At 60.5% G+C, this 69,341-nt stretch overlaps 1 protein-coding gene across 1 annotated transcript; it reads right to left on the bottom strand.

Annotated features, from left to right (window-relative positions):
- Positions 1–16,114: 16,114 nt before the first annotated feature.
- Positions 16,115–66,882, bottom strand: CPNE7 (copine 7). The gene is made up of 16 exons (XM_074968916.1): positions 66,738–66,882; positions 62,210–63,489; positions 38,764–38,946; positions 37,725–37,799; positions 36,355–36,429; positions 35,276–35,359; positions 31,399–31,488; positions 30,723–30,821; positions 29,982–30,068; positions 29,383–29,442; positions 25,655–25,788; positions 24,882–24,936; positions 24,087–24,138; positions 23,454–23,587; positions 21,504–21,740; positions 16,115–18,063 (listed from the first exon to the last, which is right to left on the bottom strand). Exons 2-16 carry the CDS (start codon positions 62,381–62,383, stop codon positions 17,926–17,928), a joined length of 1,677 nt encoding a protein of 558 aa, XP_074825017.1. The 5' UTR covers positions 62,384–63,489; positions 66,738–66,882; the 3' UTR covers positions 16,115–17,925.
- Between the last annotated feature and the right edge of the window lie 2,459 nt (positions 66,883–69,341).

Below are 69,341 nucleotides of genomic sequence, written 5' to 3'. Positions count from 1 at the left end.
GCTGCTTCTGCAGATGCCCTGGGTCTGGCTAGGAGCATTGTGGAGGCTGGCTGCCCCACTCCCCCGATCAGAGGCCAGCCCACATTCTGATCCGTACTGTGCTATGCAAGGCTGGCTGTTTTCTAACGAGCAGCCCTAGGAGTGATCTGAGGCTGGTCGCTGGCCTGTGCTGACCGGGGCGGGGGGTCACACTGGAAGAGAACAATGGTCCCTTCTGGCCTTGAGAGCTGTGCATCTGAACTTCTCCTCAAGTGTTTTCCCTCCTGCTTTGAAGTGTGGCAGTTTCTGGGCAGCGACTGCTTGGAAAGGCCACATTTCACTTGCCAGCTCGGCCCCCAGGAGGGTCCCGTCTGGCTGTACAGAGCCAGGCTCTCAGTCCTGCGGCAGGGGATGAGCAAGGCCTCATGCTACCTGCTGCCCCAGGAGTCCCCACTGAGCTCTGTGGGCCTGGCACCGGAGGCAGAAGGAGCCAGCCTGGCGTTCCCCTCCCTCCAGGTGGGGTTGCCAGCAGTGAAGAAAGTCCCCTTTGGAACTGTAAAAACCAGCAAGTGTGAGCTGAGAGCAGAGGTGCCAGGAACCCCGCCCCCATGCCCCTGTTACTGTCGGTCCTGGGCATGGCACCCCTGACGCTGCCACTGCACATCCAGCCTGGTGCCCCACCCCTGTGTGGCGCAGCCAGGGGTGGGGCACCAGCCCCTCACCAAGCAGGACCCGGTGGAGACTGGGGAGCGGACAGTACATGTAGGCGGCTGAGGTGATATTTATAAAGGCGTTTGCAGATTCCAGCTTGTCTAACCAGCTGTCTGGCTGGCAGCGCTGGGTGAACCGTTCTCTCCTGCTGAGCATGCCCTGAGCACCGACAGGGCCCACCCACGCCCGCAGCTAACCGCAGGCCCTGGACAGGGCTGACTCCAGCAACTCGCAGACGTCTCCGGTCCCAGCGACAGCTTCCTGCCGCAGGTGCTTCCCCCTCAGACGCCATCCTTGTCAGAGCTCGCACGCCGTGCGTCAGCCCCATTCATCGTGAGCACAATTGGAACAATTAGCCCGACAGCCAGAAATAATCGCTCTGTTCCCGGTGAGTGGCGCTGCCGGAGCCGGGCGGGCGGGCGGGAGCGGTGCACAGACTCGCAATGGACATGCAGCCTGGACAGAGATCTGCAGCGAGCTGGGCCATCGACCGGCCAGGAATCTGATTTCAACGGCCGGTGATTGTCTTTTGCAGGTTGAGGAGTACACAGGGGCTCAAACGAGGGGTGCGGGGGAAGTGGTTTCCCTCATATACAGTGTTTACAGTTTGGTTCAAAGGCTCTCACCCTCCCCCACTGCCCCCCCCAAACACACAAACTCTATAGAAATTGTTCCAGCGCCCCTGGGGACGTAGTGAGACAAACATCAGCTCCAGGCCCAAGCAGAGGAGCCCAGTCGCCTGCCCTGCACAGAGAGCCTGGGGCCGCCGGCCTGGCAGTGTGAGACCAAAGTAAAAGTGACCACTCTCTTCACTTTGGATGGGCTATTACCAGCAAGAGAGTGAGTTTGTCTGTGGGGGGGGCGGAGGGTGAGAAAACCTGGATTTGTGCTGGAAATGGCCCATCTTGATGATCACTTTAGATAAGCTATTACCAGCAGGAGAGTGGGGTGGGAGGAGGTATTGTTTCATGGTGTCTGTGTATATAATAATGTATTCTGCAATTTCCACAGTATGCATCCCATGAAGTGAGCTGTAGCTCACGAAAGCTCATGCTCAAATAAATTGGTTAGTCTCTAAGGTGCCACAAGTACTCCTTTTCTTTTTGCAAATACAGACTAACACGGCTGTTACTCTGAAACCTGCGTGATCTAGACATGGAGCCCTGGCCTCCCTGCTCTGGTGTGCAGCCCCGTCACTGGCTGGCACTGATTGCCTGTTCTTGGGCCGTGCCAGGGCAGCGGGCGGACAGGGGCTCAGCCCATCCTGCTGAGGGGATGGTTCGGGAGGGGAGCCTGCTACCTCGGGGTCCCCATCCACCCCGACCTGCGGGCACAGCTTCAGCAGGGATTTTGGCAGCCACTGGCAGGGTCTGGCTAGTGCTGGCTGGGCAGAGAGGAGAGAGTGAAGTGGGAGCTCAGTGTCTGGGCCAGAGCTGCTTCTGCCATCTCATCAGGAATGGCCTGGCTGCTCCCAACGGCGCCGGGGCAACTCCCTCCCTGCTCCCAGCGGGCAGGAATTAGGCAGGCAGAGGTAGGGATCCAAACCCAGTGAGATCCGTGGGAGTCTCTCCTATGACGTCAGTCGGCAGAGCACCTCCTGGCTGTTCACCCCGTGCCCTGACCCTCTGGGGTGTCACCAGCCTCGGCCCCAAACCCTGCCTGCTCCTCCCCAAAGGGAGCCGGTCTGATAACCCCCAGCACTGGCTGTGCCCAAGGGCCCAGGGTCCCACTGCCAGGGCCAGCGGTGGGAGGCAGCGGGAGCTCCTGGGGGGAAGGAGAGGCTCGCGTTGCATTGCTGGAGCTGAGCTGGCAGTGCCAAAGGACAGGCGGCGTGGGGCGGCGTGGGGTGTGGGGGGAACCGAGGGCACTGACAGGGAGGTGGAGAGCATCTCCCCTTTGACACCCCAGCACTGGCCTCTCTTCCTAGCGTCCCTGGAATCCTCCTTCCACTCACTGTGGAGGACCAAAGCCGGTGACACCACACTCTGCTGTTCCCACGGGCTCGGCATCGCCTCTCTTGGGACGGGAAGCCACACCCTGAGAGCCCTGCTGTCCTCGTGGCTTTAGAACAAGCTGTGTGGGGCTCTTCTGGCGGGGAGTGCGGGGGAACGTGTGGGGCTGGCTCTGCTACAATAATCATAAGACTCGTCCTTCTTCTCTGCCGTATCAAACAGCAGCTGCTTGTCTGCCCTCTCAGCCTGTCCCGACCCACACTGTCATCTCTCCTGCCAATCCGTCCATGCTGCCAGCCTCCATCACCCCCTTGCTCCATTCTCAGACCGGCCCCTTTGTGCTTTCTCCTGCGCTGCCCGCTGCTCACGTCAGCCTCTGCAGGACGCACTCCTCCTCCTCCTCCAAAGCTCACTATGAAACTCTCGTGTTTCGGGATGCCCACGAAGGGACGACAGCGCTTTGGCTGCCGTGAGCTGTGACCTGCCGTGGTATCGGCTCCTTGTGTGCCCCGCTTGGTCTGTCTCCATCTGGTGGCTCGTGTCTTGGATTGTCAGTGCTTTGGTGTCGTGACGTCTTTGCACAGTGCCTAGTGCAATGTGGGCTTGGTCCAGGACTGGGGCTCTGTGGTGTATTATTATTGACACAAATCATGATATCAAGACTGCAGGTTAACCTGGTACAGTCCTACGCCGTGTCACCTCCCCGCTCCCTCTCATGGCACCATGCCCAGGACGGTTCCATGCCCACCGGGCTGCTCCCTGCCTGCTCCCCGGTTGAGAGCGCGGTGTGTGACACACCCCAGGGGCGGTGCAGGGCCCACCAAGCCGAGGGCAAGGAGAACACACAGAGAGGGTGGATCTGCCACGTTTGGGTGGATTTGCTGCACCTGTCCTTGTGCCAGTCAAGACAGCCCACTCCCAGTCAGCAGCCCCAGCGCCCCTCTCGGGCCAATTAGCTGGGAGCAGGCATGGGTCCTTGGCAGCTCGATTTTTACTGATTTGTTGCATTTTGTCCAAAATAATTAACTCCTGACATGAAGTTGTCTGCAGCATGTCTGAGCTCATTAGCGAGGCTAGCGCCTGTTCGTACTGCCAGGCAGCAAGGCCGGCCGCTGTGCTGCGAAAGCCTCGTCTGTCGTGTCTGCGCAGCCAGGGGACAGGAGAGGCCTTGCCACCACTTAGAAGACACAATGCCCTAAAACCCAAAACAACTCGCCTTTGGGCTGCGGAGCGCGAATGTTTCCAGCTGCCCTGCAGCCGGTCAGCTACCAAGACGATTTCGTTCTACGCGTGTTGCTGGGCCAAGCACCGAGGCATCTCTCTCTGCGCACGTACACACGTGTGCACAGGTACCCCCCCCCACTCCACCAATTGCCCCAAAGGCCTCGTTCCTTCCTGCCACTGCCGAGCAGCCTCTGGCCCAAGCGCTGCATCTGGAGGAACAAAAGGAAGCTCACGCAAGGGTCCACTGGCACCTGCAGGGCACTAGAGGTTCGCATGCTGCACCCCGTACGGCCCGGGGGGGGTTCCAGCTGGCTGCCCCACTCCAGCCCTGGTTTCCCCCCTGGCAATTCGCCCACTGCACCTCAGGTCGAATCTGCAGTGATCCTGGGCTCTCTCACCTCACAGCAGAGATGCAGCAGCCCCTGCTCTTCCAACCTGAAGCCCATCCAGCAGTCTGCGCTGCACCTCTGTCCTGCTCTGCAGGTCCCTTCCTGCTGCTCCAGAGCTTCCCAGCTCAGCGTGTCTCTGAGGGGAGCGGAGCTTCGCTCGCGACCCATCTGAGGCTCAGCAAACCAATGTCCCCCTCGCCCCACTCATTCCGGGAAACCAGGGTGCCAGTGGCGAAATGCTGGTGTATTCATCACGCTTTACAAGCCGTGTAGAGGCCTCCACAAGAACTCCAGCCATTGTGCCACTGGCAGACCAGACGCTGGCTGAGGCCACGGTCCCCGGCTCAGCTGAATACTGGCAAACACACGGCTGGAATCGCTGTCTGCTAGTGTTGGTAAAATAGGTATTAGAATTATAAGACTGTGTTTAGTGCTTAGACTTTATTGAATGCTTGTGAGTTGAGGTAGCATTAATCACACTTATAAGAGCCGTAGCCCATATTGTAAAGTAACATCTGAGCATTTGCATTGCAAGCCTTTGCAACTGCGTAACTCCCCAGGCAGGCGGGAGCCAGTGACGAGCGTGAAGTGCCGGTCTCCAGCGGAAGGCGTTCTGTCCAACAGGGCAGGGCCATTGACACCAGGCAGCCTAGACTGGAACATTAGTGCAGAAAGGGATCTGGGGGCCGTAGGGGATCACAAGCGAAATATGAGTCAACAGCGTAACAGTGCTGCAAAAAAAAGCAAACAACATTCTGGGCTGTACTAGCAGGAGCGCTGTAAGCAAGACACGAGAAGTAATTCTCCCGCTCGACTCCGCACTGAGTAAGCCCCAGCTGGAGTACTGTGTCCAGCTCTGGGCGCCACATTTCAGGAAGGATGTGGACAAATGGGAGAAAGTCCAGAGAAGAGCAACAACGACTACAGGCGAGAAAACGTGGCCTATGAGGGAAGATTGAAAAATGTGGGTTTGTTTAGTCTGGAGAAGAGACGACTGGCTGCTCTGTCCACAGCGTAAAGTACGTGCTAAAGTGCTTTGCTTGAATCAGGACCCGTATTCTCATGCCTGGGGCTGCAGCAACCATCCCACAGGGCGTCCCATGGCTCCCCTGCCTGGGGAGGAGTTGAGGGGAAGGGGAGGCAGTTTTCTGCTGTGGAGTGACATGATCTCGCTTAGGGGCTGGGGGACTGTTGTGGGGGGAGAGGTTCAGAGCTGTGCTCAGTGTTTGGGTAGAAACTTCTGCTGTCTCTTCAGCGGTGGCCCCCTGCGCACATGCCAGGGACTCCAGGCCTCCCCTGCCCAGTGCTGGCTGGAAGACACGGCGAGGAAACCTACGGCTTCTTCCAAAGGGCGAGGACTAGCGTCCAGCTCTGCCCGCAGAGCCATGCACTGGGCACAGCAGGATGTGCAGCTTGCCAAGGCTTCTCCAGCCAGAGGCTGAGGTGCAGTCGGGAGCTGGCTGCCCTCGGGGAGCGTGCAGAGGATTCGCTGCCTTGCGTGGCAGTGTCACGGGACCTGGCTGCCCACGGGGAGCGTGCAGAGCATTCGCTGCCTTGCGTGGCAGTGTCACGGGAGCGGCTGCCCTCGGGGAGCATACAGAGCATTCGCCGCCTTGCGTGGCAGTGTCACGGGACCTGGCTGCCCACGGGGAGCGTGCAGAGCATTTGCTGCTTTGCGTGGCAGTGTCACGGGAGCGGCTGCCCTTGGGGAGCGTGCAGAGCATTCGCCGCCTTGCGTGGCAGTGTCACGGGAGCTGGCTGCCCACGGGGAGCGTGCAGAGCATTCGCCGCCTTGCGTGGCAGTGTCACGGGAGCGGCTGCCCTCGGGGAGCCTGCAGAGCATTCACTGCCTTGCGTGGCAGTGTCACGGGACCTGGCTGCCCACGGGGAGCGTGCAGAGCATTCACCGCCTTGCGTGGCAGTGTCACGGGAGCGGCTGCCCTCGGGGAGCATACAGAGCATTCGCCGCCTTGCGTGGCAGTGTCACGGGAGCTGGCTGCCCTCGGGGAGCGTGCAGAGCATTCACTGCCTTGCGTGGCAGTGTCACGGGACCTGGCTGCCCACGGGGAGCATGCAGAGCATTCGCCGCCTTGCGTGGCAGTGTCATGGGAGCGGCTGCCCTCGGGGAGCGTGCAGAGCATTACGCCGCCTTGCGTGGCAGTGTCACGGGAGCGGCTGCCCTCGGGGAGCGTGCAGAGCATTCGCCGCCTTGCGTGGCAGTGTCACGGGAGCTGGCTGCCCTCGGGGAGCGTGCAGAGCATTCACTGCCTTGCGTGGCAGTGTCACGGGAGCGGCTGCCTTCAGGCTCGCAGGCTTCAGAGTCCTTAGCGTGCAGGCACGCGGATGCTGGGCCGACAGAATTTCTTTGAAAAGCCTCCTTCCGAGTACCAGGTGCTGGAGAGGATTTTATGGGGGGCTGATTCTCTCTCCCGCGCAGCGTCTCGGTAACAGGTAACGAGGAGCAGATGAGGAGAGTCTGGTCATCTGAATCAGAATCCGTCACACATTGCTCAGAGCACAGACAAGGCTCTGCTATCCCTGTCTGTCCTGGGCCACTCTACCCATGTCCCATCAGTCTCCCTCTCAGTACCATTGGCTGGAGGGCTTCTTCCGGCCTGGCCCTTGTGCCTGGCCCTCCAGCTGCCCAATGCTACGCCTGCCACGGCCAATGCTGCTATGCCCATCTCTGCCATACCCAGAAATGCTCCTGCCCCTTGTGAGTAGCAGCATGTGCCATCAGCCCACGAGGCGCGGGCTCCGAGCTGCCTGGATTCCTGGTACAGAGCTCACCGGAGCGCCGGGGCTGTTCAGCCCACGCTGTTTGCAGAGAAGGTTTCACATCCATCAGCCTCACCCGCAAGCTATTGCATTTGCTCACCCCATGAGTCAGACACTGAAGCTCTTCAGGGCCAGGGCGGCTCTTCCCCAAGGTTTTCTGCCTCCCAGCCTGGCTCCTCCTGCCGACCCTGCTGTGGAAGCAAGATGTTGAATTTGTGGCATCAGAATAATCTCCATGGCAACAGATTTGGATGCCAGACACACGGGAGTCTGCCATCACTGCAGAATCCCGCAAAGGAGGGATGCTGGGTGGGGGGGAGAGGAGCCCCAATAACTGCGACCAGAGCAAAGGGGACAGGTCAATACTGTAACTTCTGCACGCCACACTCAGCAGAACCCCTCGTTGACATCAGAGAGAGAACACTGGCCGTCCCGCTGCTAAAGTACAGAGCTGCATCACTAAAAGGAAATCTCTGTTAGCTGTTGGTAGTATAGGGCCTATGACACACAGCAGAGGAGTCCTGATTCCATCCAGCAGAGGGCAAGGATGGACACACATATGCACACACACTCACAGACACACACAGAGCCATTCCAAGCAGAATCCATTTTAGCCAGATGGGCTCTGTGTGTGAGGAGTTTTGCGGGGGAGAAAGTTGCTCTTTATGTTAGGACAGCGCAGAGAAGTGTTCTCCAAGGCTCATGGCCTCAAACCCGGGTTTAGGCCCCCCTCCCCCGCCACACACACATTCCAACCCTAGCCAGGAGGGTGGGTTGGCCAGAAAGCCAGAATTCTGGTTTGTGAAACCAATGGAGGTTGCGAAATTTGTTTAATTTCCCACTGGGACGAACCTGAGACTGTTGGAATTTTTTTGTAAAAAAACACAAGCAGCTGAGCTCCACTCAGAATAGCTGGAGCTTGGGGGCCAGGCCACTCATGCGGGATGTGAGAGCCCCACGTTCTCTGCCCCAGAACAAGGAACTGAACCTGGCTTTCTCACATCCCCGATGCATGGCCTAACCACTGGGCCACTGGCTCTTCCAGGGCCTCCTTTCTCTGTGACCAGAAATTCCACCCCGGGCCCAAGAAACGTTTCAGCTCAATGGCATTTGAGGCAAACCTTGGAAAGGGGAAGCTGCCCCGTTCTGCAGGGGAGAGCAGCGTTGAGCCCACGCCAGCAGCAGGGGGCGGTAGGGTCTGTCTCCAGCACGGTGGCTCTCAGGGCAGTGGGGAGTCACACGCTCTGCAGAGAGTGAACGGGGGCTGACTTCCAGTCGAGGGGGTGCACCGGAAGGGCGGTCCGGGAAGATCACGGGAGCGAGGATGCAGAAGGGAGCAGGGGCAGGGGGAGGACAGCCACACAGCCGGTGACAGCGGGTCGGAGGCTGCCGTGGCATGCAGGGCTATGGATTTGCTGCTGCCACTGCATGCCGGGTGCTTCCCCAGTGCTCTGGGCACGTGCTAGCGAAACCCTCCCATTTCACAGAGACACCTGCTGAAGAAACCCACCCCACCGCCAGGCTGAGCCCTGCAGAGCGCCAGGAGAGCACATGGCTGCAGGCTGCACTTTGGAGCAAACAGGAGGCCAAATGGCTCAAGCAGGGTTCACTCCCTCCGGGGCCACTTGTTCTGCAGCTTTAGCAATGCCAGGAAGTGGAGCAGCCTCCGGGCCAGTTACAATCCTGCCGGAGCTGACGGGCCGCTCTTCCCCAGCCGGCTCCAGCCCCAGAGCGTATGTAATAACGGGGAGGGGGTGTCTCCTGAGTACAAACTTGTTCCTGGTGGGGATCCCCAATTATAGCACTGTCCTGGGGACTGGGGTCCCCAAAGGTCGTGCTAGCTTGGGGGTGTGACCCATTCAAGACCAGCGATCCCCGGAGCAGCTCTGCTCTGGAAGTCACTCCTGCTGCTTGCTGTCTCGCAGTGGCACCCAAAGGCCCTGTGCTGGGTACTGCACGAGGAGACCCGGTCCCTGCCCAAGGCGCTCCTGTGACGAAGTGGGACTGTTCTTAATGGTTCCTCCGAATATTGTGGGGGTGCCTCAATTTCCCTTATGCAGTTCTTAAGTATCTAGGTGGTGGGGTAAGGGTGTATGATCACTGCAGAGCCCTAGAGGGCAGGTGTGTGCAGGGGTCTGGACACAGAGAATGGCCGACACCCTGTTTCCTGGCAACTGATGGCCTGGACCCTTCCCCCCTGCAAGGTGAGAGCTAAAGGGTTGGAGAACAAAGGAATCAGGTGACCTCCTGGCCTGGGAAAGGAACAAAGCCCAGAGGAGGGGGGGCTGGAGGGAGTTTCAGTTTGGGGCTGGCTAGGACATGGAGTGAAGGGCAGACGTGGTTGTCTGGCTCACTGCCCTCCAAAATGGACCCAGCTGAGGGGTCCTGTTCTCTGCACCTGCAAGCTCTGTTTTAGACCATGTTCCTGTCGTCTAATAAACCTCTGTTTTACTGGCTGGCTGAGAGTCCTGTCTGACTGCGAAGTTGGGGTGCAGGACCCTCTGGCTTCCCCAGGAGCCCCGCCTGAGCGGTCTCGCTGTGGGAAGCACACGGAGGGGCAGAGGATGCTGAATGCTCCGAGGTCAGACCCAGGAAGGTGGAAGCCGTGTGAGCTGTTTGCCCTGCGGACAGGCTGCTCACCGGAAGGCGACTGCCCCAGAGTCCTGACTGGCTTCATGGGGAGCAGTTCCAGAGCATCGCCCGGGCACTCCGTGACAACTGGTGGCAGCGGTGGGATCTACTGCACCCCGTGGATGGCGCTTCCTGCAGTAAGTGACTGGGGAGCAGTAAAACAAAGGGGGATTGATGGGGACTAGGCGTGCTGAAGATTCAGAGAGAGACGGTTTCAGGGGGCGGTTAACCCCTAGGATTGTGTGACCAGAGAAAAGGACTTTTGCAGTAACAGGGTCCCCCGGGGGACTGCAGCGAGCGGTCCCAGGGGCGGAGGAGTCTGCAGCTCGACCCTGGCAAAGAGGTGGTGACCTCGAGAAGGGCTGGCACACTAGGGGTTTTCCCTGGAAACCGTGGGGAGCTGCGAGCACACAGGCCCGTGAGTCCACAACAACTTGGGAAGAGTGGAGTGATGGTCTGTCACCGTCTTCTTAAGAAGGACATTGTAACCCTGTGCAGAAAGAGAGGGTTGAGCATTGGAAAGTTCACCAAAGCACAGTTAATCGTGCAGCTGGAGGAGGATGACCGCTCTAAGGGACAGATTCCTGACCCCAAATGGGGCTATAGCAGGATCTGGGAGCAGCTGGAGTAGTAGCCAGGCATCGCCAAGACTCCTGTCCCCGACCAGACGAGGGTCTTCACGATCGGGTTCCCCATCCGGGGATCGGAGATGGACGGGATTGGAGCTGAGTCCGAGAGAGCAAGAGGACTGTGAGAGACAGCGAGAGCCCGAGAAAGAGCTGCAGAAGCAGCAGCAGCATGAACTGGCGGTGGGGGAGCGGAGAGGCCTAGGGAACCTCCCCGGGGTGAGTGGGGATAGACCCCGGGGGGCCAGTTCCGCAGGGAACCTCGAGACTAAATTGCTGCCCCTGGTTAAGGAGGGGGGGGATGTGGATGCCCACCTCACTGCCTTTGAGCAGGCTGGAGATTTGAACCAGGGGGACCCTGCGGAAAAGCCCCGGTGTCTAGCTCCCTTGCTGGGTCCCAAGGCCATAGACTCTGTCGGCCAGATGGGTGGGGAGGTGGACAGGCTCCCACTCCTGACCCCAACCTATATGTCTGTGTGGAGTTTCCTGGGGCCAGGCCCCTCGGACCCCCAGTGGGAGCGGAAGGTGATGGTCAATGGGGAGACATTCCTGGGGTGGCGAGATCCTGGGACAGAGAGAACTGTTGTCAGGCCCTGGGTGGTGCAGCCTCAGAGGTTGAGGGGCTGTGTGAGCTGGGTGAGGGTCCCAGGGACGAAGCCCCTCGCCCTGCCTATGGCCCAGATCCCTGTGCAGACCCAGGAGGGGTGGGGCTGGCTGGTCTTTGGGGTGCTCCAGGACACCAGCTGCGAGACCCTGTTGTGGGGCAACTGTGTCTCTTTGGGACAGGATCCAGGCCCTGCTCCTGTAACGGCCAAGGGTTTGAATTTGAATCCAGGGAACCAATCGGTGGAGAGGGAAACGGTCAGTGAAAATGCAGATGACCTGGCTGGCAGCAGGGAGGAGCCGCTAGGCTCAGGCTACCTGCCTGCCTGTAAGCAGACCCCTGGGGCTGGGTGGGACAGAGAGATGCTCCCTGCGCCCTTGCACTCCGGAGAGGGGGCTCACGCTGGCTCTGATGCAGTGAGGAAAGCAGCGAGCTCGCTGCCTACCCCCACTGGCACAGCAAGGGCAGCGCTGAGCACAGGGGGAGCTGAGACCCCAGCTGAGTGGGGGGAGACACAGGCAGGGGAGGGGATCTGTGGGGAGTGGCAAGGTGCTTGGTAAGGAAAGTTTGGATGAGCCTAGGCAGCCTTGTGATCTGATGGCTTTGTCCAGTCAGCAGGGTGGGAAGGCGAGGAGAGTGGAAGATGAGTGTCCCTGGACCTTACCTGTTAGCTGGGTGGAGAATTGGGACAGTGAAGGAAACGTGCCTGTGCCTGTCAGAGGTATTGACTTGCCTGTGGAGGGAGCTACCCTGATCTCCAAGCAGGTGTCTGTGACCAGCCTTGTGTGCTGGGACAAGGGGAATGAGATCCCAAGCTGTGTGTCTGGTAAAGGAGAAAGTGTGTCCGGCTCTTCTTGGTCTGTGGAGCAGACAGAAGGGGCCTTGCAGCCTGTGATGGTTGAGCGTTGTGCAGTTGTCTCAGAGCTGGTTCTGGATTCAGCTAAAGCCCAGGAAGGGAAGGGTCCTAAGTTTGTGTCTGCTCAGGAGAATGGCCCTGTAACTAGGTCGCATCCAGTTAGTGTCTATGTAAAATCCCAGAGACCAGACAATTCTGGTGCTTGTATTTTGCCTGTTGCTCGTGTGTGGTTGGGAAAGGGTGTCGCAACTCTGTCTAATCAGGGTGAGATCCTAGCCAAGGCACAAGGAGAGCGTGAAGGTGATGTGATTGTGTTACCTATGGAGGGTGTGGAAACCTGTAGCAAGAAGGAAAAGATTCCTGAACTTGTGTGTGGCAAAGGGAAGGAGAAGGCTTCTGACCATTTATCTAGGAAGTCTGTCAGTTTGCCTGAAAGGGGATTGTGTAGGAATCCACTGGACGGGCCATAGGTAATTCTGGATGTAAGGGAGACCCAGAAAGAGTCTGTTGTTGCTCAGGAACTCTAGAGCAAGCCCTAGGTAAAGAGGGTAAGAGCAGAATTTCTGGGAGGGGTGAATTGTTGCATAGAAAAGCCCTAGGGAAAGGAATCCTCATGGAGTCTTTGCAAGCAGTTTACTGCAACTGAAGGGTGTGAAAGTGATTTAATCAAGAAAGTTTCAGTTCCTAACAGCCAGAAATTTTCTGTTGTGAATGGATCCACTGACTGTCCTGTTGAAAGACCCAGTGTGGATAGCTTTGAGAAGGTCTCAGATGGAGTGAAAGCTGATAAGAAACTTAAACAGTCCTATAACCAAGTGGCTGTGTTTGGCCAGCTTGTTGGGGAGAAGACCCAATCCAAGTTTGACCCCCTGGGGTTTTGGGGTGGCCAAAGGGCGGGCCGCAGAAACCTTCCCACATGCGGCCTGCGAGTGCTATCGACCACCCCCGACCTAAGGGAGGGCGTGAAACTGGAAGGGCCTGGTGTAACTCCTACCAAGGAATGGCAGAGACGCTGGGGCATCCATGGGAACGTTGGTGGCTTCGAACTTCCCCAGGTCACCGCCTAAAGTGACCCCGCTCAGTTCGATCTCGAAGGGGGGAGAGATGTGACGAAGTGGGACTGTTCTTAATGGTTCCTCCGAATATTGTGGGGGTGCCTCAATTTCCCTTATGCAGTTCTTAAGTATCTAGGTGGTGGGGTAAGGGTGTATGATCACTGCAGAGCCCTAGAGGGCAGGTGTGTGCAGGGGTCTGGACACAGAGAATGGCCGACACCCTGTTTCCTGGCAACTGATGGCCTGGACCCTTCCCCCCTGCAAGGTGAGAGCTAAAGGGTTGGAGAACAAAGGAATCAGGTGACCTCCTGGCCTGGGAAAGGAACAAAGCCCAGAGGAGGGGGGGCTGGAGGGAGTTTCAGTTTGGGGCTGGCTAGGACATGGAGTGAAGGGCAGACGTGGTTGTCTGGCTCACTGCCCTCCAAAATGGACCCAGCTGAGGGGTCCTGTTCTCTGCACCTGCAAGCTCTGTTTTAGACCATGTTCCTGTCGTCTAATAAACCTCTGTTTTACTGGCTGGCTGAGAGTCCCGTCTGACTGCGAAGTTGGGGTGCAGGACCCTCTGGCTTCCCCAGGAGCCCCGCCTGAGCGGTCTCGCTGTGGGAAGCACACGGAGGGGCAGAGGATGCTGAATGCTCCGAGGTCAGACCCAGGAAGGTGGAAGCCGTGTGAGCTGTTTGCCCTGCGGACAGGCTGCTCACCGGAAGGCGACTGCCCCAGAGTCCTGACTGGCTTCATGGGGAGCAGTTCCAGAGCATCGCCCGGGCACTCCGTGACAGCTCCCCAGCTGATGGGAACCTCACTGCTGAGGGGGAGACACACACAGAGCTCCAGCTGGTGCTGTGGTGGGGGACGGGGTTTGACAAAGCCATTATCTGGTCTTTAGAGCAGCTCTGCAATAGCTGGGCAGGCCCCCATGCCATACTCTGGGATAATGACTCCTGAGGCCCTCAGCATGGCAGTCGCCTGTGTCCCAGTCATGATCTGACACCTCATGCTATCCCTCAGCATGCCAGGCGCTGTCTGTGCCAGGAAGAAAGAGGCCGGCAGAGGGACCACCCAGAAATGCTGTTCCTGAGGCAGGAAGGAGAGGCAAATGCAGCTGGTTCTATGGCAGGTCACCTCAGATGGGCAGCACCAGACTCCTGGGTTGTTGGTAACGGAGGCAGAAGTGATGGGGAAGGAGGGGCAGAGGAAGGCAGGAACGAGGGGCCCTTTTCTGACCCTGGCTTTCACTTTAAAGGCTTGTGCCCCACTGACCTGAATTTGCAGGGTCACTGGCCCCGTGATTCCCCGGGAGCAAACCCCACCTGGTCCCTTTGTCAGGCTGCAAAGCAGGGCAGAGAGAAATGAAAAGCCAGAGGTACTCAGAGCAATCACAGCTGGGGCAGCTTGGAAGCGACTTTAAATTCAAAGGTCTTGCTGCTTTAATGTGTTAAATCGACATGCCGTCCTCACCCTGCTTTGCACGAACGCCAGCCTCATTCCTAACTGGGGTCGCTGGGCTCCATGCAGCAAAATCCATGAGCAGGAGCCCGGAGGAGCCTGCTTTTCTGCAATGTATAATTAACCAGCGGAACTTATTGCTGCAGGATATTATTGACTTTAGCAAGTCTCAGGAAACAATTAGACACAGGGGCATTTCTATCATGCAGAACATGGGGCTCTCGGTGCAATAACAAATTCAATCGGATTGAATCTGCGTCCCAGTTGGATACAGGATTTGAAGTTGTCATGGTAAAATCCAAAGGAATCCTGGCAGGGCCATAGGCCCAGATCCTGAATGGTGATTGGGTACCTGATTCCCACTGATGGGAAGCCTCAAAGCAACAGCCACAGGCGGCCTGTGGGGTGGGAGTCTCCATTTCAGCGCCGCAGAGAACTGTGGGGCATGTTCATAGATCTTAAGGCCAGAGGGGACCGTTAAGAGCATCTCATCTGACTCCTCTATAAGTCAGGCCAGCCAATCCCACCCGCTTACTCCTGCATCCTAACCTGTTTCGAAAAATGTCCAGCCTTGATTTAAAGAGTCCAAGGGATGGAGACTCCACTGGCAGCTCCAAGGGTGAATTCCCTTTACTTTCAAAATGTGCATCTTATTTCTAGGCTGAACTTTGCTGACTTCGCCTCCCAGCCATTAAATCTTGTTCTGCCTTGATCCGCTCGAGGAAAGAGCCTCTGCTACCAGATACCTTCTTCCTGTGCAGGTGCTTATGGACTGTGACCAAGTCACACTTCACCTTTTCCTTGATAGCTAAACGGACGGAAGTCTCTCCTTTAGTTTCTCATGGGAAGGTGCGTCTCCTTCGTGGAGCTCTTCGCTGAGCACTCATTTGTCCACATCCTTTTAAAAGTGTGGACACGGTGTTTCAATAAAGAGCTCACCCGTTCAGTAGTAGACAGTATTACTATTTACTATAACCTATATTCCATGTCCAGAGATAAAGTGTATCGCCAGAGACCGCCATCACCCTTTTAGCCACCACATCACACTGGGAGTTCAGTTGTTTTCCTCCACGATTGCTAAATCTTTTACAGTCACTGCTTCCCCCAGTACAGTTCTGAATCCTATAAACGTGACCTGCATGCTTTCTTCCTAGATATATACCCCAACATTTAGCTGTATTAAATCCATGGCATTTTATTATACCCATCTTACCAAGCCCCCCAGATTGCCATGTGCCCTCATCATTATGTACCTCCCCACCAATCTTTGTAGAGTCTGCAAACTTTATCAACGATTTTATATTTTCTCCCAAGTCACTGATAAAATTATAGAATAGCATTAGACTGAGTACCAGTCTCAGGGGCTGCCCACTAGAAACACACCAGCTAATTCCTTATTAATAGTGCATTTTGAGATCTATCAGCTCTCCAGTTTTTAATCCATTTAACAGATACCATAATCGTAATGAATGAGCCAACTTGTAGCTGGGGGGGCTACTGCTCCACTGAACTGTTGGTACGTCAGCGTGCCATTTGCATTGTGGAGTATGCCACCTGGCAACGTGGCCTGTAAGGTAACAGCGTTTTGTGGGTGGGAATTTCCCAGGGGTTTTGTAAAAGAGTACCGTCACCAAGTGGAGCATCTGCAGAGACATCAGTGAGGCTACACATGGAAAGGGCCGTCAATCATCATAGGGGAGGAGCTGATCACCACGGGGGTCAGGCAGAAATACTCATGCTGTGGGAAAGCATTGCGTAACTTGGTGCCCCGAGGGGGGCACAGAGGACTCCCAAGTAGGGGGGAACCTCTGCTCTGCTCAGGCAGCTTTCAATAAAATGTACCAACACGGGGGGAAATGTAACATTGCCTTTATTGGCTCATTCCTCCCATACAGCAAGAACACGAGATTCATCATGCAGACGCTAAGTGACTGACAAGCACACGGTACACAGAGAAATGTGCACAGCTGGAAACACTGGCAATGTGAATGAGCTCAGCTAGCATCATGCACTTGACGGGGAAGTGAAATGGAGGAGAGTGGCAACACTAAGCGGTTGGGGATCCCTTTCACTGGCAGCTTTGGCCTAGCCATGCCTACGTCACCGCTTCGCTGCACAGGCTGGAGGCAATGCCAGCAAAGCGTCCGTCACTTGGGTCTGACCGAGCTCCCTGTTTGTTGGCTCCCCCCATGCCATGAGATCGCTCTGCTGTTGGAGGTGGGAGTGGCTCCCAGCTGATCAGACCCTGCCAATCAAGATGGGGGTCAATATATTTTCCTGGTTATTTTTGTTGTTCATTAAAATACTCTGATATGATATGCAAAGGGTGGCTGGGAAATGCCCAGCAACCAGCTGCTCCTGGGGCTCAGCACAGTGCGGGGGGGGAGGACAGGACATGGGCCCCACTCTGTACAGTCTCAGGTGAGAGAGGCAGCCAGAGACAGCAGAACTGCCTTCAGCTCCCACGCGCCATGTTATGGGGGCATCTCATGCCACCTTGGGAGTTCTCACCTGGCCTCAGCCCAATGCACTGGGGCCCCCGGCACGTCTGCTGTGCTGGGCACATGCCATCCAGTTAAGAGGCCACGTCAGACCCATTGCAAAGGATGGTCAGGTTGCTTCCCATGCTTCTTTGCCAGGCAGCAGGGGTTACCCCGGGGGGATGCTGACATGATCCACAGTCAGGGAGGCTGCTGGTCCAGGGCTGGGGATCTGGGCCGAAGATGGGAGATCATGCAGCGTGGGAGCAGACAAGAAGCTCTCGCAGACAGAGGGGATTCTACATTGTGTGCATAGGTGTATACTCCCTGCAGCAGATCTGACTGGCTGCTCTTCCCCCAGAGGTGGGCAAAGGGGAGAAACAGCCAATCAGGGGGAGTCTCCCAGCTCACTTAGAAATTTTATTTCAAGAACTGAGCCAGCACTTTAAGCACTAGGTGCTGGGGATGCCTGACCACTAACATCTGGCCTGAGACCCAGCAAACTCATTGCACAAATGGGTCACTCACCCAAGAGCTGTCAGCCACTAGAACCCGTGAGCCAGGCTGAACGGCTCCCTATCCCATTCCTAGTACTCCTGGGACCTCCAAACCAGTGCCCTAGAGGCAGCGGGCTCTGCTCTGCATCACCATCCCCTGGTCCAGCCAGCCCCTCACTCGCTCTCTGCTGGCTAACCAGCCACTGCAACCCTCTCTCCCCTTGCCTGCCTGATTCCATCACACTGTAAACACCCACCTCTCTGCATCCAAGGCCGTGCCAGGCCCTTTGCCAGGTCACTACATCACGCCCAGAAGCCGGAAGCTCATTCTCAAACTGAGCAGGGACCCGTCCCGAGTGAGAAACCAGCAAAGCATGCCCCTCCCCCCTCACCTCCCCCGGCCTTTGCACGGCTGGCCCCCAGGCCAGCACTCCCGGGCTCAGCTCGCTGGCTGGGTCCTTCAGACGGCGTGAGGAAGGCAATACAAGGCTTTACCCAGCCGGGGGAGGCAGGGGGTGCAGGGTGACGTGTGGGCAGCGGAGGAGGCTGCCTGGGGCCCAGCGCTCGCTGCTGGGGGGAGCCTGTACGATTCAGACAGTGACACACTCTTGCTCTCCTTTTCCTTTTATTTCTTTGTCCATCGTGGAATGGGCTGAGGGATGAAGGCTGGCAGGTGGCACCGGAGCGGGGCGGGCCCTCACTGGGGCGAGTTGAGGGTGGAGTCGGGCGAATCGGCGTTGGGACACGGGGGCGGTAGGGCTTTGTAGCTGTAATACTCCACCACCTGCTTCGGCACCTCGGCCAGCACGCACTTCGCCAGGGCCGTGGGCGAGGCCTGCAAGACAAAGGGCAGCCGTTGGTTCTGGGCCTCTCCCAGCCACTCTCCAGCCAGTCGCTCCTCAGCACAGAGCTGGAGGGTGGCGGCGAACAGCCTCCCCTCCCCGCACTGCCCCGTTGTCCTTTGGAGCATAACTGCCATTAGCCCATGCACCTGCACCCAAGAGAAGGGGGCACACAAGGAAGGCCAGTTGGCTCACGCATTTGTATGGGACTTGGGACTACATCAATGGGCTCTGTCATTTCCCAGTGCTTCCCATGACAGCATCTGAAGGGTTAACCTTGCCCAGTGGCTCTAGGTTTCGCTGTGGCGAAAGGAAAAGACAGTAAGTCTCCAGGAGCTTCAGTTACTGACAGTCAGGATCAATTAGCCCTTGAAGTGCCCAAGCAGCTCAGATCTCAAGAGGGGCCAGAAATACAAAATATAGATTTCCCCCTCCCCCTGCCCAAATTCCATCGCAGGAGATGCAGCGGTGCTGACCGTGAAAACCCCAGAGAAGCCATTCCCTCCATCTGCAGCTTCGCCCGCACACCCAGCGTCAGCTCAGCTTGATCAAGAGAGATTCCAGCATGGAGCCAGAGAAATCCATATTCTGCGTGTCTGCCCTTTGGGGAGCCCAGCTGCTTAGATGTTTGTCTAGCATGGCTGGAGATCCTGGCCCGGCAGCTCCTGGGGAAGAGCATTGACACGGGCAAAGAGATGTAGGCCAGGGCTCCCTGATGGGGCATCTTGCTCACTGCCACCTTCCATGTGCAGGAAAACCCACGTCCCAGACACAGAACCTAACTCTGACACCCCCCGGTGCTACACACAGCACCCTTGTCCCTGACACGGAGCCGCACCCAGACACGCACACCCCAGTGCTACTCACAGCACCCGCGTCCCAGACACAGAACACCACCCAGACACACACCCCACCCCCTTTGGACTGTTTAAATACAGGGTAGACATTTGGGCTCAGACTGGAGCCCGAGCTCTAGGACCCTGGCAGGTGGGAGGGTCCCAGAGCAGAACGTCTACACTGCAATTAAAGAGCCCCTTAGCGGGAGCCTGAGTCAGCTGCCACGGGTCGGCTGCAGGTGTCTCAGTGTGGTGTAGACACACCCTGTGTGGGTGAAACCAGACAATTGCTACACTCTCGAATGAACGCTCACAGGACAACGATAAAAGACAAAAACACCCCATCGCCTGTGGGTGAACCCGTCGCACAAAGTGATCACGCTGTATGTGACCTCTCCGTCGTCAGCCCCAACAGAAACTGGTCCTGCTCTGAGCAGGGGGTGGGACTCGATGACCTCCTGAGGTCCCTTCCAACCCTGATCCTCTAGGGTTGTAGGATTCTAAACCCGCACAGCACTTTCAACAGACGAGCCTGGGCGCCTACGTGCACAACTCTGCTGGACACCAAAACCCCTGGGCTTCATAAAGACACGGGCTTATTACAACACACGGCAGCCACTAACCCTGCTTTCTGTCCTGTGGCTGCAGGGGTGCCCCTCAGCCCCTTCCCCTTGAATGGGCCCTTAGAATATGTGCTAACTGCTTATTCTAAACTATCGGCGGTTTGATCTTGTATCTAGCCGCGACAGACCACGTCTACATTACCGACCTATATCGGTAGCACCGGGTCGCTCGGGGGTGTGAAAACCCCCCCAATGCGGACAGCGCTCTGTGGATGGGGGAGCTTCTGCCGCCAACACAGCCACTGCCCCTGCGGGGTGGAGGATTAAGTACGCCAGCCGGAGAGGCTCTGCCATCGGCGTAAGAGCGTCTTCACCAAAGCGCTGCACTGTGCAGCTGCGTCGCTGAACGGGAGGACAAGTGGGCGCTCTGAGTCCCTTTCCCTGAGCTGACAAGGAGCTCCGTGGAAATCCGAAGGTCTCTCTCACCAACAGAAGCTGGTCCAGTGAAAGCTGTCCCCTCACCCACCTTGCCTCACCCTTTGTTTCAGCATGGAGACCAGAGAGCAAAGCGGGTGTCTGGAGACCCTTGACTTACAGAGCCACAGGAAGGTACCGGTGGGGTAAAGGCCAGGGACGCCCCCTCCTGCCCCCTGTGATCCGCAGGAGCAGGAGAGTTTCCTTCGAGGCACGGAGCAAGGGCATGGTTTTACTGAACTGGGAGGGAGGGCGGCCAGACGGTGAAGGGCCCATGGAGACCAAAGGGGGTGTGAGGAGAAGAGGCCTTTTCTTACCCCGTCGTGAGCAGCCTTCACCAATAGATACACACCCTGAATCCTGCCCCTGTAGCCCTTGAGAGGGTAAGTAGAGCAGGATGGCACCAGGCCACCCTCCCCTGGGAGCCCCATGGTGTCAGGGAAGGTGGGAGAGACCTGAGCCTCTCTGGTTTTGAGGAGGATACTGCCAGCCCCCTTCCTAGCCCTCGGAAGTGCATCTCTCCAGGTATCCTACAGCCCGCATGACTGCTGTGTCTGAGCTCTGCCCTTGACTTACCCTCACGGCACCCTGGGAGGTATGGCAGTGCCACCAGCCCCGGGGATGGGGAAACTGAGGCACAGAGCCACAAAAGGACTTGCCCAGAGCCAGAGATGGAGTCTGTGGCAGAGCCAGGATGTGACAAGTCACCCGAGTCCCAGCTCTGTGCCTACCCACTAAACCATCCTCCCTGATGCCACAGTGATGGGCACACCACAGACACATGCCGTGATCGCAGCCTGTCACGGAGTCCCTGGGCGATGCTCTGGAATTGTTCCCCATGAAGCCAGGCAGGACTCTGGGGAAGTCTCCTCTCTGGGAGCAGCCTGTCTGCAGGACACACAGCTCACACAGCTTCCACTTTCCTGGGTCTGACCTCGGAGCATTCAGCATCCTCTGCCCCTCCGTGCGCTTCCCACAGCGAGTCCGCTCAGGCGGGGCTCCTGGGGAAGCCAGAGGGTCCTGCCCCCCAACTTCGCAGTCAGGCGGGACTCTCAGCCAGCCAGTAAAACAGAGGTTTATTAGACGACAGGAACATGGTCTAACACAGAGCTTGTATGTGCAGAGAATCGGACCCCTCAGCTGGCTCCATTTTGGGGGGGGCACCACGTCTGCCCTTCACTCCATGTCTCCAGCCAGCCCCAAACTGAAACTCTCTCCAGCCCCCGCTCCTCTGGGCTTTGTCCCTTTCCCAGGCCAGGAGGTCACCAGATTCCTTTGTTCTCCAACCCTTTAACTCTCACCTTGCAGGGGGGGGAAGGGCCAGGCCATCAGTTGCCAGGAAACAGGGTGTCGGCCATTCTCTGTGTCCAGACCCCTGCACACACCTGCCCTCTAGGGCTCTGCAATGATCATACACCCTTACCCCACCACCTAGATACTTAAGAACTGCCTAGGGGAAACTGAGGCACCCCCACACTATTCAGAGGAAACATTAAGAACAGTCCCGCTTTGTCACACAGCCATGTGGTCATTACGGCAGGGGCTCGGGGGCCGACTCACGTTCTTGAAATCTCTGAAGGGGACGAACTGCACGATGTCCCGGAGGACGGGCTCCCCCTTTGGGGAGCGCAGGATCCCGTCGTCGCCGTCCAGGATCTGCATGTCGGTGAAGTCCGCGTTGCCCACTCCTACGATGATGATGGACATGGGGAGGTAGGAGGCCCGCACGATGGCCTCCCGCGTGTCTGCCATGTCGGTCACCACCCCATCCGTCAGGATCAGCAGGATGTAGTATTGCTGTGGGGCAAAGGCGGGAGGGTGGCTATGGGGGACTGGGCAGAGCTGGGCTAGCCCCCCCGCCATCCCACTCGGGATAACCCCGTCCCAGCCCAGGCAGTGACCGATTCCTTGCTCCTCTTCTAGCCCCGTCTTACGGCTGCTGGGCCCCGACTCCCCCCAGCTCCCCCAGCCGCAGAGCGGGGTCAGCGCACAGGCTGAGGATGATGCATTAGCTGCCGTCGTTAATTGATAGGCTCAGCTCCACGTCCGCGGGTGTAAATAATTAACAGGATTTTAATGAAAGGCCCCTGCCGGCCCTGCGCAGTGCGCGCACGCACAGTCCATGGCAGATGCCCTGAGATGCCACCTCTGCCCAAGTGCCAGGTGACTAGGGTGTTGCGTGGAGACTGAGATAACTGGCCCCGAGCACTGCATCTCTGGAGCCAGGAATTGGCTCCATGTATCCCTGTCACTCCCCCCAGCTCCCCCAGCCGCAGAGCTCTGTCCCCCAAAGAGCTCTGTGCAACCTCTGGCCTTTCCTTACTCAGCCAGCCTGGCCCAGTAACTCCACACCGACCTGCCAGAAACAACAGGGGCCCCTGAGGGTTTGGCTATTGATTCACAGCTGATCAAATGCTGCTGGAGGAGAGGGGGACACAGAGCAGAGGGAAGAGGAGGCCTGTTCTGAGGAGCCACTGGAACTCGGGATCTTCTAATAAGCACTTGGCTTCTGTCACGTGCTCCAGGTCCACCAGGGCCGAGCGTGCCGGCCGTGCTGTGGAATGGGCCGCGAACGTCTGTTCAGGCAGATGCCCTGCGTGTGAGGACTGGGCGCTTGCTCCCACGTTAAATATTCCCAGCACGTGCGGCTGAGGCAGGAGCTGACATTCCTTTGATGGCCAGAGGCTAGCCCTGATGCCCAGCCAGCAGCCACGGGGCTGACGGTAACAGTGCCAAGCTATGCTGGGCAGGACTGGCCTCTCCCTACTAGGCCTGAGTCTTGAGTGATGGGCCTTCCCCACAGCCTGGAATGTCTCACCCTGAGGAAGCTTTCCCTGGCTCTCAGCTGACGGTTCACGTAGTTTCACCCCATCTCTGCTCGGTGCACCCCCTCTTCCCCTGCCACTGACTCCTGCTCCCGCCTGGCCCTTGCGCTGCAGCAGGCTCTCCGAGGGGCAGATTCAGCATCCTCCACAGCGGAAGAGGAACGCTTTGCCCTTCCAGCCAAGGCGCGCAGCGTGAACTCAGCCTCCCAGCGCCCCGGGAGCCGGGAGCGATACAACCCCAGGGGGCAGATGAAGAACATTTGCAAAAGTGCCCCGCTGTCTTAGGAGCCAACATCCCATTTGCCAACCTGGCTCAGGGGTGCGTGCATCAGAACCTCTCTGACTCACTGGGCCCTAGTCGCTTTGACAGTGTTACCCTAAGGGGCTTGCCCCAAGCCACGGTAGCAGCCTCTCGCCTCTGGAGACACGGGACTCAAACCCTGGAGAGATCACACGTGAAAGGAGTTAGGAGGGTCTCAGCCAGGTCACTCATGTTGCAAACACCACCACGCTACGGCCACAGCTGGCACTCCATGCCAAGCCCAGGACTGTGGCAGAGGCTTCCACAGCACAGCTGGACGGTCTACATCCAGGCAGATTCAGCTCAGCCTGGACCCCTCAACCAGAAAAGCAAGTGCCGGAGATCCCAGGCCCCTCGGCAGGTAGGAACGGGGCAGGTACTCACAGAGGCCTCCTTCGTTCTCTCCTCCGCTGCCGCCACCCTGGCCACCTTGGAGATGATGGGGGACACGTTGGTGGGGCCATAGAGCTGGATTTTCGGCAGGCAGTTCTGGTAGGATTCCACCACGCCCTGAATTCCTAGTGGGGACATTAGGTCAGGTGAGGAGCCGCCCAGCCCAGCAATTCCACGGCGCTGAGATGCACCCGGCCCAGGGCTGCTAAGCTCGCCCTGCCCATCCCCAGTGAGGACACTAATGAGGCAGGTCCAGGCCCCACTGCCCGGCTCCACCCACACGCCCGGCAAACAGGCTGCCAGGATTCAGCCATTCCTCGTGGGGGTGCTGACAGCTGTCAGCAAGCGGGGCCTGGGCAGCCTCGGGAGGAGGCCCTGGCTGGGAACACGGTCCGTTTCCAGTGCAGAGGCCACGATTTGCCAGGCAGGGGGGGAAGCGTCCATGCTCAGCAGGGAGAGAGGGGGTGGGAGCAGGGCCGTCGAGGGCAGCAGCACCCCTGCCCGCAGTGCCCTCCACACACACTCCCAGCAGCAAGGGCTAGACGGGGCGAGGCCTGGCTGCCCCCCCGGGGCCTTGGCACGGTGCACAGCGGGCGGGCTCTCACTCCGCTGCCAGCCTCTTACCTTCACACTCATCATCATCCGGATTGAAGTTGATGGCGAAATCATGGGAAACCTACCAGAGAGCAGAGAATGAATGTAGGGGGGCTCCCAGCCCCCCATGTCCCCAGCCCCTTTGTGTGCAGTGAGGACACGTCTCTAGCTCTGCCTCTCTATCCCCTTGCCTCCCCTGGCTGGACTCCGGCTAAAGGGCAAACAACGCACGGGCTGCCCCTGCCTCCTCGTGTGAAGCCCTTGCACCGCTCGGCCTCAGCCCTCCCCGGCACGTGCTCTGGAGACCACATTTAGTCCTGTCATTTCTCCGTGAGGTCTCTGTCTGCTCTGCTCTGTAGAAATGGCAAGTGCCATCGACGTGACGCGTCTCATGGCAGGGCCGCGCGCTGCTCTCCGGGACGGAGCTCGCTCCGCATCGCGGCAGCGCCAGCGAGAGGGGGGCCTGCCCAAGTGAATCCATCAGCCAAACCCTCCCCGCCCTGAACGGGGGGAATCAAGGCAGGCCAGCTGGGAGCAGCTGAGGCAAGTGGGAGCCGCCCAGCCCGGGCCTGCCAACCTCACAGCCCCAGACAGAAGTCTCCCCTGCCCCTGCTCCTCAGTCCCATCACCTTCCCCACCCCCGCTGCTCAGCCCCCCCACAGCCTCTTCTGCATCTCAGTCCCTGTAGCCTCCTCTGCCCTACACTCCTCAGCCCCAGATCCTCCCCAGCCCCCGGCTCCTCAGCCCTTGAGCCATCCCATCCCCACCATGCTGCTCCTCAACTCCCCTCCCCGAGTCCTGTTTCGTACCCTGCAGGGGTCTTACCTCATACTTGGGTGGGATCCTTGCGCCAAACCCTAAGGCAGAGAATTTCTTGTCGCTGGAAGGAAGCAGATGTCAGACGCTCCTGCCCTCTCCGGTGCCCCAGCACCCAACCACCCCCACCCCCACCCCAGAAAGGGACCTCCAGGGAGCGAGGGGCCCAGGCAGGGCACAATGAACCCTGACGCAGAGCCTCCAGCCGGCAATGCCAGCCCCTCCCCACTCAGTGTCTGCGACAGACCCCTCTGCCCCAGGAGCCCCCGGAACAGACCAGGACCATGGCAAACTGCAGGGACTCCTCCCCTGGCCCACCTGGCATGGGGGTGCCCAGGGAGCACTCAGTGTATCGCCTGCCCTCCCCCGCACTGGGAGGGGTCCATCCTGGCGAGCTCCCCGCAGTGGAAGGGCTTGGCAGCTGGGGGAGTGGGCCAAGCTGGGCCACTTCTCACTAGGGGCAGCAGGGGGGTAGGCAGCTTGGGGGTGTCTGGGACCTTGTCATTTCTATGTGGCAGAGCCTGAAAAAACCCAGAGAGGAGGAGCTGGCCCAGATGCAGTTGGGCTGCTGGGGGGTGGTGATGGCTCCCAGCAGGCCAGTGGGCCGGGGCGGCTCCTGCGGGCAAGCAGCAGCTGAGAGACCAGGGCCCAGTGGGCTGGAGCCTAGGCAGCCAGCTCTGAGCTCCAGCATTCCCCAGCGGGGATGGGCAGGCTGGCGGGGATGGGCAGGGTTCGGGTTAGCCAGACGGGCCAGGCACAAACAGAGCCCAGGGCTGTCTCACCTGTCGTAGTCCTGGCAAATCTCTCCCACTGCCACCAGCGCCTTCAGGTACTCGTTGGGCTGGTAGGGGTTGATGTAGTGCAGAGAGCAGCTGTTCCGGGGGTCTCCGTTCGACGCTGTGAAGTCAATAGCCACCTGGGATCGGAAGGCAGGCGGTCAGCGGCTGGGTATCCGAGAGCGGCACAGCCACACCCTGCTCTGAATAGACCCTGAGGCCGCCAGGCGAGGGCCTACGCAGGGGCTGTCTGCTATTAACTCCCAGCCCAGTGGGGCTGCCCCTTCCAGCCCACCTGGCCGCTCCCCCAGGGATCTTTGGCCGCCGTCTTGCTCCCTGTGAAGGCAATCAGCATCCCGGACGCTGTCAGCCTTGGTCCAGCCTCCAGCAAGAGGTGGGTGAGGAGAATGGGAACCAGCTGCGCCCCTTTGCTCTGGGGAGCGCTGAAGTGCCCCCAACGCCTTGGCTGGCACGCTTTTTAGTGTGCATCATCAGCCACTGCGAGCAGACTCAGCTGGCTGGAGGGCTTGGGCCTCAGCCATCAGCAATACATTCCGCGATGTAGTCCTGCCCCTCCTGCCCAGGATCTCAGAGTGCTTCGCCTACAGCCCCGGGTTCACGGCTATCGCCCAGGTACAGGCAGGGGAACTGGCCACCCGGGAGAGAGGGGAGTGGCCCAGGCTCACCCAGAGAGGCAGTGGCACGGATGGCAGAAGGGCTCCCGGCACATCAGTGCCAGCCCAGGCACATGCCACAAGTACCCAGAATTCGGCAGGAAAGCTCTCTAACATTCCCAGGGAGCCCCAGGCAGGTGCAGAACCAAGGAGCCCAGAGAGTTGATGGAAGCCCCCTCTACCCACCAAGGGGCACACAGCCAAGCCCACTCACCAGCCCCGGACTCATGAAGCAGGTAGGGGGGAGCATCCAGCAGTAAAAGGCTTTTTAAACCCACCTTTCCTAACATCCCCTCTCTCTGTGACATCCTCCTGGCACCTCCTCGCTCAGAGACGTTAGCCAGGGTGCACTGTGGCTTGCAAAAAGAGGGGGGTTTGTGATACCACGTGCGAGGTCAGAACCAGTGACAGGGCAAGTGTCAAGAGCAGTGGGGAGGAATTTTCTAAAAGTTCCTGCAAACTTCTCTAATTCCTGCTCGGAAAGGACAGGCGGCAAGCAAGGCTGGGCTAAGCCAGCCAGCGTTTCTCCTCTGCCGTTCCCCTTCGAGCCATGTCACAGAGTGATGGGAAATGATGTCTCACAACATGACAGGCCTTTCTCCTGGGACCAACCACTGTTCTCAGTTTGTATCATGCCGCGGAGCAGAGCCAAGCAGTCTGCTTCCCGCATGTTGTGGGTCTGACTCACTCTAGGGAGAAGATGCTTTTGCAAAATGCAATCTGGAGGCTGGCTGTTTTTTCATTTTTAATGAGGAATCTGTGCCAAGTACCAGCAAAGGTCTAACAGCAGGGAATGCAAAACACTAAGGAGCAGAGGGCAGGAGCCTGGCTCATGCCCAGCACCAGAGTGTGACAGAGACTCAGGTGCAAAGCCAAGAAAGAAGGGTGTTTTTAGTGACTGATCTGCATTTGCATGTGCAAAAAACCGTGCACACCCATGTGCTTAATTTATGTGTCCAGTTGTACACACAACTCAGCTAGCTGCGTGTGCAGCAGGTGGTTTAAATGCACAACTACCCAGCTGTGTGCCCATGTGCAGTTATTGCACATCCCAAGCCCCTACAGTCTGCAGGGAAAGAAGCTCACTAGTTAGTGTTTTAATTAATAGGACTGGAGTATGAAAAAGGCAACTGCACCATGACTGGCTCTGAGGTGTCAGTAGCCCTTGAGAAGCCACTTAGAACCTTCCTGGACTCACTTCAGAGTAGCAGCCGTGTTAGTCTGTATTCGCAAAAAGAAAAGGAGGACTTGTGGCACCTTAGAGACTAACCAATTTATTTGAGCATAAGCTTTCGTGAGCTCAGAGAGTTAAACACTGTGTCTGCGTCCCTCCTTTCTCTAGCAAACGGAATCTCGGGAGGGAAAGAAACCTGCCACAGGGTCCAAGCAGGGGCTCCAGACTGCTGCTGGCTGCACTAGGTACGTCCCATTCAAACTCACCTTCTGCATGGCTGAATGTGGCAACTACGCCCTGAAGGTCGGGATCTCAGTGCAGATGTTAATGGATGACTCTAGCCAAGCAGGAGCGGTACCGACTGCTGAGACAGCAGTCAAACAGTGTGGGGCAGGCTCACTGGTACCTTCTGGCTGTGTTGCCCCAGTCCAGCCAGTGAAGCAGCTGTAAAATCAGGGTTTATGGCTGCTGTGGACTGCAGCCAGCGTGCACCTGGCCCCGTGCTTTTCTTGTTAATCATGTACCGCTGCACTGTCCCTCCCAGGCAGCACACAGCGAGACAGAGAGATGGGAGCCGTGCTATGGAGCCACACGTCTGCGGAGCCGAGAGCTCGAGGTACCACATATTTCTCTCTGGGCATGAAGCTACGAGCACTTTCAAATGCCCCTGCTGGGGGCCCTTTAACAGCAGGGCACAGCTGAGGAGTGGCTCATCAATCCACTTTGCCATTCTTGTTCCTTACGGGTGGAACGACCCTATGCTGATACAGGGTGTGGGATGGGCAGGCCAGGAAGCCTAATGATCCCGATGCTGGCAGAGGAGAGCTCACGCTCTACGCCCACGGAGCCCTTGGCCCCTCTGTGTGATGTGGAGATCTTTCCCCCGGGAACCAGACAACAGCCCACCAAACGCGTGTCTCATAGGCCACCAAGCAGCCTCCAGAATTAGTGCCCCATGGAATGCCCCAAGCCTGACCTCCAGCCTCCTGACCCATCCGCTCCCCGGGAAGGGCCTGAGGAGCATCAATGCCTGTGCAAGGTTCTAACACTTCCGTCCGGGGACTGAGGACGAGGTTTGCTCCGGGCTCACTGCTCACCCCGCCATCCCTGTGTGATGAAGCGGGACTGCTCTTAATGTTTCCTCTGAATAGTGTGGGGGTGCCTCAGTTTCCCCTAGGCAGTTCTTAAGTATCTAGGTGGTGGGGTAAGGGTGTATGATCATTGCAGAGCCCTAGAGGGCAGGTGTGTGCAGGGGTCTGGACACAGAGAATGGCCGACACCCTGTTTCCTGGCACCTGATGGCCTGGGCCCTTCCCCCTGCAAGGTGAGGGCTAAAGGGTTGGAGAACAAAGGAATCCGGTGACCTCCTAGCCCAGGAAAGGAACAAAGCCCAGAGGAGGAGGGGCTGGAGGGAGTTTCAGTTTGGGGCTGGCTGGGACATGGAGTGAAGGGCAGACGTGGTTGTCTGGCTCACTGCCCCCCCAAAATGGACCCAGCTGAGGGGTCCTGTTCTCTGCACCTGCAAGCTCTGTTTTAGACCATGTTCCTGTCGTCTAATAAACCTTCTGTTTTACTGGCTGGCTGAGAGTCCTGTCTGACTGCGGAGTTGGGGGGCAGGACCCTCTGGCTTCCCCAGGACCCCGCCTGGGCGGACTCGCTGGGGGAAGCGCACAGAGGCGCAGAGGATGCTGAATGCTCCGAGGTCAGACCCAGGAAGGTGGAAGCCGTGTGAGCTTTTTGCCCTGCAGACAGGCTGCTCACAGAGAGGAGACTTCCCCAGAGTCCTGCCTGGCTTCGTAGGGAGCAGTTCCAGAGCATGGCCCGGGGACTCCGTGACAGCCGGCCACAGAGGCCTTGCCAGCGGGGTGAGAGGGAGCGTTACTTACCGTGAAGTGGATCTGGCATCCGCCCATGATGTAATCCAGGAAGGAGTACACCCTGTGGAGCTTCCAAACAAAGGCCACGTTAGCCAGCCCCTGCCAGCACAGACCAGAGCTCTTCTGGCCAGCTGGCTGGCCTCTCCCAGGCAGCGATCCAGGCACAAGCAGCCCGGAAGGACAGACCCGCGTGGAGCATTCTGCACTGCTAACAGCTCAATTGCCTGCCAGACAGCATGGGGACGCCAGCCGGGCGCTGGGAGCCAAGGAGGCTGCAGCACGGGAAGGGATATGGATACAGCGGGACATGTCTGTCAGTGGGACAGAGCTCTCCTCGTCACTGCTCCTTCACCAAACAGCCCCAGAGGAGGAGTATGTCCTGCAGCCCCTTGTCCGACCAGCCCCTTCACCGGAGTACAAAGGCACTCTCGCCTCCTGCTAGCCCCTCTGGCATCAAGGTGCCAGGACAGCTGAGGAGCACTGAGTCACCGCTGGGCACTGGGCAGCTTCCCCTGGGGTCACCCTGGGGCGCTGCAATACAGGGCAAAGCGCTGGTATGAGAGCTCCACGAAACGCCCAGGGCAGGCCCGGCCTGGCTCCCTTCTCACCTTCAGCTCCAGTAAGATCACCACGCCTGAGTTCTTGTAATTTCGCTTCTTGATTTTGTACTTGGGGTTCATGCAGTCCCACTGGACCTTGAAGCACAACAGAGAGAGCAGCGGAGATCTGTGATCTGCGGACGAGCAGCCCGGGAGCTCAGCCTTCCATCAGCTTCCCGGACCCGCCCAGCACTGTAACAACACGCTCCTTTCACCCCCGCACATCCCGCAGTCACGCACCCTGCCGGGCCCAGCCTAGAGCCTCTTGCAGCACCGCTGCACATGCGAGCCACGTGCCCAGACTGCGCACCGGGAAACAGCGAACCCCGGAACTGGTCAAACAGGGGGAAGTCTGTGTCTCAAAACAGCCCAAAAGAAAAACCGGCACATTTGAGGGGCTGATTTGATAGTTTGAGGATTTTGCCTTTTCTGATTTTAAATGTCAAGAAAGGGGGAGAAAAGAGGAAAAAACAAACACCACAAAACAAAAACAACCAATTTTTGTTTTAGTTTTCCTAGATTCCTCCTCCCCCCCCCAAAAAAACCTGAAAAATTTGAAACCACCATTTTGGTGACAATTGTTGAAAGTCGGCCATTTTTCATGGGAAAAGCTTTGCCCCCAACGTGTGACCAGCTCGGGCGAATACCCGGCACACACAAGCGAGAGGCTTTGACACGGAAGGGCTGAGTCACCTCATGTGCACCGTCACCAGCAGCCGGCCCACCTGGAGACCCAGACCCCCCACAAACCTTGTTCTCCCCACTTGCTTTCTGCATTTCCTCAAACGTGGTGTAAAACTCTCCGATGAAGTCGTGTTTCCCCCGGGAGTCGTAGTCCCAGACGACACACTGCAAGGAGAGGAGCACAGCTCAGCCAGAGGGCCCCACCTCATTCACTCCCTCTCGAGGGAGGGGCCTTTCCCAGCCCCCAGCATTCCCCCCATTCCTCCCGCAGACCCTTGCCGGGCTTACGCTGCCTGCACCCAGCCCTGACTGACCACCTGTGCGCGCAGCAGGGTGTCCTCCTTCCAGCCCTGCGCTATACGAGACACTTCCGAGGAAGGGCCCAATGCACCTGGACAGCTATGTAAGCGCACGAGGGGGGCACTTGCCCTTCTTGAGGGCCGGTTCAGGCTCTGAAGCAGGAGGACCGAAGGCCCTGGTCATGTGTCTGTGTGTTAGTGTCACTGCAGAGGCTACACTCACAAACACACTCGTGTCCTGTGGCAGTGAGTTCCACAGGCCGAGCCTATGTTGCATCAGGATGCATTTCCTTTGACCCATCATGCCTGGGTTGCCTTTGACCCTGGGGGCAGGTTGCACTGTGACAGGGCTGGTTCCCCTTGCAGGAGACTCAGAGAGGTGGCCCCTTTCAGCTCCTCCAGAGATAGAGGCTACTCAGGGCTTCCCCCCATCCCTTCCTCACCCTCAGCTTCCTCTTCTCCTCGCAGCTGCACAGCGAGTTCAGCGAGACCTTGAATGGCTCCCACACGGGGCTCAGGTTGTTCTTGACCACCTGTAAACACAAGAGGGGCAGCGTGAGCGTGTGCCACCACGCCTGGGGGTGCAAACTGCCGGCGTACGGCCTGGGCAGGGCACCCCTGAGCGATGAGCTGGGTGCTCACTCAGCTTCCGTCTGCCAGAGAGGCCCAACGGGCTTTGCAGACAGCCCTGAGTGGCCCTTGCCCCCTCCCAACCCCTGTGGAGGTGGGGCACTCAGGCACAGAGAGGGGAGGGCCCTGCCCAGGGTCATGCAGGATCACCGGCAGACTGTCTCCAGGCCGTCCCACACCCAGCCCTGTGCTCTAGCCGCCAGACCCCACTCCGGCAGGGGGAGGCACTAGGTAGCCATGCCCTAGAGGAGAGACTCCCTGGACCGGCATCCAAGCTGCTACTGCCCCTCTCGCCTCTGTCTCTCCCCCTCCCTGCAGGATCCCACCGCCCTGGTGCCAGGAAGGGAACGGCAGGGCCCAGGCGGCAGGTGGGGCAGACAGCACCTGACAGCGTAATAGCTCTGCTAGGTGCCTAATCCTCCTAGGCCCCCTATCAGGCAGGGCGTGAGCACAGGGAGCAGCGGGGGGACCCGTCACTCATCCCCTCTTCCCTTCCCAGGCAGAGCCCATTACGGCTCCCGGGTGACGGGAGCCTTGGAGGAGAGGAGAGGAGCGGGCGGGGGAGGATTCTCTGACAGCATGGTGCCGCGGGGAGCTCCCCTGCCCGTCCTCTCCAGCGGGGGGAGCTGCCTGGGGGTGACAAGCAGGGGACCGGGGGCTCAGGGGCGAGGGATCCAGCGTCCCAGCTCCGGAGCCACCTGCAGCCGCAGAGGGGTACGGTGCTGCCTGGCCCACGGCCATACAGCCAGCCTGAGCTCTGCAATGTAACGAGTTCCCATCACACCCACTCCCACCCGCATCACCCCGTCCCCGCGAGCCCCTCCTCCGCCCCCATCGCCCCCCCGTCCCCGCCAGCCCCTCCTCCACCCCCATCACCCCCCATCCCCGCCAGCCCCTCCTCCGCCCCCATCACCCCTCCCGTCCCCGCCAGCCCCTCCTCCGCCCCATCACCCCCCATCCCCGCCAGCCCCTCCTCTGCCCCCCATCACCCCTCCCGTCCCCGCCAGCCCCTCCTCCGCCCCCATCACCCCTCCCGTCCCCGCCAGCCCGTCCTCCGCCCCCCCATCGCCCCCCCGTCCCCGCCAGCCCCTCCTCCACCCCCATCACCCCCCATCCCGCCAGCCCCTCCTCCGCCCCCCATCACCCCTCCCGTCCCCGCCAGCCCCTCCTCCGCCCCCATCACCCCCCCATCCCGCCAGCCACTCCTCCGCCCCCATCACCCCCCATCCCGCCAGGCCCTCCTCCGCCCCCATCACCCCTCCCGTCCCCGCCAGCCCCTCCTCTGCCCCCCATCACCCCCCCATCCCGCCAGCCCCTCCTCCGCCCCCCATCGCCCCTCCCGTCCCCGCCAGCCCCTCCTCCGCCCCCATCACCCCCCATCCCCGCCAGCCCCTCCTCCGCCCCCCATCACCCCTCCCGTCCCCGCCAGCCCCTCCTCCGCCCCCCATCACCCCTCCCGTCCCCGCCAGCCCCTCCTCCGCCCCATCACCCCCCGTCCCCGCCAGCCCCTCCTCCGCCCCCATCACCCCTCCCGTCCCCGCCAGCCCCTCCTCCGCCCCCCCATCGCCCCCCCGTCCCCGCCAGCCCCTCCTCCGCCCCATCACCCCCCATCCCGCCAGCCCCTCCTCCGCCCCCCATCACCCCTCCCGTCCCCGCCAGCCCCTCCTCCGCCCCCATCACCCCCCCATCCCGCCAGCCACTCCTCCGCCCCCATCACCCCCCATCCCGCCAGGCCCTCCTCCGCCCCCATCACCCCTCCCGTCCCCGCCAGCCCCTCCTCTGCCCCCCATCACCCCCCCATCCCGCCAGCCCCTCCTCCGCCCCCCATCGCCCCTCCCGTCCCCACCAGCCCCTCCTCCGCCCCATCACCCCCCATCCCCGCCAGCCCCTCCTCCGCCCCCCATCACCCCTCCCGTCCCCGCCAGCCCCTCCTCCGCCCCCATCACCCCCCATCCCCGCCAGCCCCTCCTCCACCCCCCATCACCCCTCCCGTCCCCGCCGGCCCCTCCTCCGCCCCATCACCCCCCATCCCCGCCAGCCCCTCCTCTGCCCCCCATCACCCCTCCCGTCCCCGCCAGCCCCTCCTCCGCCCCCATCACCCCTCCCGTCCCCGCCAGCCCCTCCTCCGCCCCCCCATCGCCCCCCCGTCCCCGCCAGCCCCTCCTCCGCCCCCATCACCCCCCATCCCGCCAGCCCCTCCTCCGCCCCCCATCACCCCTCCCGTCCCCGCCAGCCCCTCCTCCGCCCCCATCACCCCCCATCCCGCCAGGCCCTCCTCCGCCCCCATCACCCCTCCCGTCCCCGCCAGCCCCTCCTCTGCCCCCCATCACCCCCCCATCCCGCCAGCCCCTCCTCCGCCCCCCATCGCCCCTCCCGTCCCTGCCAGCCCCTCCTCCGCCCCATCACCCCCCCTGTCCCCATCAGCCCTTCCTCCGCCCCCCATCACCCCTCCCGTCCCCGCCAGCCCCTCCTCTGCCCCCCATCACCCCCCCATCCCGCCAGCCCCTCCTCCGCCCCCCCATCGCCCCCCCGTCCCCGCCAGCCCTCCTCCGACCCCATCACCCCCCATCCCGCCAGCCCCTCCTCCGCCCCATCACCCCCCCGTCCCCGCCAGCCCCTCCTCCGCCCCATCACCCCCCATCCCGCCAACCCTTCCTCCACCCCCCATCACCCCTCCCGTCCCCGCCAGCCCCTCCCCAGTCCCCATCACCCCCCTGTCCCCACCAGCCCCTCCCCCGCCCCCATCACCCCCCTGTCCCCGCCAGCCCCTTCTCCGCCCCATCACCCCCCATCCCGCCAGCCCCTCCTCTGCCCCCCATCACCCCTCCCGTCCCTGCCAGCCCCTCCTCCGCCCCCATCACCCCCCATCCCGCCAGCCCCTCCTCCGCCCCCCATCGCCCCCCGTCCCCGCCAGCCCCTCCTCCGCCTCCCATCACCCCCCATCCCACCAGCCCCTCCTCCGCCCCATCACCCCTCCCGTCCCCGCCAGCCCCTCCTCCGCCCCATCACCCCCCCGTCCCCACCAGCCCCTCCTCCGCCCCCCATCGCCCCCCTGTCCCCGCCAGCCCCTCCTCCGCCCCCCATCACCCCTCCCGTCCCCGCCAGGCCCTCCTCCACCCCCCATCGCCCCCCCGTCCCCGCCAGCCCCTCCTCCGCCCCCTCACCCCCCATCCCACCAGCCCCTCCTCCGCCCCATCACCCCCCCGTCCCCGCCAGCCCCTCCTCCGCCCCCCATCACCCCCCCGTCCCCGCCAGCCCCTCCTCCACCCCCGATTAACCCCCCATCCCGCCAGCCCCTCCTCCGCCCCCCATCACCCCTCCCGTCCCTGCCAGCCCCTCCTCCGCCCCATCACCCCCCTGTCCCCATCAGCCCCTCCTCCGCCCCCCATCACCCCTCCCGTCCCCGCCAGCCCCTCCTCCGCCCCCGATTAACCCCCCATCCCTGCCAGCCCCTCCTCCGCCCCCGATTAACCCCCCATCCCCGCCAGCCCCTCCTCCGCCCCCCATCACCCATCCCATCCCTGCCAGCCCCTCCTCTGCCCCCCACCTCTCCCGTCCCCGCCAGCCCCTCCTCCACCCACTCCCATCCCTTTGCCCCTCCCTTGCTGCCCACCCTTGTCTCTCCATTCCCTTCCCCCTGGGGTGGCAGCTGGTGGCTCCTTGGAGACTCTGCCCGCGGCGGGGACCCACCTCGGTGCGGTACACCAGCTGCTCGCTCCCATCGTCGTTGATCCGGTAGATCTCCAGGAAAGGATCCGACTTGCTGAAGAGATCCTGCCGGGAGGTGGGGCGGAAGGACACGGTGAGCTCCGCGGCTGGTGCTGCCCTCCCGTCCTGGGCAGGGCCAGCATGGGGACAGCCCTGCCAGGTCAGAGCAGCAGGACCAACCTCCAGGCCATCTCCCCCGATACCCCCCCCAGACAGAACCTTCCCCAGGGGCATGTCCTCCCAGCCGGAAGGGACCAGCCTCTGGACCAGCCGTACCCAGGATGGGGGCTCTGAGCACCCAGGGGCCACTGTACCATCCCTCCACGCTCCGGCCTGTCGCAGAAGGCAGCACTCCCTCGCCCCTGCCCGGCGAGGCCCTGCTCCCTGCCACGGCCATGCCGGGCTCCTTCTCCGCCCGTGCCTTGTGCCCAGCCTGGCCCTGCATTCTCACTGCGCCCCCCTGTGCCCAGCCAGCCTCTCTCCTCCCTGCACCACCTCGTGCTGTGCCCACAGCAGCCTGCCCCGGTGACTTCCAGCCCTTGGCTATCGCTGAACTGCCCACCAGCATCCCTGCCAGCCCGTGCTTCCCCGAGGGGCTCAGGGAGTGGGGCTGGGAGAGGGAGATCTTTCACCCCTGCGGGGGGCGGGGGGCCTTTGGACACCTGGGTGCAGCGAGCTGGCTGGGGCTCAATTGGGATGGTGGCACCAGCAAGAGGGCAGGCTCAGCGGAGGGACTGAGCGCCATGCTGTCCCGTCGCTGGGCAGGGCTTGGCCTGCTGACCAGGCTGCTGAGGGGCGAGCTGGCCTGGCCGCTCCCATTGTGCGCTCTGCCGAGGGTAGCTCCAGCCTCCCCCAGCAGCACCAGAGCGTTGGAAAGGTGCCGGAGGGCACCAGGGTCAGTCGGCAGCCACAGCTCCCAGCTCTCAGCAAATAACCACGCTGGCTCCTCCATGCAGCCATTCCCAGGCTGCACCCGCCCGATCCGGGGGGCTGGGGGCACCAGGGTCTCAGCGAAGGTGGAGCGGAGTCTCTCGGCCACCCCCCACGGCAGGCGAAGGTACCTTGTCATCCAGCTTCTTGGCCCGGAACGCCAGCTCCACGTAGCCGTTGTTGCCGGAAATCTCCTCTGACAGCACCTGAGGGGAGAGTGCCAAGGGGCCCTTAGAGACAAGCGGCCGGGCACAAGCCCCAGGGAGAAACCCGCCTGGTCCTGGCTAGAGCCACCACGCACAGAGCACGCCTGGGAGGTACTGGCAGTGATGTGTGTGCCAGGCCAGGCGGCAGGGCACGGAGAGGCCCTTGTGCACGTGCCACGTGCCAGGCCGGGCGGCAGGGCACAGAGAGGCACTTGTGCACGTGCCACGTGCCAGGCCGGGCAGCAGGGCACGGAGAGGCCCTTGTGCACATGCCATGTGCCAGGCCATGCGGCAGGGCACAGAGAGGCCCTTGTGCACGTGCCACGTGCCAGGCCGGGCGGCAGGGCACGGAGAGGCCCTCGTGCACGTGCCACATGCCAGGCCGGGCGGCAGGGCACGGAGAGGCCCTCGTGCACGTGCCACGTGCCAGGCCGGGCGGCAGGGCGCGGAGAGGCCCTTGTGCATGTGCCATGTGCCGGGCCATGCGGCAGAGCACGGAGAGGCCCTTGTGCACGTGCCACGTGCCAGGCCGGGTGGCAGGGCAGGGAGAGGCAGCGGGGGCCAGGGGCCGCCATCCCAGCAGGCTCTTCAGTGTGTTCTCCATCACGTTCAAAGAGCACAATTCTCGCGCTGCACGGAGCAGGTGGCTGGGCTGGGCTCTGGGGAATGAATGTGGATTCCCCGCTATGGGCAGGAGCCAGGGACCAGTGATGAGAACCTGGGTTCTGGGGACTGACCCCTGCCCTGAGCCATGTCTGCCAGTCTGGGGAGATGGCGGAGGCAGATCAGGGCTAATCTGCGCAGGGTGGGACGGGCTGGGGGGAGGAGGAGACAGGCAATGGGAGTTTGGCCCCTGCAGCAGCAGGATCTTCAGCACAAACCTGGCTGGTTGTGAGCCAGGCCAGAGCCCCGGAGGATGTGGCAGGACCCCTCTCTGGGGCAGGTGTGGGGTCAGCAGCGTTAGAAATACAAAGCGGAGCTCCGGGCTGGGGGAGCAGAGCACCGGGCAGCTCTCTAGAGACAGCTCCTGCCCTCAGAGCGCCAGGCTCCAGAGCCCGTCGGACGGGTACATGCCCGAGGGTTTCCTGGCAGAGCCGTGTGGCACTGAGGCAGCCAGAGCAGGGCACCGTGCAGCTCTGGGGGCTGCCCCTTCCTGTCCTCTTCCAAAGAGAACGGCCCAAGCAGGCCCAGCTGAACGTGTCCCCCCTCCCTGCAGGCTGCATGAGCAGCAGGACCGCTAGGCAACGGAGAGCCGGAGCCAGCCTGGAGGCACAGGCCGGGCCAGCCGCACTCACCGTGATGGTGGACTTGCCGGCGTACTTCCCGTACTTGAGAAACAGCGGCTTGGTCACCCGCTTCTGGGCCACAATCTGGAAGGGAAGATGATAGTGTGAGTCGGGGGAGAGGGAGCTGTGGGCCCCCGCGATGCCCTGGGGATGGGGGCAGGGGAGCCATGGGCCCAGGTGACACCTCCCGGGGAGACACAGCCATGCCAGTCTCTGCAGGGGAGATGGTGGCACTGGAGTCGTGCTGGAGCACGAGCGGCCCCAGGAGACACGTTGCTGTGGGAGTCGTCTCGGGAGAGACGTTAGCGTGTGAGTCACTCAGGGGACGCTGGCACGAGTCATGCCGGAGGACGTCAGCACGGGGGCCAGTGAACCCCTGCGGGTGGAACCAGCGCTAAGCCAAGCCTGCACCGCACACCGAGCTCCCCCAGCCTGGCGGGGCCCTGGCAAGGACTTGCCAGCGATTCATGGACAGTGCTTGGCCTTTACAGACAGTCAGCGCTAAGCCATGCCAAGTAGCGGGGCTTCCTGACAGCGCTGAAATCGCTCCCTTCTCCTGGAGCTGGGAGCCATCCCTGCTACGTCAAGTTCTCCCTGGCCCTGGCCACGTTAACCCACCGCATCCTCCCTCCGCTTTCCTCTTGGCCCCAGGGGATTTCCAGTCCCACTGGAAATGCCATTAGAGACTATCTGGGACTTCCCCAGCCCTGGGAGGTCAGCGCACAGCGGGACCGACGCCAGCCCATCCTAGGCCGGGAGCGCTCAGAACTCCCACTCCTAGGGCGTGCCACTAATCGCAATGACAATATCCTGCCACGGGCAGCTATGGCGGTGATATGTTCCTGGCGCCGCTAAGCCCTTCTGCAGGCCGCCCTGAGCCACCTTCCCAGGCAAGGAACGGAGCAGCCCCGCACCCGGGAGCAGTGAACGGCCGAATGGCAGGATTCCCCCGCAGGAAACACCGCAGCCCTGCTGGGCCACAGGCTGGGGACAGGCGAGAGGAGCGACTCCCAGGAGCCTGCCCCGGGGGGACAGCAAGGGTGAGTACCTGGCCCACTGTGCACTCCATGCCCCCCAGGAAGTCGTCATCGTGTGTCCCGAGGCTGGAGTGCCCGTGACTGTCGTACACCTCGAACCGCAGCTTCTGCACTTCCTCGAAGTAATAGTCCACCGTGAAGACCTTGGAGAAGACGGGGTGCAGATTGCTCTTGATGACCTCGCTCCTGTCCACCTGGAGGCCAGAGGAGAATCAGGGCCCTGCCCAGCAGCCCTGGAGATCGAGGGCCTCTCCTGATCCACAAAGCAGCCCCAGCAATAGCAGTGCAAGTTCCCCCCTCTCCTCACCTCACAGGGTGCCCCCCCACCGACCCACAGGGCTGGGGCGCCGGCTCCAGGCCCCGAGCCTCTGCCACGGAGGCTGTCAGCTGGTGCCAACTGGCGTGGTGGGCTCAGAAACGGAGCCCCCTGTTCCCCATGGGGAGACCCCTGCCTCTTTTCACCCACAAGGCTGGGCCCTCAGGGCCTACAGCCCTGCACTGGGGGAGGGCCCGGTTCTGCACCGCACCGGGGCTCTGGCGCTCCGGATGAGATGGCCTCACTTACCAGCAGGGAGAGGGTTTTCCCAGCTGCCAGCGCCGCAAACGCCCCCTGGGCAAGGAGAGTCCAGCAGTGCTCCCTGCCCACAACACCACCACTGGAGGGCGCTATGCCAGGCGGTCGGAGAGGACGGGGGCAGTAGGGGCACTATCCTGCCCTTTGTAATGTCCAAAGAGAAGCATCGTTTTTTCCACCGCCTCTTCCCAGCAGACGAGCAGCGATCGGTTCTCCGCATGTCAGACCTGGATGGCGCCCCGATGAACCTAGTCCCTGTTCAGGGTCAGTGCCTACAGTGCCCTGAACCATCCCTTGGCCCTGTGCAGGCCCGGCTCTGACAAGGGGCTTTGTTCTTTAACTGCTGAAAACACAGCCGGGGAGCAAGACTTGAAAAGGCAGGTTTTGGTAGGGTCTACAAAAATAGCCATTTTAAAACCGCGTCTCAGTTTGCAAGTGGCAGAATTCTTTGACATGCCCTGCACCGAGGGCTTTTCCCCTCTGAAGGGCCCCAGTTCTACACTGGTTTTAAATGCAGTTCTAAACACGATTTGAATGTAGGGGAAAATGCAGGAGCAGAATCAAACCTTCGGCTCTGTCCCTCCCGCAGGAGCAAACCCAGTGTTTGTATGAACTGCCATGAACTTAAACCCCGGAGCGCTCACACCGAGAGAGGGATTAACTCTGGGCTGCCGCTTTCTCTTGCTGCCCCCATGTCCCTGGCTTGGCGGCAGCTGGGCAGTGCCCCGATGTCCCCTCTGACAGGCAAGCGGCTTCACACCCTGAGGCTTTGCCATCCCCCTCCCGGGAAGCCAGAGCAGGGCCCATGCCCAGCCGAGTCACTAGCCACCCCAGGATGCAGCAGCTCCAGCGTCCCGGAAACCTGCACTTCTGAGGAAACTGAATAAAACGTCTCAAACCCTGCTGAACACGGACTCGTTAGTGTGGGGAATGCAGATGAGATGCTAATGAGCTACTCGATCATCAATGACTCTGGGAAGAGAGAGCTGCATGTGTCGCCAGTTCGCGTCTCAGGCCCAGGCCTGGGGTGTGCAGGGGGCTCTGGGTACTGAGCACTAGGGGGCACTGTTGGAGCTGGAGGGTATTTGTCCCAGTGATTCATCAGGGTGCCTCGCCCAGCCAGCCCTCCCCTCTCCAGTCTCTGGACTCAGCCTCCCATGGACTCCACCAAGGGGGCCACGCCCGCTGTTCTCTGTGGGGCAGCACCTCCTCCAAGCAACGGCCACGGCAGCTTTGCCACCCCCTCCCTGGAAGCTGAACAGGGCCCACGCCCCTCTGATTTACTAGCCACACCAGGGTGTCATGTCACTGGTGGGGAGCACCCGATGTTATGGGTGAGAGGGGCGCTCGTTGCTCTGCCTTGCGGGCAGTGCCAAGTGCACTCGCCCGTTACATGGGCAGAGAGGGAGCACCTGTTCCTCCAGGCTGCTCAGGACCCACCCAATCAACGTGGGATCAGCCCTGTGCATGGAAATGGGCAAAGTGCCTGGGCCAGGATCTGCAGAGAAGGGACCCAGGAAGCCCCAGAAGCTGTGCGGAGAGAGAACAGGATTCCCCAGGAGGAGTGAGCCCTCTCCAGGGGAAAGGGGTTCCCCGCCCCCTTGTTCTCTGCTTGTATCCTCTTCTTTCCCCCGGGCAGATGCCCTGCTAGCAGCCCCGTCAGTGCAGTGGTAGGGGGCAGATGGGGACCCTGCAAACACTGGAGGGCTGTGACCCGGATCCTCAGGCAACTCCCAGGGATACTGTGCACAGCAGGCCCCCTGCCTGGACCCAGCCAGCTTCCCGGGAGGTGCTCTGGCACGAGTGAGCGGCACCCAGTTGTCACTGATTTCAGCCAGGAAGACTTCGGGATGGGGGACTGGTAGAGGGACCGATGCCCCATTCGCCAGCCAGCCCCTGGCTGTGGCCATGGGCTCTGAGCCGGGGTGGAAGGATGAATGCAGGATCGGGACCCTTCATGGATGTACAGAAAGCCAGGACGTGGAGGGCTTGGGCCCCACTGCCAAGGTCTTGACTAGCCGAGGCCCTGGGGTCCCAGGCAGGAATGGAACGGAGCTCAGCCATTGGCAGAGACTCTGCAGGACTGGAGCCTCTTCTCTCGGGATTATCAAGCTGCTGCCGCAAATCTCTGTACCGGTGTCAGACTGCTGAACAGACACACACAATTTGACGACTTAGCAGACTTAGCTGCAGCTTAAGTCCTCCGGCTGCTGTTTGGCTGGGGGATCGGCTGCACAGCACAGAAACCAGCATGCTTTGATCCTTCGCTGCACTTGCTATGCATCTGGCCACATGCACCCCCACCACTCAGCTGCTCCCATCTGCCTCTCCTCACCACCTCTCATGCCTTCCAACGGAGCCCCGCGTTGGGAAATTGTCTAGCCCATCATTAGTGCTTTATTCAGCGTGCAGATCTGTGTCTTCCCAGGGGCACTGGGTGCAGATCCATGTCTGCCATGGGGCACTGGGTGCAGATCTGTATCTGCCATGGGGCATCGTGTGCAGATTCGTGTCTGCCCGGGGGCATTGTATACAGATCTGTGTCTGCCCAAGGGCACCGGGTGCAGACCCGTGTCTGCCTGGGGGCACCGGGTGCAGATACCCCTGTGCAGTGCTCCTACTGCACTCCATCACACACACCCTGTGCAGTGCTCCTGCCACACCACATCACCCACACCCTGTGCAGTGCTCCTACCACGCCCCATCACACACACCCTATGCAGTGTTCCTGCTGCACCCTGTCACACAAACCCTGTGCAGTGTTCCTGCTGCACGCTGTCACAAACCCTGTGCAGTGCTCCTGCTGCACCCTGTCACAAACCCTGTGCAGTGCTCCTGCTGCAGCCTGTCACACAGAAAACAATCAACACCCCATGGACCAGGGAAAAACCTTAAAATGAAGGGAAGTAGGTGTCGGTGACAAAGGAGCCCAACACGACCCGAACCAGGGGAGACAAGGCCACCGATGGAAACACACCCAAATGAGGAGGCCTCCCAGAGCTTCCTGGGAAGCTTAGACAAATTTCTCTCCACGCTGGCCCCAGGAAGGGCTCCCTCAGTGGGCTGCCTGGGGCCAGTGTGGAATGGGGCTGGGCTGACTGGCAAGGGAAGGTGGCACAGGCACATGGGTGCTGCAGTGCTCAGAGCTGAGCGGAGACCCTCTGCCCTCACCCGGGCTGGGGGCCGTGCTGCTGCGACACAATCACCGGACGGCGCCGGCTCCCAGCCCTGACTCCACACAGTGGGACTGCACTCAGGCCCATCCCCGGCCCTTTTGTTTGCAGCTCTTTCCTGACTATGCTTCAGAGGCCGAATTTGGCTGGGGAAGCAACGGAGCATGAGCCCTTGGTAGCCAGGCTCTACCCCACATCCCCATGGTGCAAAGGTCTGGCCTGACATTGCAGAATGGCAGGTTCCTCTGAGCTACGGGCCCCAGAGGAAGTTGCTTCTTCCAGCGGATGTGCTTTCAAGGCGAGGAGCAGATGGGGCAGAGTCCAGAGTAAACACAACTCACGTTCTAACAGAAAACACGGTGGGCTCAACTGGGACAGGAAACAGGTCCCAACCGTACCAGAGCTTGAGCGAGTAATTCCAGATGGCTGGCCACAGGGCAAGCCCAGGCCCCCGCAATTGAGACGAAATTGCTGCAGAGGACCGTGTGTCGTAATGCTACACAGCATGTGGCTGGAAATGCTCCACAGAGCCCACCTGGGTACTGAGAAGCATCAGAGTGGAGCTGGAGATGTCCCGTTCTGGCCAGGTGTGAATGCTGCTGTCACGGAGTGTGGGGGAGTCCAGGCCCTGCACCCCTCTTCCTGGGATTCACTGAGACTCTCAGCCAGCCAGTAAAACAGAAGGTTTATTGGACAACAGGAACACAGTCCAAAACAGAGCTTGTGGGTACACCCAGGACCCCTCAGTGAAGTCCTTCTGGGGGAGCAGGGAGCTTAGACCCCAGCCCTGGGGTTCCCTGTGTTCCTCCACCCAGCCCCAAACTGAAACTAAACCCACCGAGCAGGTTCCCTGCTGCAGCCTCCGTCCACATTCCTGGGCAGAGGTGTCACCTCCCCCTCCCCCTCCTGGCTCAGGTGACAGGCTCTCAGGTCTCCCGTCCCCAGGGCACATTCCCAGGTCAACACTCCCCCCTCCCTGCTGCGTCACATCGTCACATCTCTCCCCCCTTCGAGACTGAACTGAGCGGGGTCACTGTGACCAGTGACCTGGGGGAAGTTCGGGGCCCCCTCTCCGGGACAGCGCATCCGCTATCAGGTTGGCACTTCCCTTCACGTGGACCACGTCCATGTCGTAATCCTGCAGGAGCAGGCTCCACCTCAGGAGCTTGGCGTTGGCTCCTTTCATCTGGTGCAGCCAGGTCAGGGGAGAGTGGTCGGTGTACACGGTGAAGTGTCGCCCGAAGAGATAGGGCTCTAGTTTCTTGAGGGCCCACACCATGGCCAGGCACTCCTTCTCGATGGCCGCGTAGTGTTGCTCCCGGGGTAGCAACTTCTTGCTCAGGTACACGATGGGGTGTCTCTCCCCTTTTCATCCTCCTGCATTAACACCGCCCCCAGTCCCGTGTCTGAGGCGTCAGTGAACACCACAAAGGGCTTGTCAAAGTCTGGGTTTGCTAGAACTGGGCCACTGACCAGAGCCTCCTTCAGCGCCCGGAAAGCCTCCTGGCACTGCTCGGTCCAGACCACCTTGTCTGGCTTCCCCCTTCTTGCATAGCTCAGTGATGGGGGTGGCTATGGCGCTAAAGTGGGGCACAAATCTTCGGTAGTATCCTGCCATCCCAATAAAGGCTTGGACCTGCTTTTTGGTGTGGGGAGCGGGCCAGTCTCTGATCACCTCCACCTTGGCCGGTTCCGGCTTTAGGCGGCCGCTCCCCACCCGATGGCCCAGGTAAGATACTTCAGCCATCCCCACCTTGCACTTCTCCGCTTTGACAGTCAGCCCAGCCCCCTGGAGTCGGTCCAGCACTTGTCTAACTGGGACACGTGGTCCTCCCAGGTCTGGCTAAAGACACAGATGTCGTCAATATACGCCATGGCAAAACTCTCCATCCCCCTCAGGAGCTGGTCCACCAGGCGCTGGAAGGTGGCCGGCGCTCCCTTGAGGCCGAAAGGCAGGGTCAGAAACTCATAGAGCCCCAGAGGGGTGATAAAGGCCGATTTCAGCCGGGCATCTGCATCCAGCGGCACTTGCCAGTAGCCCTTTGTAAGGTCCATGGTGGTAAGGTACCGAGCTCCTCCAGCTTGTCTAGGAGCTCGTCCCGGCCTGGGCATGGGGTAGGCATCCGATACAGTGATGGCATTGAGCTTCCGATAGTCCACACAGAACCGGACTGACCCATCCTTTTTGGGGACCAGCACCACCGGCGAGGCCCAAGGGCTGGCCGATGGCTGGATCACCCCCAAAGCCAGCATGTCCCGGACCTCTCTTTCCAGGTCCTGAGCAGTTTTCCCTGTGACTCGGAAGGGGGAGCATCTTATCGGCGGGTGCGACCCTGTCTGCACCCGGTGGACAGTCAGATTAGTGCGTCCAGGCTGGTTGGAAAACAGCTGTCGGTACGGATGCAGCACCCCCCTGACCTCAGCTTGCTGGGCAGGGGTGAGCTGATCCGAGAGGGGGATTGTTTCCAGGGGGGAACCAGCTCTGGTCCCAGGGAATAGATCTACTAAAGGGTCATCTCCCTGCTCCTCCCAATGTCCACACACAGCTAACACCACATTCCCCTGGCATAATATGGCTTCATCATATTCACATGGTACACCCGGCGGTGGTGGGCCCGGTTCGACAGCTCCACCACATAGTTTACCTCATTGAGCTGCTTGACGACCTTGAACGGGCCCTCCCAGGCGGCCTGTAGTTTGTTCTTTCTCACGGGGATGAGAACCATCACCTGATCCCCGGTGGCGTAGGCACGGGCCCGCGCCGTGCGGTCATACCAGACCTTCTGCTTCCTCTGGGCTCTGGCCAGATTCTCCCTGGCCAGGCCCATGAGTTCAGCCAGTCTCTCTCGGAAGGTCAGGACATACTCCACCACTGACTCTCCATCGGGAGTGGCCTTCCCCTCCCACTCGTCTCTCATCAGGTCCAGGGGGCCCCTCACCCTCCTTCCATATAACAGTTCGAAAGGCGAAAATCCGGTAGACTCCTGGGGCACCTCCCTGTACGCGAACAGCAGGTGAGGTAAGTACTTGTCCCAATCCTGCGGGTGCTGGTTCATAAAGGTTTTCAGCATCATCTTTAGCGTCCCGTTAAACCTCTCCACCAGCCCATTGGACTGGGGGTGATACGCTGAGGCCCAGTCATGCCGGACCCCACATTTCTCCCACAAGCACCGGAGCAGGGCCGACATGAAGTTGGAGCCTTGGTCTGTCAAGACTTCCCTGGGGAACCCCACTCGGCTGAAAATGGTCAGGAGCGCATCCGCCACGGTGTCTGCTTCAATGGAAGCTAAGGGCACTGCCTCGGGGTAGCGGGTGGCGAAATCTACCACCACCAGAATGTATTTCTTCCCCGACCGGGTCGTCTTGCTGAGAGGCCCCACGATGTCCATGGCCACCTTCTGGAAAGGCTCCTCTATGATGGGCAAAGGTCTCAACGCCGCTTTCCCCTTGTCCCGGGCCTTCCCCACCCTCTGACAGGGGTCACAGGATCGGCAATACTGCCGGACGGTGGTAAAGACCCCGTGTGACGATGTGACGCAGCAGGGAGGGGGGAGTGTTGACCTGGGAATGTGCCCTGGGGACGGGGAGACCTGAGAGCCTGTCACCTGAGCCAGGAGGGGGAGGGGGAGGTAACACCTCTGCCCAGGAATGTGGAGGGAGGCTGCAGCAGGGAACCTGCTCGGTGGGTTTAGTTTCAGTTTGGGGCTGGGTGGAGGAACACAGGGAACCCCAGGGCTGGGGTCTAAGCTCCCTGCTCCCCCAGAAGGACTTCACTGAGGGGTCCTGGGTGTCCCCACAAGCTCTGTTTTGGACTGTGTTCCTGTTGTCCAATAAACCTTCTGTTTTACTGGCTGGCTGAGAGTCTCAGTGAATCCCAGGAAGAGGGGTGCAGGGCCTGGACTCCCCCACACTCCGTGACAACTGGTGGCAGCGGTGGGATCTACTGCACCCCGTGAACGGCGCTTCCTGCAGTAAGTGACTGGGGAACAGTAAAACGAAGGGGGATTGACGGGGACCAGGCGTGCTGAAGATTCAGAGAGAGACGGTTTCAGGGGGCGGTTAACCCCTGGGAGTGTGTGACCAGAGAGAAGGACTTTTGCAGTAACAGGGTCCCCCGGGGGATTGCAGCGAGCGGTCCCAGGGGCGGAGGAGTCTGCAGCTCGACCCTGGCAAAGAGGTGGTGACCTCAAGAAGGACTGGCACACTAGGGGCTTTTCCTGGAAACCGTGGACAGCTGCCCGGCCTGCGAGTGGCCAGCCGGGAGATGTACGCTAAACGCCTTAAGAGCGACCTGGTGGAGCTGTGCAGGCAGAGGGGGCTGCGCGTCGGGAGGTCCACCAAGGAACAGCTGATTGCCCAGCTGGAGGAGAGGGATCGCTTGGATGACCCGATCCCTGTCCCTGAGGGAAGCCGCCCGGCAGACGCAGCGTGGGCCCTGGGGCCTGACCAGGCTGGGAGGGGTCAGACTGCTGCCCAGGACACCCCGAGACCCTTCCTACCTATGCCTGGGGGAGGGGTTGTGGGAAGCCCAGCGAATACCGAGGGCCCCCTGACCCCAGCAGCCAGCAGGGGATCCTCCCAGCGGAGCTCCCCATCCCTGGAGCAGATGCGGCTGGAATGGGAGAGGGAGAGGAAAATGAGGGAGCTGGAGGATCATGAAAAACAACGTCAACATGAGGAGAAACAACGTCAACATGAGCAGGAGGAGAAGGAGAAACAACGTCAACATGAGCAGGAGGAGAAGGAGAAACAACGTCAACATGAGCAGGAGGAGAAGGAGAGGGAACGTCAGGAGAAGGAGAGGGAACGTCAGGAGAAGGAGAGGGAGCGTCAACATGAGCAGCAGGAGAAGGAGAAACAAAGACAGCATGAACTGGAGCTGGCCAGGCTGAGGAGCAGTGGGGCCCCGGCTGCGGTGAGTGCGGGGGGACCCAAGACTGCAAGGAGCTTTGATAAGTGCTTCCTGGCCCAGCGGAAGGAGGGGGAGGACATAGATAGCTTCCTGACGGCCTTTGAGAATGCCTGCGAGCTGCACAGGGTTGACCCTGCAGACCGGCTCCAGTTCCTCACCCCCTTACTGGACCCCAAAGCCGTGGAGGTCTACAGCCGGATGACAGGGGCAGAGGCAGGGGACTATGAAATGTTCAAACAGGCCCTGCTCCGTGAGTTTGGGCTGACCCCCGAGATGTACCGGAGAAGGTTCCGGGGTCAGCGTAAAACGCCTGAGGTCACCTACCTACAACTGGTCAACAGGATGCGGGGATATGCCCGCAAGTGGACAGCGGGGGCCCAAACTAAAGAGGACCTGCTTGACCTGTTTGTACTGGAGCACCTGTATGAACAGTGCCCTTCCGACCTGAGGCTGTGGCTGGTGGACAAAAAGCTCGCGAACCCCCAGCATGCAGGGCAGCTGGCCGACGAGTTTGTGAACAGTCGGTCAGGGGGTAGCCGGGAGGAGTCCCAAAAGAACAGGCCCCCCCCGATGCAGAGAGAGAGTCACCATGGGGCCTCCCAGCGGGGAAATAGGGAGAACCCCCTCCAAAGGGGAACGCCTGGTGTCGGGCCCCTCCGACCCGTTCGAGGGGACCAACGTGACCTGAGCTGCTATCACTGTGGCCAGAGAGGCCACGTACGGGCCCAGTGCCCCGGGCTCCGGGACAAACTGAGCAGACCCAACCTACCCAGGGTTAACTGGGTAGGGACTCAGCTGGACGAGGGGCAGGCGACCCAGGAAAGGGGGGCTACCAGTTTGCCACCTGCTCAGGAGGGAAGAGTACCCCCAGCCAGCCCCGCCAGAGGGCTGGAGGCTCTGGACTCAGGGTGCTCGGTTTACAGGGTGGGTGCGGGGCTGTCCCTCCGGAGAGAGTGCCTTGTTCCCCTGGAGGTGGATGGGAGGAAGGTCAATGGATACTGGGATACGGGCGCGGAGGTGACGCTGGCCCGGCCCGAGGTGGTGGCCCCAGATCGGGTGGTGCCCAACACCTACCTGACCCTGACGGGGGTGGGCGGGACCCCATTTAAGGTGCCCGTGGCAAGGGTACACCTGAAATGGGGGACCAAGGAGGGCCCCAAGGATGTGGGGGTACACCACCATTTGCCCACTGAAGTTTTGATGGGGGGAGACCTAGAGGACTGGCCAAGCGACCCCCAGACCGCCCTGGTTGTGACCCGTAGCCAGAGCCGGCGAGGGGCACTGCGACCTGACCCTGGGGAGGGTACCACACTGGAGGCGCGAGACCCTACTCGGGTGGGGAGGGAGCGCCGAGGGGCACGGCTCAGAGAGGCTGCGGCCTCAGACCTGGCCACGGAGGGGGAACCGGGCCCCATCCCTTCCCCAGCCGCTGAGTTCCAGGCCGAGTTGAGGAAAGATCCCTCCTTGCAGAAGCTCAGGGACCTGGCCGACCTCAGTGAGGGACGGACCATGAGGAGAGGCTGCCAGGAGAGGTTCCTGTGGGAGAAGGGGTTCCTGTACCGAGAATGGGCTCCCCCAGGGGAAGGGGAGTCCTGTGGGATCAGGAGGCAGCTGGTGGTCCCCCAGAAGTACCGCCGCAAGCTCCTGTCCCTGGCCCATGACATCCCCCTCGCAGGGCACCAGGGAATCCGGCGCACCCGGCAGAGGTTGCTACAGAACTTTTACTGGCCCGGGGTCTTTACCACCGTCCGGCAGTATTGCCGATCCTGTGACCCCTGTCAGAGGGTGGGGAAGGCCCGGGACAAGGGGAAAGCGGCGTTGAGACCTTTGCCCATCATAGAGGAGCCTTTCCAGAAGGTGGCCATGGACATCGTGGGGCCTCTCAGCAAGACGACCCGGTCGGGGAAGAAATACATTCTGGTGGTGGTAGATTTCGCCACCCGCTACCCCGAGGCAGTGCCCTTAGCTTCCATTGAAGCAGACACCGTGGCAGATGCGCTCCTGACCATTTTCAGCCGAGTGGGGTTCCCCAGGGAAGTCTTGACAGACCAAGGCTCCAACTTCATGTCGGCCCTGCTCCGGTGCTTGTGGGAGAAATGTGGGGTCCGGCATGACTGGGCCTCAGCGTATCACCCCCAGTCCAATGGGCTGGTGGAGAGGTTTAACGGGACGCTAAAGATGATGCTGAAAACCTTTATGAACCAGCACCCACAGGATTGGGACAAGTACTTACCTCACCTGCTGTTCGCGTACAGGGAGGTGCCCCAGGAGTCTACTGGATTTTCGCCTTTCGAACTGTTATATGGAAGGAGGGTGAGGGGCCCCCTGGACCTGATGAGAGACGAGTGGGAGGGGAAGGCCACTCCCGATGGAGAGTCAGTGGTGGAGTATGTCCTGACCTTCCGAGAGAGACTGGCTGAACTCATGGGCCTGGCCAGGGAGAATCTGGCCAGAGCCCAGAGGAAGCAGAAGGTCTGGTATGACCGCACGGCGCGGGCCCGTGCCTACGCCACCGGGGATCAGGTGATGGTTCTCATCCCGTGAGAAAGAACAAACTACAGGCCGCCTGGGAGGGCCCGTTCAAGGTCGTCAAGCAGCTCAATGAGGTAAACTATGTGGTGGAGCTGTCGAACCGGGCCCACCACCGCCGGGTGTACCATGTGAATATGATGAAGCCATATTATGCCAGGGGGAATGTGGTGTTAGCTGTGTGTGGTCAGTGGGAGGAGCAGGGAGATGACCCTTTAGTAGATCTATTCCCTGGGACCAGAGCTGGTTCCCCCCTGGAAACAATCCCCCTCTCGGATCAGCTCACCCCTGCCCAGCAAGCTGAGGTCAGGGGGGTGCTGCATCCGTACCGACAGCTGTTTTCCAACCAGCCTGGACGCACTAATCTGACTGTCCACCGGGTGCAGACAGGGTCGCACCCGCCGATAAGATGCTCCCCCTTCCGAGTCACAGGGAAAACTGCTCAGGACCTGGAAAGAGAGGTCCGGGACATGCTGGCTTTGGGGGTGATCCAGCCATCGGCCAGCCCTTGGGCCTCGCCGGTGGTGCTGGTCCCCAAAAAGGATGGGTCAGTCCGGTTCTGTGTGGACTATCGGAAGCTCAATGCCATCACTGTATCGGATGCCTACCCCATGCCCAAGCCGGACGAGCTCCTAGACAAGCTGGGAGGAGCTCGGTACCTTACCACCATGGACCTTACAAAGGGCTACTGGCAAGTGCCGCTGGATGCAGATGCCCGGCTGAAATCGGCCTTTATCACCCCTCTGGGGCTCTATGAGTTTCTGACCCTGCCTTTCGGCCTCAAGGGAGCGCCGGCCACCTTCCAGCGCCTGGTGGACCAGCTCCTGAGGGGGATGGAGAGTTTTGCCGTGGCGTATATTGACGACATCTGTGTCTTTAGCCAGACTGGGAGGACCACGTGTCCCAGGTTAGACAAGTGCTGGACCGACTCCAGGGGGCTGGGCTGACTGTCAAAGCGGAGAAGTGCAAGGTGGGATGGCTGAAGTATCTTACCTGGGCCATCGGGTGGGGAGCGGCCGCCTAAAGCCGGAACCGGCCAAGGTGGAGGTGATCAGAGACTGGCCCACTCCCCACACCAAAAAGCAGGTCCAAGCCTTTATTGGGATGGCAGGATACTACCGAAGATTTGTGCCCCACTTTAGCGCCATAGCCACCCCCATCATTGAGCTATGCAAGAAGGGGAAGCCAGATAAGGTGGTCTGGACCGAGCAGTGCCAGGAGGCTTTCCGGGCGCTGAAGGAGGCTCTGGTCAGTGGCCCAGTTCTAGCAAACCCAGACTTTGACAAGCCCTTTGTGGTGTTCACCGACGCCTCCGACACGGGACTGGGGGCGGTGTTAATGCAGGAGGATGAAAAGGGGGAGAGACACCCCATCGTGTACCTGAGCAAGAAGTTGCTACCCCGTGAGCAACACTACGCGGCCATCGAGAAGGAGTGCCTGGCCATGGTGTGGGCCCTCAAGAAACTAGAGCCCTATCTCTTCGGGCGACACTTCACCGTCTACACCGACCACTCTCCCCTGACCTGGCTGCACCAGATGAAAGGAGCCAACGCCAAGCTCCTGAGGTGGAGCCTGCTCCTGCAGGATTACGACATGGACGTGGTCCACGTGAAGGGAAGTGCCAACCTGATAGCGGATGCGCTGTCCCGGAGAGGGGGCCCCGAACTTCCCCAGGTCACTGGTCACAGTGACCCCGCTCAGTTCAGTCTCGAAGGGGGGAGAGAAGTTGTCACGGAGTGTGGGGGAGTCCAGGCCCTGCACCCCTCTTCCTGGGATTCACTGAGACTCTCAGCCAGCCAGTAAAACAGAAGGTTTATTGGACAACAGGAACACAGTCCAAAACAGAGCTTGTGGGGACACCCAGGACCCCTCAGTGAAGTCCTTCTGGGGGAGCAGGGAGCTTAGACCCCAGCCCTGGGGTTCCCTGTGTTCCTCCACCCAGCCCCAAACTGAAACTAAACCCACCGAGCAGGTTCCCTGCTGCAGCCTCCCTCCACATTCCTGGGCAGAGGTGTTACCTCCCCCTCCCCCTCCTGGCTCAGGTGACAGGCTCTCAGGTCTCCCGTCCCCAGGGCACATTCCCAGGTCAACACTCCCCCTCCCTGCTGCGTCACATCGTCACACCCCGGGCCAGTAAAAGTTCTGTAGCAACCTCTGCCGGGTGCGCCGGATTCCCTGGTGCCCTGCGAGGGGGATGTCATGGGCCAGGGACAGGAGCTTGCGGCGGTACTTCTGGGGGACCACCAGCTGCCTCCTGATCCCACAGGACTCCCCCTTCCCCTGGGGGAGCCCATTCTCGGTACAGGAACCCCTTCTCCCACAGGAACCTCTCCTGGCAGCCTCTCCTCATGGTCCGTCCCTCACTGAGGTCGGCCAGGTCCCTGAGCTTCTGCAAGGAGGGATCTTTCCTCAACTCGGCCTGGAACTCAGCGGCTGGGGAAGGGATGGGGCCCGGTTCCCCCTCCGTGGCCAGGTCTGAGGCCGCAGCCTCTCTGAGCCGTGCCCCTCGGCGCTCCCTCCCCACCCGAGTAGGGTCTCGCGCCTCCAGTGTGGTACCCTCCCCAGGGTCAGGTCGCAGTGCGCCTCGCCGGCTCTGGCTACGGGTCACAACCAGGGCGGTCTGGGGGTCGCTTGGCCAGTCCTCTAGGTCTCCCCCCATCAAAACTTCAGTGGGCAAATGGTGGTGTACCCCCACATCCTTGGGGCCCTCCTTGGTCCCCCATTTCAGGTGTACCCTTGCCACGGGCACCTTAAATGGGGTCCCGCCCACCCCCGTCAGGGTCAGGTAGGTGTTGGGCACCACCCGATCTGGGGCCACCACCTCGAGCCGGGCCAGCGTCACCTCCGCGCCCGTATCCCAGTATCCATTGACCTTCCTCCCATCCACCTCCAGGGGAACAAGGCACTCTCTCCGGAGGGACAGCCCCGCACCCACCCTGTAAACCGAGCACCCTGAGTCCAGAGCCTCCAGCCCTCTGGCGGGGCTGGCTGGGGGTACTCTTCCCTCCTGAGCAGGTGGCAAACTGGTAGCCCCCCTTTCCTGGGTCGCCTGCCCCTCGTCCAGCTGAGTCCCTACCCAGTTAACCCTGGGTAGGTTGGGTCTGCTCAGTTTGTCCCGGAGCCCGGGGCACTGGGCCCGTACGTGGCCTCTCTGGCCACAGTGATAGCAGCTCAGGTCACGTTGGTCCCCTCGAACGGGTCGGAGGGGCCCGACACCAGGCGTTCCCCTTTGGAGGGGGTTCTCCCTATTTCCCCGCTGGGAGGCCCCATGGTGACTCTCTCTCTGCATCGGGGGGGGCCTGTTCTTTTGGGACTCCTCCCGGCTACCCCCTGACCGACTGTTCACAAACTCGTCGGCCAGCTGCCCTGCATGCTGGGGGTTCGCGAGCTTTTTGTCCACCAGCCACAGCCTCAGGTCGGAAGGGCACTGTTCATACAGGTGCTCCAGTACAAACAGGTCAAGCAGGTCCTCTTTAGTTTGGGCCCCCGCTGTCCACTTGCGGGCATATCCCTGCATCCTGTTGACCAGTTGTAGGTAGGTGACCTCAGGCGTTTTACGCTGACTCCGGAACCTTCTCCGGTACATCTCGGGGGTCAGCCCAAACTCACGGAGCAGGGCCTGTTTGAACAGTTCATAGTCCCCTGCCTCTGCCCCTGTCATCCGGCTGTAGACCTCCACGGCTTTGGGGTCCAGTAAGGGGGTGAGGAACTGGAGCCTGTCTGCAGGGTCAACCCTGTGCAGCTCGCAGGCATTCTCAAAGGCCGTCAGGAAGCTATCCATGTCCTCCCCCTCCTTCCGCTGGGCCAGGAAGCACTTATCAAAGCTCCTTGCAGTCTTGGGTCCCCCCTCACTCACCGCAGCCGGGACCCCACTGCTCCTCAGCCTGGCCAGCTCCAGTTCATGCTGTCTTTGTTTCTCCTTCTCCTGCTGCTCATGTTGACGTTCCCTCTCCTTCTCCTCCTGCTCATGTTGACGTTGTTTCTCCTTCTCCGCCTGCTCATGTTGACGTTGTTTCTCCTCATGTTGACGTTGTTTTTCATGATCCTCCAGCTCCCTCATTTTCCTCTCCCTCTCCCATTCCAGCCGCATCCGCTCCAGGGATGGGGAGCTCCGCTGGGAGGATCCCCTGCTGGCTGCTGGGGTCAGGGGGCCCTCGGTATTCGCTGGGCTTCCCACAACCCCTCCCCCAGGCATAGGTAGGAAGGGTCTCGGGGTGTCCTGGGCAGCAGTCTGACCCCTCCCAGCCTGGTCAGGCCCCAGGGCCCACGCTGCGTCCGCCGGGCGGCTTCCCTCAGGGACAGGGATCGGGTCATCCAAGCGATCCCTCTCCTCCAGCTGGGCAATCAGCTGTTCCTTGGTGGACCTCCCGACGCGCAGCCCCCTCTGCCTGCACAGCTCCACCAGGTCGCTCTTAAGGCGTTTAGCGTACATCTCCCGGCTGGCCACTCGCAGGCCGGGCAGCTGTCCACGGTTTCCAGGAAAAGCCCCTAGTGTGCCAGTCCTTCTTGAGGTCACCACCTCTTTGCCAGGGTCGAGCTGCAGACTCCTCCGCCCCTGGGACCGCTCGCTGCAATCCCCCGGGGGACCCTGTTACTGCAAAAGTCCTTCTCTCTGGTCACACACTCCCAGGGGTTAACCGCCCCCTGAAACCGTCTCTCTCTGAATCTTCAGCACGCCTGGTCCCCGTCAATCCCCCTTCGTTTTACTGTTCCCCAGTCACTTACTGCAGGAAGCGCCGTTCACGGGGTGCAGTAGATCCCACCGCTGCCACCAGTTGTCACGGAGTGTGGGGGAGTCCAGGCCCTGCACCCCTCTTCCTGGGATTCACTGAGACTCTCAGCCAGCCAGTAAAACAGAAGGTTTATTGGACAACAGGAACACAGTCCAAAACAGAGCTTGTGGGGACACCCAGGACCCCTCAGTGAAGTCCTTCTGGGGGAGCAGGGAGCTTAGACCCCAGCCCTGGGGTTCCCTGTGTTCCTCCACCCAGCCCCAAACTGAAACTAAACCCACCGAGCAGGTTCCCTGCTGCAGCCTCCGTCCACATTCCTGGGCAGAGGTGTCACCTCCCCCTCCCCCTCCTGGCTCAGGTGACAGGCTCTCAGGTCTCCCGTCCCCAGGGCACATTCCCAGGTCAACACTCCCCCCTCCCTGCTGCGTCACATCGTCACAGCTGCCACGGGAGGGAAAGTACCCAAAGGTGGCATCGGCAATCAATACATGATGCAGAAAGCACGAAAGCCACCGAAACCACATGACATTCCGGCTTGTCCTTGGCCCAAGGTTGGAGCGGATCTGTGGGAATTCAATGGAAAGGATCATCTCTTATCCAGGGACACCGCTCACAGTGCTCATTGAGCTGTGGCAATGGGATCATGGTGAAAATCACTCCGGGTGGACAAAGAGCAGTGACAATTCACGAGGGGCTTCTCTCAGCACCCCTCTGAGCTCTCAGTCCAAGCGCTCTGCATGGAGCCCACACTGAGCCCAGGCAAGGGGGTTAGCAGAAAAGTCAGTCCAGATAACAAAGCCCTGGCAGACTCAAGCTGAGCCATTGTTAGAATATTTCAACACACCGCGCCGTGCTTCATGGCGAGCGCCAGTCCCCGGGCTCACGGCTAGTAGGACAAAACCCTGAGTGCCAACGGACGTTTTTCCTAATATCAAACCTCATTCTCCCTTGCTGCAGATTAAGCCCATCACTTCTTGTCCAGCCTTCAGTGGACACAGAGAACAACTGACCCCGTCCTCTTTAGAGCAGCCCCTCACCGATTTGAGGACTTACCAGGTTCCCGCTCAGATTTCTTTTCTCAGAACTAAACATCCCCAGTGTTTTAACCCCACCCCACAGGTCAAGGTTTCTAAACCTTTTCTTGTTTTTGTTGCTCTCTTCTGGATTCTTCCGAATTTCTCCACATTTTCCTAAAGAGCAGCGCCCAGGACTGGACACAGTACCCCAGCCGGGGCCTCACCAGGCCAAGTCGTGCACGACAATGACTTCCCGTGTCTTACACACAACATGACTGTTAACACACCCCGGAATTATATTGGCCTTTTTTGCAGCTGCGTCACATTGTCGACTCAGATTCAATGTGTGATCCGCTCTAACCCCCAGATCCCTTTTCAGCAACACCACCACCTCGCCAGTTATTCCCCAGTTCGTACCCGTACATTTGCTTTTCCTTCCTAAGTGCAGTGCTTTGCACTTCTCTTTATTGCATTTCATCTTGTTGGTTTCAGACCAAGTCTCCAATGTGTCAAGGTGATTTTGAATTCTAATCCCTCCCTCCAAAGTGCTGGCACTTCCTCCCAGCTTGATGTCATCTGCACACTGTATAAGTACACTCTCCACTCCATTATCCAAGTTATCAGTGAAAGTATTAAATAGTGCTGGACACGGGACTGACCCCTGCAGGATCCACTCCCAGTTCGATAGTGAGCCATTGATAACTACTCTTTGAGTGCGATCTTTCAACTACTTGCGCATCCACCTTCTTGTAATTTCATCTAGAGCACATTTCCCTCGTTTCCTTGTGAAAATGTCACACAGAACGGGGTCAGACATCACATCGACTGTCACATCCCCCACATCCGTAGGTCAGTAACCCTGGCAACGAAGGAAATCAGGTTGCTTTGGCATGATCTGTTCTGGACAAATCTATGATGGTTATTCTTTATAATCCTGTTATCCTCCAGGTGCTTCCACACTGATTGCTTAATAATTTGTTCCAGTATCGTTCCAGGTGTCAAGATTAGGTTGACCAGTCTATAATACTTCAGGTCCTTTTTGTTCCGCTTTCTAAAGCTAGGTGCTATGTTTGCCCTTCTCCTGTCCTCTGGGACCTTACCCATCCTCCATGAGTCCTCATAGATAATTGGTAATGGTTCTCAGATTGCTTCAGCTAGTTCCTTAAGTATCCTAAGGTGAATTTCATCAGACCCTGCCAACTTGAATACATCTAACTTATCTAAATATTCATTAACCTGTTCTTTCCCTATTTCGGTTTGCGTTCCTTCCCCCTTGTTCTTAATATTAATTAGGTTGAATATCTGGTACCATTAACCTTTTTAGTGAAGACTGAAGCAAAATAGGCAGTAAGTACCACAGACTGCTTGATGTCATCAGTTATTAGCTCTCCTTCCCCGCTAAGTAGAGGACCTCCACTTTCCTTTGTCTTTCTCTTGCTCCTACAGTATTTAAATAAATGCTTCCTATTGCATTTTATGTCCCTTGCTAGGTGTAACTCATTTTGTGCCCTAGGCTTTCTGATTGTTGTCCCTACATGTGGGTGCTGTTCTTCTGTGCTGCTCCTTAGCAATTTGTCCATGTTTCCGCTTTTTGTAGGATCCTTTTTTGCTTTTCAGGTCATTCAGGAGCTCCTGATTCAGCCATTCTGGCCTCTGACTAGTCTTCCTGTCTTTCCTTTGCATCAGGATAGTTTGAAGCTGTGCCTCTAATATTGTTTATTAATATATTAATAATAATAATTAATAATAATATATTAATATAGTTTGAAGCTGTGCCTCCTTGAGAAACTGCCAGCTCTCCTGATCTCCTATATCCCTTAGATATTCTCCCATGGGACCTCACCTACCAGTTCTCTGAGTTGGTTAAAGTGTGCTTTTATGAAGTCCATTGTCCTTCTACTGCTCTCACACCTTCCTTTCCTGAGAATCATAAAAACGACCATTTCATGGTCATTTTCACCCAAATTGCATTCAGCTTTCAGATTCACAGCCAACTCCCTCTGTTGGTCAGACTCAATCCTAAAATGGCTGCACCGGGTTACTTCCTCCACGTGCTGGAACAAAAAGTTGTGCCCACTATATTCCAAGAACTTACTGGACATTGTGTGTTTTGTACGACTTTTCCAACTGCGAACACCAAACCAACTGTGTGAGCCAAAGGCAATTAATCATGAAGTAGTGACAGAAGAGCTAATACCAGGAAACTAGCACAAAAGAAACATTACAATGAGAATGTCCAACTGTTATCAGATTCAAATTTCAGATTCAACATTCAGATTTCAAAACAGAAAGAGGCCAGCAATCTGCCAAGGTGACAACTCTAACATCTGTCCTGTGTTATACGCACGGTGATGGCTCCGCCCCCCCGTCCCACGCCGTACCCACGGTGACGGCTCCGCCCCCCCATCCCACGCCGTGCCCACGGTGACGGCTCCGCCCCCCCGTCCCACGCTGTACCCATGGTGACAGCTCCGCCCCCCCGTCCCATGCCGTATCCACGGTGATGGCTCCGCCCCCCATCCCATGCCATACCCACGGTGACGGTTCCGCCCCCCCGTCCCACGCTGTACCCATGGTGACGGCTCCGCCCCCCCATCCCACTCCGTACCCATGGTGATGGCTGTACCACCTGGCCCATGTCACAACCAGGTCTGAGGTGAGTCCTAGCGGAGGAACAGAAGCCTCCTGGACCAAGCCCGGGAGGACAGGGCACGCACGCCCATCCCATCCCAGACAACGCCAAACACCAGAAGCAGCACACAGGGGCTCTGGGGGGCAGAGCCCCCTGGCCTGCCCGTCTCAGTGCAGCAGAAGGAGGAGGACTAGACGTGGCTGTGCGCTCCAGGAGCCATGGAGCCCATCGGTGGTGGTTGCAGACGATGTCCTGCGCGCGTACCTGGCCTGGCGGGCTCTGGCTGCGTGGTCTATCAGCTGGCCAGGTTCGTTTGGGGTGGGGGGGGACTTTTTTAGCCAACTTCGTATTTTATTGGCCCTTGATTTACCAGGTGAAGGCGGGGCCCCGCGGGGGTGTAATGGCAATCCCTGAAGCCAGGAGGCGCCAGCCCAGCTGTGTGATGGGGTGACCCTGCGCTGTGCCACGGGTCGGGGGGTGGGATACACAGGCCAGCCTCTCCCCAGGGCTGCTGTCGGGCCCTGGTTCCAGAGGGGAGTGGCAGGGGCGGCGGGGAGCAGCGGGGCTCCGGGGGCAGGGGTGTTGGCTGGAGCCCGAGTCCCTGTGTACCGCAGGAAGGGCTCGGTGTGCGTTTTCTCATGCGCTGAGCCATGCTGGCAGAAGGAACGGCGCGGCCTCCCACACACCAACCCCCTGCCAGCTCTGAGTCAATGGAACAACTTCCTGGGGAAGGCACCCTGCCAGGACAGCACCAGCCCCAGAGCCCGGGTCCCAGATCAACCCTGGGGAGCGCAGAATGGGCTCCAGGGAGCAGCACCGCCCCTGCCATCACCTCCAGGCACTGAGAGCCACAGACCCGCTGCCTCCCTCGCCCACCGAGAGAACTCGGCCGGGGCAGGGCCTCTGCAAAGCCCCAACCACCACCTCGCGCCAGCAGGGAGTCCGCGGCTCCAGCCTGGCCACGCCATGGCACCAACCTGACCCCTCTCAGGGTCAGCACCAGTCCCAGCAACACTGCCACCCGCCCCATGGTCATGGAGAAGGTGGGAAGGAGGGTCTGCAGGTACCGGGCTCAGCACAGCTCCCTCCCTGGCCAGCACTGGGCTGTGGCCTATGGGCAGCAGGGTGTGCATGGCGCCTTGCATCCCCAGCTGCCTCAGTGCCCCCTGGCACCACAGTCCCCCATCTCCTGCTGGTGGCAGCCCCAGGAGCAGGGGCAGTCTGGGTTATTTCCAGCACAGATTGCAACGGGCCCTGGTGGGGATGGAGACCCGATTGCGATGCTGTGGGGCCTGGGTGATATTTCCTTGGCTAAAGTGGTTGTGTCCCCTGTGTGCTGTTTGCACAAACAACCCCCTAGGGCTGGGGTCTGGGAGTCCAGCGATGGGTGCACCCCAGCAGGGCTCACTGCAGGTGTCTGACAACAGCCGGACCCCGCGGACAGGCCCAGGCATCCACCACAGAGGGAGTTTTGCCCCTGTACAATGTGAGCAAGGAGCTCTCAATGTGGCCCAAGGGGTCAGCTGGGGCAAAAGGGGGACACTGGGACCCAGGTGAATCAACTGCAAAGTCCCCAGGCTCAGACACTCTCCTTGTGGTGACGCCCCCAGAATCCATCGCTCACATTCACCCAGTGTCACATGATAGGTAATTAATACTCATTAATTAGCATTTCCATTAGCCCTAGCAGCTCCATGGTGAGGCAGGGTGGTGGAGCTATCCCAGTATGACCGATCTGGAAACTGAGGCAGAGAGAGAGGATGGGACCTACAGGGTCATGCATCGATTGTTTAGGCCACAGGGGCTCATTAGCCTCATCCAAGCGGACCCTGCATGGCACAGGCTGCTGGCCTCAGAGCTGGGAGCTGAACCCGAGTCGGCCCCCTGCCTCCCAGTCTCTGCTCGCTCTGCCAGGCAGGGGTGAGCGCAGGCAGGCTGGGCCCCTCGCGTGCCCCGCACCCCCTGCCACGAGAGATGGCAGAAAAGCCTCAGTGCTGCTAAAACCAGTCCCCCCGCAGAGCGACGGGGCAGGCGTGTGACCAAAGCCAGCCCAAGCGGGGCTCAAGGGCCGGGGTTAGTAGGGTCATGGGAGTGGGAGGGCCTGCCTGACGCTCCTTTCCCTCCCTCTTCAACCAGGCTCAGAAAGCGGCAATGCCTTGCGCCCGGGGCAGGAGCCTGTGAGCCAGGGCTCCTGGTTCTGCCACTTACTGCGGGCAAGGCCCTGACCGTCTCTATGCCTCTGTTTCCCTCTCTGCATCCCCTGCCTTGGGGGGCTGTGAGCCTTGAGGAGCTCACGCTGACAAGGCCCTGGGCTGAATGGCTGAGCAGGGCTCTCGCTGCTTGCCACAGCTCGCCCATGGGACCCAGTGTGTGTGACTCAGCCCCTGCCCGGGCGCTGGGGCGGGACTCTCTCCTCGGTGTGGACAGGGCTGACATGAGGACGTCCCCTCAGACGAGGGACCAGGGAGCGGCACCAGGCTGGGGCCTCTGCAATCACAGCGGGTCTCTGGCGAAGCGCTGTTGCAGTCCCTAACAGGGATCACCGGCTAGTTAACCACCCCCTGGTCCCAGTGCACTTGGGGGTGGGGGAGCGTGGACATGCCCCCCCTCCACACCCGGACACACTGGCTCAGCAGCAGCTCAGCGCTGCCTGCCCCAGCTCCCAGGGAATCAGCCGTGAGAACCAGCTCTAGGAATCTGGCCTTTTTCTGACGGCAGTCAGCAATTCCCTGAACACACCTGCAATCAGGGTCAAGTAGGGTGACCAGATGTCCCTATTTTATAGGGACAGTCCTGATATTTAGGGCATGTTCTTCTATAGGCACCTATTACCCCCTACCCCCTGTCCCGATTTTTCACACTTGCTGTCTGGTCACCCTCGGGCCAAGCTGCTGAGTAAATCCCAGGGACAATTCCCAGCACGCACAGATGTGAAATTCCAGCTCGGCGTGTTGTGCCCGGACCCGGTGGACACACGGGATCGTTCCCAGCTCCGGACAGGATGAGCGCAACTCTCTGGATCAGGCCCCCAGGAGCAGGTCCAAATGGACGTGCCACGAAAGTGCCCCTGTGGTGACTCCGAACCCAGGACCGTGACCCCCATCGGCAGGGAATGGCCATGAAAAGAGCACCCAGGGGAAGCTGTTCTCAGCACAAACATCCCCCCAGCTCTGCTTCCAAGGCTGCGGGGGGGGGGAGGGGGCAGCAATGGGAAAGGAAAACTCCCCCTGCGCCCATGCGGTTCCGCCACTTCGGATGCTCAAACCCAGCTGTTTGTGTTCATAGAGCGCAGGAGCAATTCAAAGCAACCCTGCAAGTGCCTGGAAACGTGAGGGTTTGCACAAGGCTTGGGGGGTGGAGGGGGGCCCACAGGTCACTCACACCCGTGCGGAGCGTCTACACTGGGTGTTTGCAGCAGTGCAGCAATGTCGTGGGGAGAAGCCCTGTGCGGGTGCCGCCTGCAGGGCAGGGATCCTGACTCTGGCTTAGCCCCTCTGGGACTCACCCCGAATGGATCCAGAACACCGGGTGTTACAAAATGTTCCAAGGCCACAAAAGCGACTGGGGGGAGAGGGGAAAGGGGCTGCTCAAATGTGGAATTCGCAGCCGCAAACAAGCACGTTTTCATCCAGACCTGCCCCCCCGAACATTGATGAAAATTCCTGTTCAGCGTTTGGGGAGAAGTCCCTTGGCCCAGCCCTGACTAGAGCCCCCCGGGGCACGTGCTGAGCCCTGTTCCCCTGGCTGTCCCATGCTGCCCCCGGCCCATGGGCACGCCCAGCAGTGTAAGCACCATGCATGCGTCCAGGCCAATACAAACACCAAGAGGCCCCCTTCCTGCCCGCACCCAGCCCCGTGCTGGCCCCACCGCCTGCGCCTCCCACCTACCTCCATCCACTGGCCCTGGGACTGCATGAGCAGCACCACACAGGGGTCCGACTTGTTGAGCGTGTCCCGGTCGAGCAGGTGTTTGCAGCTGACCCGCAGCTCTACTTTGGAGACGCAGGTGGCCGAGACCACCCCCAGGGAGGACTGGGACGCCAGGTCCGGGATCTCGTCCATCCCAGCGGAGGGCGGGATGGGCAGGGTCCTTGCTCGGAGGAGTCGGTGGTGGGACGGACAGGCAGAAGAATGTGGCGTTAAGATCTGGACTTGCGGGCAAAGGGCGTCCGGGGCTGTGATGGGTGGAGACCGGAGGCAGAGGCAGCCCCGGGAAGAGTTATGGGACGGGGGCTCGTTCCAGCCAGGCAGCAGCAAGCTCAGAGGAGTGCAGCCTCTCAGGGGTGGCCGTCAGGGAACCTCCCGTTAGACAAGGCCTGGGCGTCGGGCTGGGCACCGAGTCCTCTGGCGGAGAAGGAGCTCAGGTGAGGAGGGGACAGCTGCCAGCACAGCCCCCGTTAGTAGGTGGCTTCTGATTTGTTCCTCACTGTCACTGGAGTCTCTGAAACCTGCACCTCATGACTGTGACCTGCAGGAGGCGCTGCCACCTCCAGAGCCCGTCGCCAGCCAGCTGCCGAAGGACGCCCGTCAGGTTTCTTTCCCCCGCGGATGCTGACGAGTGAGGGTGTGGTGTTCTTCCCCTCCAGGCGGCGCCTGCAGGCTGCTGGATCCCACAGCCCTGCTCAGCACTGGCCCCGGCTGACCCAGGGGCACCGACTGCAGCACGTGGGCCCCCCCCGCCCCCTCTCCCGGCTTTGAGTCGCTGTGTGTCCCGGCAGACGGTGGTCCTGCTTCACGGTCCTATCGCCTCTGCCCGGCCCTCGGCTGCCGTGGCCAGCGGGGAAGGCTAAGCTGCTGCTGTCATCGCGGGGAGGAAGCCGAGAGAGACGCAGGCTGGGAGGTCGATGGGCTCGGCTGCAAAGTCAACAGCTAAATGGAACCCCCCAAAACCGTCTCGAGTGGGCCGCAAGGCTGGCGTCAGCAGCAGACAGCCTGGCCAAGGGGGCCGCCGGAGGAGGCCCGGACGTTCTGAGGAACGATGAATTGTCCAGGGGCGTCTGGGCCTAGGAGCGGGAGGCTCCTCCGGGCAGAGGGTGAAGGAGGGACCTGCTGTTTGGCCTGGGTCAGTGTCTCTTGTTGTATGGCTCGATGAGCACTGGGTACCCTGGGGTTCTCCGTCCCTGTTCCTTGCGGGGGGACAGGCGCTGGGGGTCACTCAGCGGGGTCACCTGCAGGGTTCAAGAGCACAGACGGGTTGGAGAAAGGCCAGGGCCCCTGGGAGGGGAGTTGATCTGTAAGCACAGCCCCCTCTTCCCCCATGCACACTCTGGGAGTGGGAGGAAGGGACCATCGGCACAGGGGAGGGAAGGATCTGAACGGAAAGGAGAGAACCCTGCACCCAGCCCCCTCCGGGATCTGCCTTCCCCTCTCCCCCAGCCAGCGCCACGTGACTGTGGCACGCCAGCCTCTCCTGGCAGGGGCAGGGCGGCACAGCTCAGCACAGATGCCCCAGAAGAGAAGGGAGGGGGCAGGTTGTGTGAGTGCCAGTGAGATGCTGATGGCAGGGATTCAAATCCACCCTGCTGAACAACAAGGAGCAGGAGCTGGCGTGTGACAGCTCCCCCCCGGCAGGCCGCCCACGTGGGAGCCACGTGCCGGACCCCCCTCCACCAGGCCCTCGGGCGGAGCAACCCAGGCCGGGCCACCCGCGAGGGAGCCGCAGGACGGGCCGGTTCTGCCTGGGGCTCCTCGCCCCGTTCTGCCCAGGCCAGAGAATCCACCACTGCCCAGCCAGCCAAAGAGCACGGACCTCCCAGGGCACCCCGCACCCCCAGGGGCTCCCTAACACACAGTCCACCCCGCCGAGCGGCGAAACCCAGGGTGTTGCTAGGCGAGCCCAGGAAGCTCTCGTCCCTCCCCGCACGTTGCCATGAGACTCGGCTGAGGGAACAGCTGACACGACTCTTCTGGGCGCTGAGATCGCCGAGGGCACCTTGGAAAGACGCCCCCCGGAGCACGGACGCCCAGGCCTTGAACTCGGCAACGCCTGGGTTAAAATCCCGGCACACATCCCACGAGACAAGGAGCCCTGTCTCCTGGGGACACGCAGCTCCCTCCCGAAATCACCACAGAACTGATCACCACAGTCTCTGCCCAAGGGGGGCCCAGGGCTGGGACATCAGGAGGCTGTGGGGCAGGCGTGAGGGGCACTGGCAGGGCTGTGGGGGCAGGGTTGGAGTAGCAGGGGGCTGCGGGTCAGGAGTGAGGGGTGTTGACAGAGCTGTGTGGGGAGTCCAGGGCTGGGATGGGGGGTGGTGCTGCAGGTTGGTCTGGGTCGAGTTGCCCGGGGTCTGCATGTACCTCCCCGATGAAGGAAGCCTGGAGCCTTCCAGCCTCACTCCCAGAGCAGGCACTTGGGTGAGCAGAGGGCGAGCGGGCGCAGGAGCCCCAGCTCACGGAAACCAGCTCTCCAGCTGGGCAGGAGCCATTTCCCGCGGCGAAGCGGAGCACTCAGAGGGGAGGAGGCAGGAGAGGTCCCTGGCCAGGGCCTTGCGTACGTGGGGAGGGACAGAGAAGGTGTGATGTGGGGGGGAGAACAGCGGGTGGGGATGAGCCACTTGGGGCCACAGTGACTGGCCCTGGCTCCAGCCTGCCCGTGCTGGGCCCCGGGGAACACCAGGCAGCTGGCTGGAGCCAGAGGGACACGCAGCGCCCACTTCGTGGGTTCCAGGGGCCACAACCTGCCCCTGGGAGGTGCTCCTGGGGACCACGGTCCCTGCTCGTTCTCCGGGTTAGTCCTTGCTCCCTGGAGGGGCTGTGGGAACCTTCGGGAGGCTGGAGTCTCCCGGGGCCAGGGCCAGCACAGACTTTGCCAGAGTCCGGGACGCGAGGCGAATGCTCTGTGCAGCCGGGGCTCCCAGGCCCAGGTACCGGGGCGGTTCCTGCAGGGCCCAGCAGCTGGGAGCCAGGGGGAGTGTGGGGAAGAGGGGCTGGGACGAGCAGGATACTGACCGATGGCAGAGAGCTGCAGCGGGAGGGCACCTGCCTCCCCACCCCTGCGTATGCCCCTTCTTACCGCCCCTCCCCTGGGGACAGTGCCCCGCCCTCCCCCGGGTAACCCAGCCAGTGCTGGGGGTGAGATCCCTTTCCTTCCCTCCCCACCTCCGCCGCACGATGGCGTCAGTCAGACTCACCCCCGGCCACGCTGCTGCTAGGGGAAGCCACATTGGGAGTGGGGACCCTTCAGATCAAAGTGTCCAGCTCGGCCAAGCCCCTGCTCCCTTCAGACCTCCCCCCCACACGCCTCCTCATGTAACCACCGGGGTCCCGCTCCCTCCCCCGCCACCCAGTATACCCACCAGGGTCCTGCTCCCCGCCCCCACGCCTCCCCGTGTAACCACCGGGGTCCCGCTCCCCCCCGCATGCCTCCTCATGTAACCACCGGGGTCCCGCTCCCTCCCCTGCCACCCCGTATACCCACCAGGGTCCTGCTCCCCGCCCCCACGCCTCCTCGTGTAACCACCGGGGTCCAGCTCCCTCCCCCGCCTCCCCATGTACCCACCAGGGTCCCGCCCCCGCACCCACCCCACCCCGTGTACCCACCAGGTCCCGCTCCCCCCCCCACGCCTCCCCATGTAACCACTGGGTCCCGCTCCACCACACACACCTCCCCGTGTATCTGGGGGATGCCCCAGGAATGGGCTGTGCCCTGGGCTCAGCAGGACCTTGGCCGAAGGCTTTGCTACCCGCGGCCATTCCCAGGTTGACCTGGCAGAGCCCAGTGGGCTGCACGGACCGGGCTCTCCAGGGGCAGACCTGGCTGTGGCTCCACACTGCTCCATCGCCTTTCCAGGGGTTGCCAAAGTGCCCCTCAGCCTGGCGCCCGGCCCAGCCCCCCATGCAGACTCCACTGGAGTCGGGATCTGAAGGGGTTTCGCTGGCCCTTGTCTGTGCCCAGCTGGCACAAGAGGATGCGCTCGGCATTTCCCCCTTGCTCACTGGGGAAATGTGAGTGAGGGGGACCCCGCAGGGCAGGGAGAGGCAAAGGGTCTCTTCCAGCCCCAAGCGCCCTGCCCTTGGCACCCAGCAGCAGTCGGTGGCTTTCACGCCATTGTGGGGGGGAGGTGGGTATGTATGGCACCTTCCCGGGCACACACGCTCGCTCACTCCTGCACACAGTTAGTTTGGGCTCGGACCCAGAGCGGTGCCATGCCGCGTGGCGCCCGTCGTTCACAGATTCGCCAAGTCGGAGGCTGTGGCTCTTTGTGCCAAGGGCAGCTGCTGCCAAAGTTCGTTGGGAAAGTTCTGCGGGCAGCGGCCCATTGCCCTGGCACACGGCATTTGCCAAAGCCCCTGGGAGCCTCCCCCTGCCAGCTGCACCTGCCCGGCAATTCCCTGACTCCTTCGCAGCCCCGCTCGCAGCCGGGAATCCCTGTGTCCCAGCCCCCTGTTCTGCGCTCCCCGCCCGCCCGCTCACCTGCTTGCCGGCCCCAGCGTGCCAGCCTCACTTCTCTCTGCGCTGCCTCCCGCAGCCAGCGAGCGCTCACACCAGGAGCATCCTCTGCCAGCCTGAGCCACCGCGCTGCCTGCCACCTCCACAGCGCTGACTCAAGCTGCAGTTCATGAGTAAAACCCTAAGAGGGAGACTAGTAGCAGCTTTTAACTGCTTCGCTGCCAGCCCCAGCGCTGCGCTGCCAGGCTCAGAGCAGAACTCAGCTCTGCAGAGCGGCCGGCCAAAGAACATTTCCATCAGCTGGATGGATCCCAGCCACCAGGACCTGATCAGTGCACCCTCGGGGACTTGAGGACCTAGCGGACGCAATCACAGAACTGTTAGCAGTTACCTTTGAGGACTCCCAGTCGACAGGCGAGGGCCCAGAGGACTGGGGAAGGGCAAATGTTGTACCTGTCTTTAAAAAGGGGGAACAAAGAGGACCCGGGGAACTATCGAACGGGCAGCCCGACTTCCAGACCTGGAACAAATTGTTAACCAATTAGTTTGTGAGCCCCCAGAGGATAATCAAGTTCTAAGGACCCGTCAGCATGGGTGTGCCAAGAACAAATCATGCCAAACCAACCTAAGTTCCTTCTTTGCCAGGGTCACGGGCCTTGTGGCTGGGGGAAGCAGGAGGCGTGAGAGATCCTGGTTTTACTGAGGCTTTTGACACAGTCCCACATGATAGTCTCATAGTAAACTAGGGGTGAAATGGGCTAGGTGAAATGACTAGAAAGTGGGTGCCCAAGTGGTTCAAAGACTGTACTCAGGCAAGTTCTCAGTAGTTGCCTTCAAACTGCCTTCAGCTAGGATAAGGGCTGGTGTAAGGAGGACGGGATCAATTGTTCTCCATGTCCGCTGAAGGTAGGAGACATGATGGGCTCAATCTGCCACATGGGAGACTGAGGTGAGATATTAGGAAAAGCGTCCCAACGCCAGGGGAGTGAAGCACTGAAATGGGGACTGAGGGAGGCTGTGGAATCCCCATCACTGGAGGGTTTTCAGAACAGGATGGACAGACCCCAGTCTAGGTTTACTCGGCCCTGCCTCGGTGCAGGGGCTGGAGTTGGTGACCTCTCGAGGTCCTTCCAGCCCGACACTTCCAGGATTCTGATTCTCAGAGCTGCCTCAGTGCATGGCAGCTCCGGACTCGTTCCACCAGACACAGGCCAGAGCAACTCCTGCCATGCAGTGCTGGGCTTGCGGGTGCCAGGCCCCCCTGGCCAGAGGGCTCCACTCTCTGCTCCTTGCTGCCTGGATCATAGCCACACTCTCCCCGCACAGTGGGAAAGGCAACGGTCCAGTATGGCCCTGTCCCACTGGAACCCGTGACCTGACATGTTCCAGCTGGGCCAGCACTGATCCCTCTGGCTGTCTCACCTGGGGCTGGGCCATCCCCTCTCCCCCACAACCAGTACCAGCCCCCTCCAAACCAGTACCAACCTCCCATGCTCCCGCCCCCTCCCCATCATCCCCCTGCTCCTGGGCAGTTTCCAGGAAGAAATCCTGCCATGTCTACAGAAAAGTTACCTGGGAATTTTGCAGGAAACACGCCCATGAGGCCACGGCCCCATGCCCTCACGTCCTGGCACAGGCCACAGTAACAGGCCTGGGGGATTCGGGCTTTTCCAGCCAGCTCTGCCAGCAGTCTACCAGTAAACCCTGCGCTGCAGCCCCCCTCCCATGTCTCAGGCATGTCCCACTGTATCACCAACCTGCCTGCCTGCGCTGCCCTCCCCTGCGGAGATGCGCAGTGCTGGTCTCACACGTGTCTGGGAGCCGGCAGAGCTGATTTAGGAAAGACGATGAAATTAGCCCATATTTGGAGCTATTAGAATGCAGATGTGGCTAAGGAACACGGGGACTGAGGGCGTCGCGGGAGCTAATCCCCAGCCTGCGTGGCAGAAATAGGACACCCGCCTTTCAGTGTGTCCTGACGCATGCCAGGGAGAGCTCTGCCGGCCCGAGGGGCGACATTCATTGGGATCGACCCCGACAGCTTCTGCACTTGCCCTGTGTGACGAAGTGGGACTGTTCTCAATGTTTCCTCTGAATAGTGTGGGGGTGCCTCAGTTTCCCCTAGGCAGTTCTTAAGTATCTAGGTGGTGGGATAAGGGTGTATGATCACTGCAGAGCCCTAGAGGGCAGGTGTGTGCAGGGGTCTGGACACAGAGAATGGCCGACACCCTGTTTCCTGGCAACTGATGGCCTGGGCCCTTCCCCCCTGCAAGGTGAGAGCTAAAGGGTTGGAGAACAAAGGAATCCAGTGATTCCTGGCCCGGGAAAGGGACAAAGCCCAGAGGAGGAGGGGCTGGAGGGAGTTTCAGTTTGGGGCTGGCCGGGACATGGAGTGAAGGGCAGACGTGGTTGTCTGGCTCATTGCCCCCCAAAATGGACCCAGCTGAGGGGTCCTGTTCTCTGCACCTGCAAGCTCTGTGTTAGACCATGTTCCTGTCATTTAATAAACCTCTGTTTTCCTGGCTGGCTGAGAGTCCTGTCTGACTGCGGAGTTGGGGGGCAGGACCCTCTGGCTTCCCCAGAAGCCCCGCCTGAGTGGACTCGCTGGGAGAAGCGCAGGGAGGGGCA

The sequence above is a fragment of the Natator depressus genome, chromosome 12 (assembly GCF_965152275.1).
Source record: "Natator depressus isolate rNatDep1 chromosome 12, rNatDep2.hap1, whole genome shotgun sequence".
In the NCBI taxonomy this organism is placed as follows: Eukaryota; Metazoa; Chordata; order Testudines; family Cheloniidae; genus Natator; species Natator depressus.
Note: the sequence above shows the minus strand (reverse complement) of the source record. Positions and strands in the feature narration are given on the sequence as shown.

Bases quoted from the DNA above. Each gene is read 5' to 3' on its own strand.
- CPNE7 (XM_074968916.1), bottom strand. From the start codon at position 62,383: ATGGACGAGATCCCGGACCTGGCGTCCCAGTCCTCCCTGGGGGTGGTC. The intron at 37,800-38,763 runs GTACTCACCCTT...CTTCCCTTCCAG, and splicing joins TGGAGTGCACAGTGGGCCAG to ATTGTGGCCCAGAAGCGGGT. The intron at 24,139-24,881 runs GTAAGACCCCTG...GCTCTCTGGTAG, and splicing joins GGATCCCACCCAAGTATGAG to GTTTCCCATGATTTCGCCAT.